Below are 72,089 nucleotides of genomic sequence, written 5' to 3'. Positions count from 1 at the left end.
TAATTTTGTTTATAGTTCTATGGGCCAGTTATTGTATGTCCCAATGCATACTTGGACGACTGAATGGATATGCTAGTGAATATATGGGTGACTGAATAGATAAATGACTCTAGGCCATATGTATCAAACTCAGATTTTGGGATTCTCAAAATGCGATTTTTAGCAAATCGCATTTTGAGAATCGCAATACCCGATGTAAATAAAAGTTCGCTAATATTTAGCGATTCCCAAAAATTAGCAGAATTTAATGCGAATACCAAAATTGCGATTCCCTAATTGCGAAATCGCAAATAAGGAATTGCAAATCGGTGAATCTGAAATTCAGGTGCAGCTTGATGACATCACAACCAGGAAGTGTGACTACCCATGCTGCACCTGAGTCTCAGAAGCAGAGTGAGAGCTAGAAGGAGGGCTGAGGCACCAGTGCACTGCTACAGAGAGAGTAGAAATGGCCACACAGGATAATCAGCAGGGGGAAATAACAAGGAAGAGAAAACAGAAGGTTTTTGAAAGGGAGCTGAAGGTACTCATCCAGGAGATGGTGGTGAGCCATGAGCTGCTATTTGGAAACCAAATCCCTGCATGTACCAGAGATCTGCAAAAGCAGAATCTTGGCTGACATACAGGAAAAGGACAACTCCATTGGCGACACCCACCGCAGCGTAGAAGACCTGCGAAAACGCTGGTATGATATGCACTAGCGGTCCAAGGAAAAGGTTGCTGCCAGGCTGGAGGAGGCAAGAAAGACCGGTGGTGGGACGTCCACTGCCAATGATTCCCCACCACTGGAGGAATTGGTTGAGGGGACCCTGCTACCGGACAGTGTGAGTGTAGTGGCAGACCTTGACAGCTCCAAACCCCCAGAACCCAGACCAGGTAAGAGGCATGCCAACACCCCCAATACCTCTCTACTTCACCCACACACCCAGGGAGACCCAGACCCTCAACAGAAATGCAAGTCAAGTGCATGCATACTAGCACACACAGCAATGCATTATGGGCGATGTAGTCAAATGCACCAAACAGTGGAGCAGTGACACCCAGCAAGGATCAATCAGTATGTGTGTATCAGGGAAGGCAAAATACAGACAGTTAGGACCCATGTAACTCCAAACAGTGTAATTTATTTCATGACAAATGCAAGGCAGGACACCAAATTAATGTGTGCATTTACGTCAACAGCACTCCCAGAAACACAGGGACCGATGACAGGAGGGGAGGATGAATCCCACAGCGTGGAAGTGTCAGGGTAAGAGGAGGAGGAAGGCAGCCCAGTCATCCCAGCGAAACACCCACGGCGCATCGCAGTCCCACCATTGCCACCACTGGAGGTGGAAACACTGGACACAGATGAGGATGGGAATCAAGCCCAGGGCCAGTCTGACTCACACAACAGAGCACAGTCCCCTGCATGTCCCATTCCAGTCATTCCAACCAGATGCAGGGCACGACGTCCACAATCCAAGCTGTAGCAGGAGTGGACACAGTCTTTGGAGGGCTTGAGGGCAACATGCTGGAGGTACAGCGCCTGCAGGCAAAAACAATAAAATCAATCCAGCGCCCAATGAGGGTGGGCTTCATGGGCCTGACGGGTGCCCTGGAGGCACTGTGCGCTGAGATGCGAGAGGACCGTGCAGCCAGGTGCAGGGAGAGACAGTGCCTCCACACATGCCTGGACTTATGTACAAGGGCCGTTACCCACCTGTCTTCTGCCACCTCAGTGCTGTCAAGTTGTTGCATTAGCATGCAGCATGAGTTGGCACACTGCAGCAAGGACGTGGCCAGGAGCCTAGTACAGGTCACATGTGCACTAGACCAGCTGCGGGCAGCAGCCACTGATGCACAGGAGCCCTCAGCTCACTGGAGGACGATGGGCAATCAAGCAGGAGCAGCATCACTCCACTCCTCCCACAGGACAGGCACTGTAGTATGCATCAGGGTAGGGCTGCCGATGCTTCAGGAGATGGCACTGTGCACTCTGAGCGAGGGGCTACGAGCCGTCAACGCCGACGTTGAGGTTCCCTGACTACCACTTGGCAATGGGTGAGTTAACCCATTGCACACAGCCCCATGTATGTTATGATTTTTTTGCACTGTGTGTTCAACATGTGCAGGACATTTACACGAACTTAGTGTGCAATACAGGCTGTGTGATGGTAACTTTCCTGAGCATAAAGAAATAAAAACACAGTCTTGCACCAATCTATAGCATTGTGTCATCATTACTTACCTAGAAAGAGTTCTGTGTGATCTCATCTCGCCTCTGGCACCTGACAGCCATGCCAATCACACCGGCTGGCCTGCATCTTGGAGCTGGCCCCTCCTCATCGGATGATTCAAAATCTGTGAGCTTCACTGGGGTGCCTTTCCTGGTGGCGATGTTCTGCAGCATGGCACACGCAACCACGATCTTGCAACAGGTCTTGGGGCTGTACTGCAGTGCCCCTCCACTCTTATGTAGGCAGCGGAAATGGCTCCTGAGTATTCCAAAGGTCCTCTCAATAGTACAGCGGGTGGCTGTGTGGGCACTGTTGTACCTCCGCTCCCCACTGGTGGCAGGATTCAGGTACGGAGTCAGTATGTAGTTACGGACAGCATATGCACTGTTACCTGTAGTGTGAGAAGAATCCGGTTAAACACTGTCCTGCCGCTGCTGTGCTTCACTGGTGTGTTCTTGTTACAAATGTGTTTACCTAGTAAGTACCCATCAGCAAATTCACCATTTGTGAGTCGTCGGTGAATCCCACTGTGGCGGAAGATCAATGAGTCGTGGGTGCTGCTTGGATATTTCGCTACAATGTCAGTGATTATATGCTTGGCATTGCACCTGTATGTTCAGGGAATGGTAGGACTTGCGATTCCTGAATACATACTCGTTCTGAGAGGGTGGGGATATAGCGACATGGGTCCCATCCATGCAGCTAATGATGTGGGGGAATTGTGCAATCTGATTGAACTCCTGCTTGGTTTGGTCTAGTGCCTGTTGTGTGCTGGGGAATTGGATGTGGTGATGCAGCCTCTGTACCATTGCATCAAGGAAAGCATGGAAGAAACGCGACAGCGCACTCTGAGAGACCCCTCCAGCTGTGGCTATCACCCCCTCGGAACTCCCTGATGCCAGTAGGTGCAGTGAGCACAAGACCTGTACATGGGTGGGGATGCTGTGTGTCCTGCGTGTGGAGTGTTCAAGTATGGGTTTGAGCTCTGCTATTAGGTCCGGGATGCTGTCTTCATCCAGCCTGTAGTTTACATGGATCTCCTCCTCAGTCCGTTGGAACAGGGTGATGCACACTCTGAAGATCCTTTCCTGGCATCTCCTTCTCTGTGTAGCAGCTCTGATTCGCAGCCTCCTGGCTATCACATACAGCTCAGCCATTGTTGAAAAGGCCTGTGGCATTGTGGGATTCTTTAAATAGGTTGCACCTGGTTACCACCTGCTCAGACTTGGTGGTAATTGCGATGAACAAATTTGCGAATTTCGGGAATTCTCAATTTGCGAATTTTTCATGCATTTTGATTTGCGAATTCGCAATTTGAGATTTCTTATTTGCGATTATCGCTGTTTGCGTAGCAGAGACAGCGATTCCGCAGATGTATTCGCAGAATTGATTTCTCGCAAAATTGCTAATCGCTAATTTTGCGATTAGCAATTTCGCGATCGCTATGGCTCTCATACATCGGGTATCTCTGTTTTGCGATCGCAAACACCTTTTTTTGTGATTCGCAGTGTTTGCGATTGCAAAACAGCTTCATACATATGGCCCTCTGTGTATGAGTGAGTGGGTGAGTGGGTGGCTTTCTGTATGAATGATTGAATGAGTGTCTCAGAGCCTGTATGGATGAATAAGTGCGTGTATTAGTACACATGTGAGTGTGTAGGTGTGTCAGTATCTGTTTGAGGGACTGAGGGGCATATTATCAAGACATGCGATAAAATTATCGCTGCTTTAGCAGCAGAAAACTGCAGCCAAAACGGCGATAATGAGCTTGATAATATGCTCTATGGAATTCCAATTGAAGCCCATGTTAGATGTGAAGGATCTTCACAGTAGTCCAGTAGTGTACAGAAATCTCTCAAAATGTATTTGAGTGTTAGACGTGAAAGAACAGTCTTCACAGTCATGGTTCCATGTGTACCTCAGTCCAAATAAGTAATCTATGTTTATTTTATCTTCTTCTAAAACTTCAAGGATGACCATTATACATTTCTGTGCATCTTGTTGACTGTTGTGGTAAATAGTACTTAACTCAGTCCATATATCTACTAGATCGCAAATGAATGCTGCAGCAAAGCACACAGTGCAGAGCACGATCTCTTCTGTTGTTCCTGTCCAATTGCATTTTTAAGATGTAGCAAGTGAAACAGTGAATTTAGAACAACATTTGCATAGTAGTTGATACCAGAGGGGTTTACACTACAATATCTCCCTCACTCTCTAGTTTTCTCTTCTTAACACTTTCATTGCACCCACTTCTTTTCCTTCTTTGGAGCAGCATCTGTAGATGTTTTTGTGTGCTTTTGCTTTAGACAGAGTTTACTTTTTTCATGAATGGGATAGTGCCCTAAATGAGGAGCGCTCACACTTCTTAACAGAGTGTATTCTCTGACACAACTTGTATTGGCACTAACTTTCCTGTCATCAAACTCAACCAAAAACAAACTGGACAATGTACTCACTCAATACAATGCAACATACGCCATACCTTCTTTAAACACAGTAAAACCAACATTAATAAAAGCTGCTGCTACACTTAAACCTTGAGATTTATGGATAGTTACAGCATTTGCTAGAAACACTGGGAACTGCTGTTTAGGGGCATATAAATCTTTTAAAAGCAAAAAAACTTACCACACATTACACATCACTTCCCACAGCCATTCGAAACGAAACGGTATACACACAATTTTGAAAATCCCTTAAGACTTGGCTTTTTAAGCTGTAACCTAATAAGCTGCAATTCATTCTTCTGATCTGGTCCGGCGCAGGGAAACCCTTTTTGGGTAGCTGCCACGCCTTACAAAAATAATAATAATAATAACACATTAGCCTTTATGTTTCACACCATCAATCTGATAACATTTTATGGCTATGTACTATAACTCATCCCCATTTGGAAATTGTAATAAAACCAATAACTTTACCCAGAGCACTATTTACTAATCCTTCCTCAACACTTAACTTTCAACACAAAATAACTTTACAGTTTCTGCATACACGTAAACACTTCTCTTCCTGCAGTCTTGAATACAGATTTTTCCAATGAATCCAGTTTTGCAGCTTTCCACTTAGCAATACTGTTAATCCCCGGTGTTACATGTTGTCAATAGCTGTAAGTTTCAAAATTTCTTCGTTCTTAAATTTAAGTAATTGTTCTTTAAAATTGGAGCAGTCTTGAATTGCAGGCATTAAACAGACTATGATGTGTTCTGCTATGTTCTTTGAGGCGAAACGTATGCTGATAAGTCAGTTTTCTAAGGTATTTTTCCCTTCCTTTGTCAGACCCCCTTCTCTTATGTCCCTCAGAATATTTTGATAGTTTATGTCTTGTCTTGAAGCATATTCCTTAGTAGTTCCTTTTAATCAAAGTTTAGCCAAATGTTTTCATTAGCAATACTTCCCAAAGAATCCAGAATTTCATCATGCAGAATTGTCTTGAAAATCAGGCTGTCCATCGAGGGTGGTAAGTTGCAGTAGGTCATCAAAGACAAATAATTTATTTCTTGCAAACAGCACTCCTGACACCTCATGACATGCTTCACTGGTTCAGTTTTTATCCATAACAGCATGTGAATATGAGGAGCACCACTTGCTTTTTAGTTTTTCACCAAAAGAAATCAGTTACTTTACCTAGAGGAGGATTTCTTTTGTTGCAGATGAAAGACATCACAGCTTTAAACCTCTGGGTAAAATATCTGTACACATTAGGCTGATCCAAGGAGCCAAGTTCTCCGGCAACTTCATTTTAATATCTTTAATGTTATAGTTTGCTATTCTCAAAAATTCAAGCAGGTCATCCCAGGCGTACTCAGCACAACTAAGTGTCAGGAACCAAGTAGGTGCACCTAGATTTCTCAACATACATTTCAGTTCTCCATCACAGCGATAGAAATACTAATTGATGCCACATAGGCACACCATCAAATTCCTCAAGTTGTTTGTATCCTTGCCATAAAATTTGTCAATGAATGCCATTGCAGACAGATTTCGAAGATTAACTTCTGTCTTAAGTATAACAGCATATGAAAGTCCAGACAAGTCACTCTCAAACAGAAGATGGAAGGTGTATGGAATACACTGTCAAAATCTTGGAAATTCTGAGTATACTATGGTTGACCGATACATGCAGGGCGGTCATCAAAGCGGCCACCTTCTCCAGTGGGAAACAGTTGTGGAAAACAGCAAGCTTCTAAACTTTTCTCCCACAAACTAATGGGAGCTCCTTTTGCTTAAATGAGTAAGTCTCTTCTCTGAATACCAAAATGAGTAAGTGCCTTGTGTGAATACCAATATGGTAGTAAGTTTAGGATTTTGTCTTAAGTTAGTTCTGTGAATCGGGTCCTCAGGTTCGGAGGCAGAGAACCATCAGGAAAATGCACCATTGCTGTCTGACACCCAAGTTGCGGCGGTGCTGGGTGGTAGCACCGCTATCACCTCCCAAACACCTGAGGACCTGATATGACTTGCTTCAAATAGATTTGGAGACAATGCAGGTGGCTGGGTAGGTTTTATTTTTATTGGCAGCTCAGAACTAAAAAGATTGAATCTCAGAGTCGAGGGGTGGGAGGCGATGTTTACTGTGTGGGCCCACCACCACCACTAGATCAGCCTCCCCGTAACTACACAGACTCTCTGCAACAGACACTTTACCTCCACAATGCTGTTGTTAACTTGGAATGTCCTTGGTCTGGAAAGTTATACCAAGCGCTGTCGAGTGTATCAATACGTCTGCAGGTGCAATATCCAAATAGCACTCCTACAGGAAACTAATTTCACTGCAAAAACACTAGCTGGAATGTGCAGGTGCGGGAGGGAGACACTGACAGGGACCACGTACTCTAGCTATGCCGGGGGAGGATTGATTTGGGTCGCCCCTGGGACACCACTGGAGGTCCAGCACTCCTGCATTGACACCGAAGACCATCACGTAATACTCGAGGGATGATCAGAAGGCCTCTGATATCGTTGTTGTTCCTAAATGCCCCTCACGCTAACTAGGCCGCCTTTTTGCATTCACTAACCCCTGCACTGTCAAAAAACACACTGGCCCCCGCATATTGGGACAGGGATTTTAATTGGACCCCCGATCTCGACAAGGATCATTTTTGCCCCTCTCTCCCTGGTGCTCAATCAATTGCTCTCATGCACTGCTTACAGATGTGGTCTACCAACCTCCAGATACAAGATGCCTGAAGGGGCCTGCACTCAGACACCAGGGAGTACTCCTACTACTCTGGGTTACACAACCTACACACCCGGATACATCTGGTCTTTGATTCGCGCAATGTCATTCCCAGGGTGTCCCGAACTGAATGCATTTGGCACACCCTGTTAAACTTTTGCCCGCTGCAGTTGCGATTGACCTGGAGAAGGAGGAAGCCGAAAATCCCAACATGGCGACTACCCATAGAGGTGCTCTGAGATGCCCCACTTCAGTCCTCCCTTTCAAATAATATTGCTTCTTACTTTCAAGAAAATGTGGGTAGCTCCACTGGGTCCAGGGTGGAATGGGACGCATTTAAGGTTATTCCTAGGGGACATATGATTAAGTTGGTTTACAGCACTATAATGACCCTTGGCAAAGAGCTTGCCCAATTGGAATTTCACATACGTTGGTTTGAACTGGCATCTCCCGATACCCCGCCTGCAGCGGCTTCAGTGGCCCAGGCCAGATTGACGTAAAGGGTGACGCTAGATCACCTGGGCATCGTCGACTTTAGGGAAAACATGGCCAGGAGGCATGCAGAGGTCGATAAATCTGGCAAATTATTGACGTGACTGTTACGCTCGGACGTGCCTAGAAGTCTGGTCACTGCTACCAGAAATAACGCAGGATGTGTAGTTATTACGCAGCACAACATTAACACTGCTTTTCACTCGTACTATGCCTCCCTGTACAATACTCATCAGGAATGCGACCAAGCTGAGTTACAACATTTCTTAGAGGGTATCACACTTCCCCAGTTCCACCCACACAGATCATGAAACAGGGCTCCCGCATCACCGTAACTGAGATTGAGGATGCCATCCAGCAGATGTTGAGAGGGAAGACTCCTGGGACAGAAGGATGGCCCCTGGTGCTCTATGCAACTTTCCAAACCCAACTTGCTCCCCACCTACATTGTGTGTACATGGATGTATACGGTAAAGGCATATTACCTCCTCGCTCTGGTAAGCAGTGTTGGTGGTTCTCCTCAAGCCAGGCAGAGACCCGTATGCTTCTAGGACCATATTGCTTCCCATGAGCCACAGGGTCAGATTGATTTGCATATGACCATGTCTGAACTGGGATGGTGGAGTGAGCTAAAGAATGATGATGGATTAAACCCAGATCAGTTGACTGGGGGTGAGTGCTTGCAATGTTCAACACTCCGGCCATCATTCCCTTTGGTTTTGCTTTGTTCGCCCTAAGTTGGCAGATAATGCCCAGAATTGGGTCCTTTGCTCACTTTGACACTGGATTCAAGATAGCCTGACTGATGAGGGTTATGAACCCAAACCGGTCCCAGGATGCTTGTTTCCGGTCCAGGGAAGACAGGGCTTGGCAGTTCGGGCTGGTCTGTTCCCATGAGGCACAGGGTCAGACTGATTTGCATATGGCCATGTCTGAACTGGGGTGGCGGAGTGAGCTAAAGAATGATGATGGATTAAACCCAGATCAGTAGACTGGGGGTGAGTGCTTGCAATGTTCAACACTCTGTCCATCATCCCCTTTGGTTTTGCTTTGTTGGCCCTAAGTTGGCAGAGTTGGCAGCGTATGCCCAGATGTGTGTCCCTTGCTCACTTTGCCACTGGTTTCATGATAGCCTGGCTGATGAGGGTTATGAACCCGAAACCGGTCCCAGGATTCTTGTTTCCGGATCAGAGAAGACATGGCTTGGCAGTTCGGGCTGGACTGTTCCCATGAGGCACAGGGTCAGACTGATTTGCATATGGCCATGTCTGAACTGGGGTGGAGGAGTGAGCTAAAGAATGATGATGGATTAAACCTAGATCAGTTGACAGGGGTGAGTGCTTGCAATGTTCAACACTCCGTCCATCATCCCCTTTGGTTTTGCTTTGTTCGCCCTAAGTTGGCAGGATATGCCCAGAGTTGGGTCCTTTGCTCACTTTGACACTGGATTCAAGATAGCCTGACTGATGAGGGTTATGAACCCGAAACCAGTCCCAGGATGCTTGTCCAGGGAAGACAGGGCTTGGCAGTTCGGGCTGGTCTGTTCCCATGAGGCACAGGGTCAGACTGATTTGCATAAAGCCATGTCTGAACTGGGGTGGCGGAGTGAGCTAAAGAATGATGATGGATTAAACCCAGATCAGTTGACTGGGGGTGAGTGCTTGCAATGTTCAACACTCTGTCCATCATTCCCTTTGGTTTTGCTTTGTTCGCCCTAAGTTGGCAGAGTTGGCAGGGTATGCCCAGATGTGGGTCCCTTGCTCACTTTGCCACTGGATTCAAGATAGACTGGCTGATGAGGGTTATGAACCCGAAACCGGTCCCAGGATGCTTGTTTCTGGTCCAGGGGAGACATGGCTTGGCAGTTCGGGCTGGACTGTTCCCATGAGGCACAGGGTCAGACTGATTTGCATATGGCTATGTCTGAACAGGGGTGGCGGAGTGAGCTAAAGAATAATAATAGATAAAACCCAGATCAGTTGACTGGGGGTGAGTGCTTGCAATGTTCAACACTCCATCCATCATCCCCTTTGGTTTTGCTTTGTTCGCCCTAAGTTGGCAGGGTATGCCCAGATGTGGCTCCCTTGCTCACTTTGCCACTGGATTCAAGATAGCCTGGCTGATGAGGGTTATGAACCCGAAACCAGTCCCAGGATGCTTGTTTCTGGTCCAGGGAAGACATGGCTTGACAGTTCGGGCTGGTCTGTTCCCATGAGGCACAGGGTCAGACTGACTTGCATATGGCCATATCTGAACTGGGGTGGCGGAGTGAGCTAAAGAATGATGATTGATTAAATGCAGATCAGTTGACTGGGGGTGAGTACTTGCAATGTTCAACACTCCGTCCTTCATCCTCTTTGGTTTTGCTTTGCTATCCCTCCTAGGGCACCAGAAAATATTTCAAGACCTCATGTCACTACTGGTAGCCCTTATATGGGGTGAGAACAAAAAGCGGGTCTCACTTGCAAAACTGTATGCACCGTTGCCCAAGGGTGGGCTGGAAGCTCCGAATTAAGAACACTATTATGAAGCTGCGCAGTTCCAATGGCCAATGCAATGGCTTGCTGGCCAAAATGTAATTGAGCTGGGACAGTGGGCTGCTGGAATCTGCCCTTCTGCAGTGATAGAATAGCTTCTAGGCTCAAAGGTTATAATTCAGAAAAGACCAGGGAATCTCCTAATGTCCATGCACGTTTCTGTTGGTACCTTTGCTTACACAGTTAATGCTCCCTGCCACCATATGCCCCATCACAGCCTCTCTGGGTGAATCTGGGCTATGTAGCGCAGGATATAAGACCTGAAGTGACAGACTGGGCCAATGTGGGAGTCACCTCATGGGGGATGTGTTCACCAACTCGATTTTTCACACATTTGATACCTGGGTGGATGACTATGGGATCCCCCAGGATCCTTTCTCTTGTATGAATCCCTGACACAACAGCTCCGTGCTGTATGAGGCAAGACACATGCAGATCCTGAGACATCTAGACTCCTCCAAACACTTCTCACACACAGAACTGCCCACTGAGTCATTACAATGCTCCATATCTCCATACGTCAGGACAGGGTGATCCCTCTCACAACACTTCGAGCTTATTGGGATGAAAACTCTTGGCTCCCATGACTGATAAACAAGGGGCACAAGGTCTCTGAATCCCAAAAATGATCATGGTGAATGCCAGGCCTAAGTGCACTATATTTAAATATCGTCACCATACCTACCTTACGTCCCTAAGGAGTGCGAGGATGTATCCCTGCTCACCAGACACTTTTCCTCGATGCAACACCACCGAGGCCACATTTTTGTGCATATGGCATGGTCATGCCTGAGATTAACTACATACTGGACAGAAATAGCTGACACACTGAGGGTGGCCACAGACACAACTTTAAAGGTGGACGGTCTGCACTTCCTACTGGGGATCACCCAACGCTCAACAAAACGGAAGACGCTAAACACATTTCTGTATTTAGCCCTGGTGGTTACTAAGCACAGGGGAGCCATGTGTTGAAAATTAAATTTAGCCCACTCATTCAATTATGGCTCCCAGACTTGCGCGGAGCACCATAGCTGAGCTGGAGATCTCCCAGGGGACAGTGCCTGGCAAACCCAAACATATCTAATCCTCCTGACTGGAGAGCATATCTCACCACCATCGAGGGTAAGGTAGAAGATGCCCCTACATGACCTCCAGTACTGCAGCTGGCCCACATTTGGTGCAACTGGGTAATCAACACCGCCTCCGGTAAGGACCGAATACCTGCCACTATCCCCACTCACTATCCCCTAATTATCCCCCCTTCTCCTTCCAGGCATCATTACAGTTTATCAATGATACCATGATCTTGCTACACATGACCACCCAACACTAGCACCACACCACGGTAACTCACTTGAAGTATAATGCTTAATATAAGAAGGTAGAAACCCTCCCCCACCGTTATTCTTTATACTGTTCTTGCATTAATATTTAGGTATTTCAGGATAAACATGAAAACTGATGTAACTCCTGTACCTGTCAGCAAACGCCAACAAATATGTGCTGGGATACTTTGCACTATATCATTGCTGAATTTACACGATTAGCGCAGTAATTATTCAACTGTATGCTGTACTGATGTGATATGATATCGCATGCTCCTGTTAAACACAGACTACCAATTCTTTACCAAAAACTAATAAAGAAATATCCCCAAAAAATAGTGTACACTTCTGTAGAGTAACAAAGAACTTGAACTGAAAATTTTCAGAAATGTTTTCTACCTCTGCTACTGTAGCACGCAAAAGAGCTCTATTCATTTCTCTAGGAAACACAGGACAGGAGTTTTGTCATAGTAAAGCCATCTAACTAAAATTTGCATTTTGGAGTGGTGAACAGCAAACATTTTTTTTTTTTTTTTTATTTCTTTATTTCGGCCAATTTGGCCATAAAAGACACATGTATATAAAAAAAAAACAGAGAATCATAATAGCATACATGCAGCAACACTTTAAAATAATAAGTTTAAAAATGTAATACAAGAATAAATTTTCATCTCCTCAATTTAAAACACATTTCATTTTAGGAACAGATTTTTATAAGCATATACGGAGGTCCTACTCAGAGTATCTGACCAAGTTTCCTGAGAACAATATACACAGAGTAAAGGAACCTGCTTATGCTAAATACAATAAACTGGGTTGTATTGCTTTTTATAATCCTGTATGCTGTAGAACAGGATCTGGTTCCTAGGAGAGTACACATGGGTTTTAGCCATTTCTTTCGAGCCTTCAGGTAGGCACTACAACCAAACAACATGTGAACCTCATTCTCCGTACAGGAGTTTAAGCACATAGGACAACACCCGCTTTTGTCATTCAGGCCTCCCAGTCTTTTTTGTGACCAGCGTTCTGTATTATAGTTCAGCATAAGGATCCCATATCTAAACTTCAAGTAAAGGGACTTTGCAATAGGTGGCTCAATTTCATCCAAAAAGGATTCGAAACGGGGTTCGTCCTTAAAGGATAAAAAACCTTGAATTAGAGACCCAACTCTACTTTCATGTACGAGCCTGTCACTCATGTAGGACCAAAAGGCTCGTTTTACTATAGATTTAGAAAAGGCCGGTAAATTGTCAGGATTCTCCCACATTGAGTACAATCCCAGAAGCATGAACCATTTTTTAATATGCACAAGCCACTGAATAGAGTTAAAAGAATCAAGAATCAACAATTCTTGAAGGCCATTTCTGTATTCGAGCAGTTCTGGGGTAGACCATAACCTAACCCAAAACATTAATGGTCTTATAATGGCAAAGTAATCTGTTCTTTTAAAATTCAAATCGAGCTGGAGGGGTATTAAAGGTGTACTATTCGGGACCCTAACAATAGCTCTCATAAATTTATTATCCAAGCCCTGAAAGCTGTCTCTGGCCCAAGGACCCCATATCTCTGCTCCATACAACACAGCAGATTGAATTTTAAATTTAAAAAGCTCTAAGACAGGGGTTACACTCTTGCTTGTGCTAGCGTTCAGTCTACGTATAATAGGTTTAACGTTGTGGGCATATGATACCTTACTTTTCTCAACTTGGGCCTTCCAACTTAGTTTTGAATCAAGTGCAACGCCCAAATAGGAAAAGTTTTCCACAGTTCCTAATTTCTGGCCATTCAAAGTCAAAAACCCTCTGTCCGGTTTGCTGGGGTTTAATGCCATACATTTCGTTTTATCAGCGTTTATTTCCAGACCCTTGGTCATGCAATAACAGCTAAAGGAGTTTAAGAGTGCCTGGAGTCCTTTCTTGGTCTGGGATATAAGAATGGTGTCGTCCGCAAAGAGCAACGCAGGCACCCTCTCTCCATTAAGCTGCGGGGAATCATTAGTACAACCATTCAAATAGTTGGGAGCATCATTAACAAACAAGGAAAACAAGGTAGGGGCCAAGACACACCCTTGGCGAACCCCACGTTCAATGGGGATGTTACGTGTCAGTTCACCATTTGGACCCCACCTGATGTTTGCATAATTTCCAGCATGCAGCTCAACTATTTGAGCCAAAAGACACCCTGGCAAGCCTACTTCACTTAAGGTCCTCCAGAGCAAGTTGCGAGGGACAAGGTCGAATGCGGCTCTCAGATCTACGAAAGCTACATACAAATGACCTTTCCTAATATGCACGTATTTCCAGATCAAACAACAGAATCTGAATATTTGATCTATGGTACTAGTCTTGCTCCTAAAGCCGGCTTGAAATTTAGAGATTATTTTTGAGTCCTCCAGCCAATCATTAATCCGAAACAGTAAGTGTCTGGCATAGAGGTTTTGCAGGGTGTCCATTAGACTAATTGGTCTATAGTTTGAAGGTACCGATCTGTTCCCCTTTTTAAAGATTAACACAACTTCCGCTGCACGCCAACTATCTGGAAAGCAACAGCTTGTAGACAGAACATTAAATAAACGATTTACATAAGGAGCCCATACTTCGATATCGTGTTTATAAAGATCCCCCGGTATTTTGTCAGGGCCTGGTGCTTTGCTATTTTTTAGTTCATTAATCGCCCTTATTGTTTCCTCCAGTGTGAAGTCAAGGGGTTCAATAGGAGGGGGGCACCATAATATCTTGTTGTCATCACCATCATATTGTTTATAAAGGGATGTGAAATGGGTCACCCATGTCATTTCATCCAAAAACGTGTCTTTTACAGCTCTGCCTGCATGCCCCTCATTTGCCACCAACCTCCAAAACCCAACATTATCATTAGTTTTTGCAGCAACTAGCATTTCTGACCAAATCGACTCTTCCAATAGTTTTTTTGATGTTTTTTGGGCACACTTATATGCCTCCCTTGCAAGTTTGACTCCTTCTTTTGATTTGCTTTTAATAGCAAGCAAGAGTTTTCTCTTGGCCAACCTGCATGAGTGATCGTACCATAGTTTTCCGTGACTTCCCACTCTTATATTTTGTTGCTTTTTCCTTGGCATTTTTGACAAGCAAGTTTTTAGTTCACTGAAGAAAACATTGTGTAGTTCGATAAAGTGATCAAAGTGGACAGGTAGAAAAGATTGTCCAGCTATAGGTCCAAACATTTCCCCAAACAGAGAGTACACCGATGCTAGGGCCTTGCCATCAGACAAAATATAGGGCCATTTTACTGCACGTCTATTATTATTTATGTGTACATCCTCACACATTTTGCCATTGGTGGTCTCAGATGATAGAGTAGCTAGGTTGGTAGTAATATCACTAAACATTTGCACATCAATGTAAAGTTCTAAAGGGTAGTGATCACTTTCCTCCCTACTTGCCACTTTTAAATCAATCAAATAATGCCAAAGGTTAAGTGAAACAAGTATGAAATCTAGATTACTATTGGATTTCGCAAAAGTTGGTTGTTTTGTCAGGTCCGAAGGAAGGCGGCCGTTACATGCTCTTAGACCATGATCTGCCGTTAGCCTAAGCAATTGAACGGCCAAAGTGGAACACTTAACAAAGTTTGAGGTTTCAAGCTGGGGAATTTTGTACACCTGGTCCTCATCCTCAAAAACGTCATTAATACCAGAAACCGGTTCGAAATTACAGTTTAGGTCGCCTCCCAAAATTACCGGGGTATCTCCAACTACCTTTTTCAAAAAGAGATCCAGTATTTCCAAAGTAGGTGAGACCTTGGAATGGGCAAGTGGTCTATTATAGACGTTGACAATGTAACATTCATTTCCATTTGGGGGTACAATTTTTAGGGCCAGAATATCGGGTGTTCCTGTCTCTATAATTTCAACCCTCATAACCAAGGTGATTTTAAGCCATATGATCAACCCCCCTGACGGTCTCCCCCTATCAGACTGAACTGCCTCAGTGCCATAGGTTTTGTATCCGACTCTATGAGGAACATCTATTGCCCATGTTTCTTGCAATAAACAAAGGTCACTAGTATCAACATAATCAGCCCATTCAGGATCCTTAAGATTTTTACCAACACCAGCAATGTTCCAAGACAAAATGAGAAAACGTGGGGTCAGTCTATTACTGGAACAGGTTTGATCATCAAAAGCCGGCATAAGTACCGGCTGATGATGAACATTACCTAACTGTATATCGGCAGTTTGATTCTCTGTCTCAATGACCACATCTCTTACTATAGTATTGGTTCCCCCATCTAGGCAACCCACATCCAGATCGTGACATACTTTATCAGCTGCTAGAGACCTTTCCTTGCTCTGGTGGTAATAAGACTTATTACCTAGTGTACAGTAGGTGTCATATAACTTGGGAATACAATCTGGCATAGTCCCAAGTCAATCGACAGCATCTAGACAACTGAACCTGTTAAAGATGGGAATACCAGACCACATATTTCGATCTGCCTGTCTAGCCAAGTTGGGTACATAGCCGTGACACTGTTTGACAGTGTTCCAATTGGACCCATATTGTATGGGCCTAGGTGGGGGGTAAAAAAACGATAGAGGCCTGGCTTCAATGGGTGGTGTATCTCCATATGATTTCCATTTGCAAATCTGTTCAACACTATGGGGTTCCTCAAAAGAAATGACTATGCAGTCACCCATAATTGATTTAGCCATGGGTCCTACCCACGGCACCCTACGAACCATGAGGATTTTACTTTTCATATGATTCGGAATGGGTTTATTCGAATTTAACCAATAGATCACTTTATTTTTTAGAGATTGAAAGTTCTCCTCATATTGGTTTTCTAATTCAGGTACCCCTGTAAGAACAATTACAAATGGGCTTGCGTCAGGTGGTAAATCTATATACCCTCCTTTAAAGTTGTTATAAGCATGGCCAGATTGATTGTTTGGCTTATTAGGAACATTGGCAAAAGATCTATCAGTCAAGGATTTATTGCTGACAGGTAGATTAGATGTGGATTTCTGTGGAACAGGGGTGTTGGGGATAGCAGAATGGGTAGTAGCAACATTTGGTAATTGAGGCGTTTTGCTTTGAACATGACCCTTCAGCAGAGATTTGTTAGAGGTATTTGCAGATGACGAGGTCGAGGGAATTATATTTGATGTAACTAATGTATATGTTATCGATGTTTTATTTGTTCTTTTAACTATTTCCTCTTTTTGCTGCTGTATGCTAGTTGGATTTTTATTCAGAGGTATCACAGGAGCAGTAACTGGTGCTTGCATAGACACTATGGGTACATCAGTGCAATTGAGACTTAAGCTAGATAGTGTAATAACACTTTTTTCTACCTCAAGCAACTGATTCTCAATGCCAGTTAACCTCACTTCTAATGGCCTGAGTAGTTTCTTAAGCGTATCCCATACCAGTTTTAAAAACTCTTCCCTTCCCTCTTCCTGTCCTACCATGTTCAAAGAATTTCTCTGGCCCTCATTGACAGAGTGGTCAGTCATTATGACCGAGTTTTGCTCATCTGTACTAGCATTGACGCTTTGAACAATTAGAGGCGCTTGGTCAGACATATTATTAGCAATACTTACATTGAGTGTTTGCGGGGCCCCCCCTATAATATTTTGGCTAAAGGCTACCTTCGCCTTTTTTCTAGCATACGCAGATATATGTTTCCGTTTTCTCTTATGTTTTAATGATGTCTTAACAGGCACCTGGCTTTTAATCGGGTCTGTTTCCACCAATACCTTTTGCTTCTCACCATTTTTACTACCCACGATATTCCCTATCAGTGGGTCCGAAGATGGAAAGCTTTCAGATACAACACTGACAGAGGGGCCCGAGGGAACAAAGTCTTGATTAATAGAGGGAGTTGTTTCCTCAGCAGTAGAGTGAACCTCGACCAAGGTGATAATTGGTGTGGGGCCAGTAGTGCGCTCAGGGGTTTTTGAGGAGGCAATACTACCTAGAGAGGATTTTTTCCCTAATACTAGTTCGGTAGAGAGCCTCCTTGCAGACTCCAGCTCCAAGGATACTCTGTGCTGGAGTTTAGTAATCTCATTATCAATTGAAAGGCTAGTCCTTGTGATAAAATCATCCAGGGTCCCTGTAGCCTTTTTCACGGATTTGGTAGACTTACTCCTAGTTTCACGGACAGACATTATTTAAACTATAGGTTGTTTAAAATTAAAACACAAGCGCAACTAAACAACGCAAATAAAAAAAAAAAATATATATAACCAAGAGGGATGGCCCGGTCCGGTCTTAATCGGTCGATAACGGCCTAAAACGGCCCTGTCTTTGCCGAGTCTTAGCCCCGGTCTTTGCCCCGCGCGCGTCCCGCGTGCGCGTTGCTATCACTGATTATCAGGGAGAAGAACAGGTGGAGGGGGCGGGAAGAGGACCAGGTGCGGCCGATCAGCGCCGCTGAGCACGCTGGTCCTCGCAGTCCCGCCTCTGTCCTTGGTGTCAGCTGTAATGTCCCTGAAGGCGCGTTGGTGCTCCAATGCACGAGTGAAAACCAAGGGCTGGATCCCCAACAAGGTCTCTTGCCTGCGAGCGGCTCCCCCGAAGCGGGGGCCGCGAGGCGTGGCGAAGTGGCCAGAAAACGGACAGGCAAACAGGAGCAGCACTCCCAGCAAGGTCAGTGAAGTTACCCAAGCAGCTCCCACTCCGCGGTGATTTTAACAGGTGGAGGGGGCCGGAAGAGGACCAGGTGCGGCCGATCAGCGCCGCTGAGCACGCTGGTCCTCGCAGTCCCGCCTCTGTCCTTGGTGTCAGCTGTAATGTCCCTGAAGGCGCGTTGGTGCTCCAATGCACGAGTGAAAACCAAGGGCTGGATCCCCAACAAGGTCTCTTGCCTGCGAGCGGCTCCCGCGAAGCGGGGGCCGTGAGGCGTGGCGAAGTGGCCAGAAAACGGACAGGCAAACAGGAGCAGCACTCCCAGCAAGGTCAGTGAAGTTACCCAAGCAGCTCCCACTCCACGGTGATTTTAACAGGTGGAGTGGGCGGGAAGAGGACCAGGTGCGGCCGATCAGCGCCGCTGAGCACGCTGGTCCTCGCAGTCCCGCCTCTGTCCTTGGTGTCAGCTGTAATGTCCCTGAAGGCGCGTTGGTGCTCCAATGCACGAGTGAAAACCAAGGGCTGGATCCCCAACAAGGTCTCTTGCCTGCGAGCGGCTCCCGCGAAGCGGGGGCCGCGAGGCGTGGCGAAGTGGCCAGAAAACGGACAGGCAAACAGGAGCAGCACTCCCAGCAAGGTCAGTGAAGTTACCCAAACATTTTGAAATGAGGAAAGCTGCATTGACATTCGTTATTTGATAGACATGCTGGTGAATGTCCCTGTAAATGTGTATGCTTCTTTACTTTGCATAGATCTGATCCTTGAAAAATCTCTATTTTCTGCTTCAGACTTTTGCATTGAAAGAGACATAGGAAATTTCACAATATATCAATTGATTCCTTCTGAAAACTGCAAGTTCTGCTACAGTACCATTTGTATACACCATGCCTGTGCCTCTTCAGAAATAACTTCTTCAACATTCCTAGGTACCATCTTCTCTTTTATAATGTGAGTTCCATCCTTCACCTCATAACATTGGCCTGTATGCTCTAGTGTGTTCTCTTGGACATAGCTTTCTTCATTAAAGAAAGGCTAAGAACTGAAAGTATGCTTCCATTTGTCACTGAAAACTTTGCAAAAATGACATCTATTCATAAGTCTTTTCTTTTGGCTTCTTCTCCTCAGAGACAACACTATTTTGTCCAGTGTTTTTATTGTGCTCAGTATCAATATAAATAGCTTCTTCTTCAGGGTGAATGCCTTATCACCTACAGCCTCAACATTTTCCTTTTGTTTGACTGATTCTCTTCTCCTTTTATACTGTTTTATAGTTCATATGAGATTCTGGGTTACCCTACTATGGAACATTTTGAATCGAATTTCTTTAAACTGCCTCAGTCTCCTTGTTAGTTAAAGTATTACTTTCTTATACAGTTTATTAGTGTTGCTGTCACATACTTCTTTGAGACTTCCCATTTCATTAACTTGGTTTTCCTAACTTTGTAGTTTTCCAAATACTATTTTAAGAAACTGTTTAGTTTTTGTTACCTGCAGCTATTTTCTCTTTAACCACACTGTCCACATTCTGTCACTTTTCTTTCTGAATTGTAAGAAGATAGTTTTTTTCCTTAGTTTTTTTCTTTTGTGTGTTCTATTTGACATTTTAAGTAATTGTTTTAAGTAGAAATAGAACAAAATAGAAATTAATATATTTAGCTTTTTATTATATATTATAAAACTATTTAATTTAACCTTTCAACTTCCTATATAAATACTGTGTGTCTGACTTTACCACTTTAACCATAAGTGTGTATCTGTGCATCTTACTGTATACATCAGTATGTATCTAGGTAAGTATGAAACTCACAGCGTGGCTGAAAAAGTGGATCTATAACTGGGCGTATAGGACTTAAGTGTACATGTAATCCAGTGTAACTTTGAACCACGTCTTACCTTTTAAGCACATATTACCCTACCTTATGGCCTACCTACATCCTACCTTAACAGTGAATTATATGTAGCAGAAACAAAGATTAAAGCCTGACAAGGGTTTTAAACCCCAGTTGACATGGCAGTAAAATTGCACACACAGGCTCTGCAGTAGCTTGCCTGAGACACATGTAAACGGCTATTTGTTTGGATGAGTGACTTGGTTTTGCCAGTATCTCAATTCATAACTGAATAACTGTGTCAGTCGCTGTATGGATGTGCCAGTGTTTCTGTAAGCAAGTAAGTATATCAGTATAAGAGTAAATCTATGGGTAAATCTATATGCAAGTGGCTGTTTGGATAGGTTACTAGCTGTGTTAGTTAGTGTTAGGGGGCCCGATTCACAGAACTAACTTAAGACAAAATCCTAAACTTACTACCATTTTGGTATTCACAGAAGGCACTTACTCATTTTGGTATTCACAGAAGGCACTTACTCATTTCGGTATTCACAGAAGTTAGGAGTCCTAACTTTAGGACTCCTAAATGCCTTCTGTGAATACCGAAAGTCTTAAAATTAGGATTTTTCTCAGTTTAGTAGTAGTATAGTTAGGACTCCTAGCTTTAGGACTCCTAAATGCCTTCTGTGAATACCGAAAGCCTTAAAATTAGGATTTTTCTCAGTTTAGGAGTCCTAAGGTTAGGACTCCTAACTTTACAACTACTAAACTGAGAAAAATCCTAATTTTAAGGCTTTCGGTATTCACAGAAGGCATTTAGGAGTCCTAAACTTAGGACTACTAAATTGAGAAAAATCCTAATTTTAAGACTTTCGGTATTCACAGAAGGCATTTAGGAGTCCTAAAGTTAGGACTCCTAACTTCTGTGAATACCGAAATGAGTAAGTGCCTTCTGTGAATACCAAAATGAGTAAGTGCCTTCTGTGAATACCAAAATGGTAGTAAGTTTAGGATTTTGTCTTAAGTTAGTTCTGTGAATCGGGCCCAGGGTATTTAACTGTGTGTGCAACTAGCTCTTGTCCGGCTACATATATAAGAACTGTGTCAGTTTGTGAGTGAATACCTTACTCCCTCCGTTGCTACCTTACAGAATGTGTGTCTCTCATTGTGCTTTTAAAAATAGGTATGTGAGTTATACTATGTTTGAGACACTGGCTGTATAACTAGGCATATCTGTCTGTAAGTGTGCATGTAACTCACTGAAATTTTGAAATATATATCTTAACTTTAAGCACATAGCACCCTGTCCCATGCCTACCTAAGAGCTACATTAAGCATGACTTATATGTAGTAGAAGAGTAGTTTAAGGTATGCACAGGGGTTTTAAATCTCAGCCAATATGGCAGAAGAACTACACACAAAGGCTCTGCAGTAGAAGTCCTGAGACACTTGTCAACTGCTACTTGTCTGGATGAGTTACTTGGTTGTGTTAGTACTTCAGTACATATCGGAGTGACTGTCTCAGTCTCTCTGTGGGTGTGTGAGTGTTTGTTTAAGTAAATCAGTTTAGGAGTATGAACTATATGGGTATGTAAATCTATATGCATGTGGGTGTATGGATAGGTTACTGCCTGTGTTAGAGTATTTGACTATTTGTGCAACTCCCTCCATTACTACTAAGTACACAAGAGCTGTGTGTGTGTGTGTGAGTAAATGTTTAAGTACCTGTATCACTGTCTGACTAGATATATTAGTGGTCCTATCCTTTTATACATAGGCGTGTGAGTTCCAGTATGGGTGGAACACTGGATGTATACCTGGGTATATGGGTCTGTAAGTGCACATGTAATTCATTGAAACTTCAAAGAACGTCTTATCTTTTACACACTTTGCCCTATGGCCTACCTGCAGCTCATCTGAGGGGTGATTCATATGTTGTAGAAGAGGAGTATAAGGTTTAGCAATGTGTTCTGAATATCAAGTCAGCCTAGTAGGAAAACTGCACACACAAGCTCTATAGTAGCAGACCCAAGACATGTTTAAAGGCCTACTTGTCTGGATGGGTGGCTTGTTAGTATCAGTTCTTCAGTACATATCTAAATGAGTGTCTCATTCCCTATGTGGGTGTGTCATTGGACATGTAAATATCTTCATGTATATATGGCTCTCTTAGTTACTCTATGGGTCTCCATATGTGTGTATAATGGGATGCATAGATTGCTTACTGGCTGTGCTACTGAGGTTTTGGGTATTTAACTGTGTATGCAAGTCCCTCCTTTACTACTGGATACATAAGACTTATATGTGTGTGTGAGTGAATGTTTAAATGCCTCGGTTGCTGTCTGACTGGGAGTATTAAAGGCTCTATCCTTTTATACATAGGTTTTTGAGTTCCAGAATGGATGTGAAACTGGATGTTTAACTAGACAAATAGGTTTAAAAGAATGGATGTAAATCAATGAAACTTCCAACAAAATTTCTTAGCTTTTAAGGTCATACATCTCTGCCCTATGACTTACCTACAGCCTATCTTAGGGGAGACTTATGTGAATTGAAGAGGGGTTTAAGGTTTAGCAACATGTTTACAATGTCAAGTTGGCCTAGCAGGAAAACAACATACACCAGCTCTACAGTAGCAGGTTCAAGACATGTTTAAAGGCTTACTTGTCTGGATGGGTGATTTGTTAGTGTCATTTCTTTATTACATATCTAAAAGAGTGTCTCAGTCCCTATGTGGGTATGTCATTGGAAATGTAAGTATCTTTGTATATGTCTGGCTCTCTTAGTTACTCTATGGTTCTATATATGTATATGTAAGAGGCTGCTTGGTTTGCTTTCTGGCTGTGTTAGTGATTTTTGTGGTATTTTACTGTGTGTTCAAGTACTTCCATTACTACTGGACACATAAGACCTATATGTGTGCATGAGTGAATGTTTAAGTGACTCTGTTGCTGTCTGCCTAGGTGTATTAGTCGCTCTATCCTTTTATAGATAGGTTCCAGTATAGATGAAAGACTGGATGTATAACTGGACATATGGGTCTGTAAGTGCACAAGTAACTCAATGAAACTTAAAAGAGCATGTCTTATCCTTTAAGCTCATAGCTCGTTGCCCTATGGCCTACCCGAGGGGTGACTTATAGGTAGTAGAAGAGGAATTTAAGGCTTAGAACCAAGTTTTGAATGTCAAGTCAACCTAGCAGGAAAACTGCATACACAGACTCTACAATAGCAGGCGTGAGACATGTGTGAAGGCCTACTTGTCTGGAAGGGTGACTGGACATATGGGCCTGTGTGCACTTCTAACTCAATGAAACTTCAAAGAACGTCTTATCTTTTAAGCACATAACTCATGAGTGTTCACTGTGGTGGAAATGACCTAGGTACTCTTACTGGGGTAGGATTAGAAATCCTAATGAACGATACCTTTGGTCACACACTACCTGGACGCCTAGACTCCAAACACGCCTAACAGATGCAGGAGACTTATCAGGGTTCTTTTTGCTTGTACTAGATGGAAGTGATCAACAACATAGATGATATAACCTACATTTTGAAGATAGACCTTTTGCGCCCAGTAACAGGACGGGAGGCCACCAATTTAAAATAGAAGCAATACCTGTTTGGACATTTTCGACCCAATCAGAACATTTTATCGTCTTATCTCATAAATTATTTCTTACCACTTATTACCAATTGACCATGAATTTAGTCTTGAAGAAGTCACCTTGTGATGAAACACGTGTTGGCTGTTTTTCTGGGTTCTAATACACGTCACGGTCTACAACCTTCTGATTTTTGTCTTCAATTTTAGAATTCACAGTCATGTCAAAACGAATTAATGTGGAGACTTAAAACTGTTCTTTTGACTGTTTTGTTAGTACTTTGGAATTACGGTTTCTTTCTGTTCACACAGAAGTATTTGTACTAATGTGTTTTATGCATTCATGATAGTAGGGTGCCATTGTACCAATATAGCACCAATTAGATACATCTTGATATTCTCTAACAATTTTTGCACTGGACATGAGTTGTATGGTCGACAAAACCACTACTACCTTTCGTCAATTAATGACATTTTTCCCTCGCACTGCTTTGGTGGACTCTAACAGTTGCCAAAGACAGAAATGGAAATGGTATAAGAGCTACCCTTTTACCACACATGAATTAATTTTCATTTTAGATACTTTAAAAAAAAATTGGGGGGAGTCGTAAATCCCTCATGGATCTGCACAACAAAATCACAAATTCATTGCACAATAGCACATTTAAGATTTAAAACTCTCAGTGGGTCTGTGAGTATATACGTCTGAGTGAGTGTGGGACTGTGACTGGATGTATACGTTTCTGAGTGAGTGTGTGAGTGGGTACATAAGTATCTGAGTTGTGTCTATAAGTGGGCACATGTGTGTCTGGATGGGTTTCTGAGTGGGTGCGTAAGTGTCTGAGTGGGCCTGGGAATGGATGCATCAGTGTCAGAGTAGATCTATGACTGGCTACATGAGTGTCTGACTTTGTCTGTGACTGGGTGCATTCGTGACTGAGTGGTCAGTGGGTGCATGGCTGTCTGAGTGGGTATGTAAGTGGGTGCATAAGTGTCTGAGTGGGTCTGTGAGTGGGTGCATGAGTGACTGACTTGGCTTGTGAGTGTATGCTTGAGCCTCTCAGTGGGTAAGTGAGTGGGTGCATGAGTGTCTAATAGATCTGTGAGTGGATGTGTGAGTCTCTGAGTAGGTCTCTGAGTGGGTGCATGAGTGTTTGAGTGGGTCTGTGAGTGGGTGCATGGGTGTCTGAGTGGGTCGGTGAGTGGGTATGTGAGAATATGAGAGGGTCTATGAGTAGGTGCAGGAGGGTCTGAGTGGGTCTGTGACAGGGTACATGAGCCTCTGAGTGAATCTGTGAGTGGGTGCATGAGTACCTGAGTAGGACTGTGAGCGGATGCATGAGTGTCTGTGTGGGTTTTTGAGTAGATGCATGAGTCTTGGAGTGGGTCTGTAGGAGAATAAGTGGGTATTAAATGGGGTCTGTGAGCATCTGCATGAGCCTCTCAGTGGACGAGTGAATAGTTGCATGAGTGTCAGAGTTGGTCTGTAAGTGGGTGTCTGAGTGTCTGAGTGGGTCTGCAAGTGGGTGTGTGAAAATCTGAGTGAATCTGTGAGTGGGGGGTATGTGAGTGTCTGAATGGGTCTGTGAGTAGGTACATGAGTGTCTGAGTAGGTCTGTGAGTAGATGCATGAGAATATGAGTGGGTCTGTGAGTGGGTGTGTAAGTATCTGATTGGGTCTGTGACTGGGTGCATGACTCCAAACACATACAAAAAGTTTTGGGGCATTTAAATATACATAAGGGGTCCTTCTGATACCCCTACAGTACAGCTATAGGGTCAAGATACCAGTCCCTGGCCCCTTCTATACTATCTATACTATATTTCCATCCCCTGGGACCATGTCAACCATGACTTTCTACATAGGTTGCAGCCTGTCAATTACCAAAATGGAGTCTGTCATGACCAAGATGTAGCTTTCTGCCGAATTTGGTGTAATTCATCCAGCTGTTCGGGCTATAGCCATGTTCAAAATTGAAATTGGAATTAACATGGGAAGCAAACTTTTTGTTACCCCCCTTTTTGCTCGGTCTCTGCTTGATGGATTATCCTGAAGGTTTCCATGCACAACAAGAAATACAGCACTCTTTTTTGGAAAAATTTGGGAAGATTTGTCAACCGGCGCTAAAGATATAGGCAAGATAAAACAATTATATATGTATATTTATATATGTGTATATGTATATATATATTGCAGTAAACCTTTCTTTTGTACGATCCTCTGCGATCCGGATCAAGAAGGGAACGGACTCCACTTAGTTGTACCAAGTATAATTAAATTTTTTGTGTCTTCCTGCGCTCTTGCCGCCATGACGCGTTTCGGGCTTTGCAGCCCTTGATCACATGACGAGCCCCCTGCGTTTGTCCCATTTTTAAAGTGCCAGTGCATAGATAATTGCCCATAGGCATAGACAAAATACTACCATGCCACAACATTTTTATCTCACTACTTTCCGTTGGTACATGATGTAAAAATATATATATATATATATATATATATATATATATATATATATATATATATATATATATATATATTACTTTCTCCAGACGGGTTTGTTTAGGATCCGAGCCCGTTGTCAGTTGGTGCACAGATGCCGGTAAACCAGAAAACCGGCAAATCAATATCATTCCAATTGCACGTAAACAAAGCACACTCAGAGTCACGGGTATTCCAAAGTGGCAGTAGTTTATTCTTTGCTACGCGTTTCGACACACAGAGTGTCTTGATCACATTTCACTCGTAAAAAACCATTGAAATTCCCCCGTTATAGTTAGTTCAGCTAACTATAACTCGCACGCCCGCAATCCACTACTGATGACGTCACATATTACATCACTCATGACATGGTCAGTGACATCACTCATGACATCACTGATGACATCTCAAATGACATCACTGATGACATCATCCAGTGAATGTGTGTTTTTCTGAAAATTAAATATGTTTAATATATGTATATCTCAAGGTCGATGGAAGAATACATGAGTATATAAGTGTCTAAATTGATGATTTGTTTTTGAAAAATTGATTGAATTACTGACTGATTAAGTGTATCTTTTTGAATACATGGCTAAGTGAGTAATGTTTAAATGTGTAAATACCTGTATCAGTCTCTCACTTTGTGTATAAGTGGCTGCATGGGTTGGTGAGTAGGTACATGAGTGTCTATATAGGTTATTAGTTGGTTTTTTGAGTATCAGTATGAGTGTCTGAGTGTCTGTATGGATCGGTGGGGGGTATTACGTAGTGCATAGGTGCATGAATGAGTGACTCACTGTTTGTATGTGTTGAAGACAGCATGTGTGCAGGACTGTATGGGTGGATGAGTGTGTGCATGGGTGTGTTAGTGAGTGAATGACTGTCTCAATAGTGTCTTCATAAGTAACTACATATGTTTTAAACTAGTATATGTGACTATTGGTGTTTATAAGTGAGTATATGTGAGAGTGAGAGATTGGTAGAGTTCCTGTATGAATAAGTATGTGTTTCTATAAGTGATTGTTTAAAAGACTAAGTATGTGTAAGTTTCTGTAGAAGTAAGTGTGATGGTGTGTGTATAACTATATATGCAAGTAAATGGATGTTTGATTCTTTATTAGCATGAGTGACTATGTGTGTGAGTAAGTCTATGGATGAGTGGCATTGTGTTACAGGATGTTTAGGTGTATGAGTACATATGATGTGTGAGTACATGTATGAGTGACTGTATAGGACTGTTGGTGGATGAGTGGATGTGTATGTGGATCTTACAATTACTGAATAGGTTGTTGTAACTGGTATTGGTATGTCCATTTTTTTGAAAATTTCAGTCTCTATTTTTGAATGTTTGTATCAAAGGTTATATTAGGGTGAGAGGAGGTCTACCACTCTGTCACAAGGATAATGTCATCAGTGATGTCATTTGAGATGTCATCAGTGATGTCATGAGTGATGTCACTGACCATGTCATGAGTGATGTAATATGTGACGTCATCAGTAGTGGATTGCGGGCGCGCGAGTTATAGTTAGCTGAACTAACTATAACGGGGGAATTTCAATGGTTTTTTACGAGTGAAATGTCCAGCTAACTATAACATGTGTGAAACCTTTGGTTTTTTCATTGAATTTCTAAGGTTTTTTAAATGCTAATTCCTAACTATAACGTGTGTGAAACCCATGGTTTTTTCAGTGAATTTGCAAGGTTTTTTAAATGCTAATTCCTAACTATAACGTGAGTGAAACCCATGGTTTTTTCAGTGAATTTGCAAGGTTTTTTAAATGCTAATTTTTTTTTTTTTTCTTATTTTTGTTTTACATATTTTTATTTTTATTGTCTATCCTTTTTTAAAGACTATGGTTAAATTTTAAAAATTCTACAATATGTTTTTATTTTACAATTTTTTTAAAATAAACAGGTAAAATTTATTAGCAATACATATTATTTTTTTTTTTTGTTTGTTTTTTTTAGTGCGCGTACGGTAAGCGTACGGTTTACGCAATGTCCGTAATTTATCTACGCTGTTTGCGTATAGTTACGCAATTTGCGTAGCCGCGCGTACTGCGCGTGGGGCGCGTACGCGTTTACGCTACACGCGCACGTTACGCGGAAGTGTTGGGGAGTGACTGTTATGCGCATGCGCGCGAGCGCGTGTCTTTTTTACGCGCATGCGTACTTTTGCCGTAAGCGCACCGTAAGCGCATCGTAAGCGTACGGTTGGTCATGTGATCATGAAACACAGCTTTTGATTGGTTGAAACTACTTTCAGTTCTAGAACTCTCCTACACCACACCCATTCCCCTCATTTCTGCTTGTGATCCCGTAGGAGAAGGAGCTGGGTTGTCTTTGTGATACGATGGCAGAACAGCAGAGCCCTTCTGAGAGTGAGGCTAGCAGCACTACCTTGAGGCAGAGAGCGAGGAAACAAAAGACCTCTTACATATGTGTGTATTTTTCTTTTCCAGAGGGCCAGCAAAAGGTAAATGCACCCTTAGTGACTTGTAAGCTGTGTGGCCGTGTACTTTCAAGAGGGAATCCAGACAGGAAGTATTCCTTTGGGAATCACACCATGATGAGACACCTTAAGGATGTACACAGAAGGACACATGCTCGACTTACTGAAGGTAACCCTTCAGTAAATCAACCAAGCACATCCACAGCAGCTCAGCCTGGACCATCATCTGCAGTGCCGAGTCCTTCTTCTGCAGGTCAGGTGAGCCCTTCATCTGTGGGGGGAGCATCTCCTTTTTCTGGTCCTCTGGAAACTAACCCTCGGTTTCTGAGGGTTGAAATACGGTGCGCCACTTGTCATGATCTAATTTGTTATAGGGAGACCAGTATTTCCCTAGTGAACAATTTAATAGATCAGCACACTTGTCGTACCGTCTAATATTCCCATTCTTTCTTTCCTCTGTCCCTGCATGAACACAATGGCTCTTTTAAGAGCCAACCTTACCTTTCATCTATTTTTTATATATGTTTTTAAAAACTTTTTTTTTTTTTTTTTTTACCGTACGCGTACGGTACGCGTAATTTATTATTTTTTTTTTTAAAAAACACTACAAATCAATTATCACATTACAAGGTCCTTGAGAGACTACAATGAAAAACTGAAAATGTGATTGTAGAGAAGTGGAAAAAAGGGACCATGATATATTTGACTTACCATACCCACTCAAAAAAATATTTATTCATTTAAATTTTTTTTAAATTGCTTTAAAAATGGTTCTAGTTTTCGAAAATTTTCTATCTCAATCTGAAAAAAAAGAAAAAAGTATTAATATTTAATAAAACATTTTATAATACAGTACACATATTTACATATTTTTCCCCCAAAAATTGTTGCCTTTTTTTTGCTGTTTTCAGAATATATTGCATTTCACTATAAATTGTGAAAGCAATTGCATTCATCATTTAACAGCGGGCAAAAAAAAAATTAACAATCTCAAAGATTGTTTTAAAAAAGCCCACAATCTCTTTTTGCATAAACATAACTTTATAGAAATGCATAATATTCTTAAAAAATATCATCTAATATCAATACTTATTTCTTTAAAATACGTCTGATATTTTTGTTCCAGAAGTATAATCACAAAAATATATCTCAAATAACTCCACAAAACATCTGGTTCCATTTCCTTTAGGCCAAATAGTAATTTTAAAATTCTTTTTTGATTAAATTTCCAATGGTAATCCAATAAAAATCTAAAGTTTAAATTGTACAGATCTCACCGATTCTCTGTAACATTTTGGTTTCCGAAAGATTTATTAATAATTAAATAAGTCCACAATAGAATTGCTTACCTTTCCGCATGGCCAAATAGTAATTTTAAAAATCTTTTTTGAATAAATTTCCAATGGCAATCCAAAATTTAAATTGTGCAGATGTTACCGATTTTTCTAAATTTTTGGTTTTCCAAAGTTTCATTAAAAATTGAAAAAGTCCACATTACAATTGGTTACCTTTCCATTAGGCCAAATGATAATTTGTAAAATCATTTTTTTTTTAAAATTCCAATGGTAATCCAATAACATGGTAAAATTGTTTTGTACAGATCTTGCCAAATCTCTCTAAAATTTAGGTTTCAGGAAGATTAGATAGGAATTTGCTAAATCAAAAGGCAAACGTTGCTTAAAAATCAATTGGGAATCATTACACAGTGTCCAGCCTTTTTCACATTTAAGATAAACTGTGTAATGTCCAGAAGTTACAGTAGGTCCATCATGGAAAATTATTGCAACTGTTACAAAAGTTTTCCCTGAAATTGATTATTGCTGTCCTGTAAACTTCTTTATTAAAGTATCTAATTTTGAACCATCAGCTTTACAGCGTTGCATCATTAAAATTACATACTGTCCGTATTCCTTTAAAATTAACGTTGAAAACATGTCAGATTGACACTCACTGCATTCCATGCTATGATTAGCATCTTTAACTAATTTAGCAAAAGTGACTGTTTTACTTTCTGGCAATGTTAAATAAATAAACCTTTCAGAATCAACATTAGAGCCACATATATTATAACAGTTTTCACAACTATGTTCCCATTTATCAGAGAGACCAAATAAATTTTCAATGGGAACCCCTTCTTCTTCCAGTACCTGAAGAAAAAACATCAAGAATTCCTGTGCGTCTTGCTGTACATTTTGAGAAAACTGTGTTCGTCCTGAACATACATCTAAAAGTTTTCTAATTTCAGTAGCACTTTCTATTTGAGTTTTATCATTACTCAGCTTTTGAAAAAGGTGACTCAACTCAGAACAGAATCTTTTTCCCTGATTTACTATTATCTGCTCTTGCACACTTTCCAGATAAAATGCAACATTCAGCACTACATTTGCGTAGCAGTTGACACCAGAGCTATTTTCAAAATGACATCCTACAACCTGTTCTTCATTTTCCTTTTTCTTTTTGCTTGCAATTACATCACTCCTCTTTTTTTTCCTCCTCTCTACATCTTCATTACAGATATTCTCATTTCTCCTTTTACGAGAAACTACACGTTTCTCCAACACAGGATACTGACCTAAATGAGGAGCATAGCTTCTTCTTAATCTATTATACTCCTTTACACAATTTGCATCAGCACTAACTTTTGAGTCATCAAAGTCTATCATGAATAAACCTGATAATGTTTTCACTCGTGACAAAGCAACATATGCCATACCTTCTTTGAACACAGTTGAACCAATGTTCACAAATGCACAATCTACAGTCAATCCTTGAGACTTGTGAATAGTTACAGCATATGCTAGAGAAAACGGAAACTGCTTCCTACGTACATATAAATCTTTCACAAGCATGAAACGAACTGAACAACGACAAATGTCTTTAACTTCTTCTATCTGATCAAATTTTATTTTTAAACATTCAATTCCATCTTTTTTCTGATAATTAATAAAACCCACAACTCTTCCCATAGCTCCATTAACTAAACCTTTTTCAACATCCAAATTTCTCCTTAAAAATACTCTACAGTTCATGCAAACATATAGATTTTTTTCTAATCCAGCTGTTTTGGAAATGTTCTTCTCTAGTGAATCCAATTTATTTTTCAGTGTGCCTGTTAATGTGACAGTAATTCTTCCATCCTCAATTTTGTCCACTGCTTCCAATTTCCTGATATCTTCCTTTTCCAATTTCAAAAGCTCCTCATTGAATATTGAGCATTCACGTAGAGTTGGCATTAAGCAGATGACACTTTTCTTTTCTGCAATGTTCTTGTATATCTTCTCTGCAACTATTTCTTCCTTTGGAAATAAATTATGTAGCAGCCGACTCTGTAATGCTTTTTTGCCAGCTTCAGTGAGTAGTCCAATTCTGATATCTTTCAGAATACTTCCATATTCTTCATCGTTTGCTTGTCTCATATTGGTAGTGAGTTCCTTGTACTCAAAGAAGGACCAAATATTTGCATTACCGATGCTTCCCAATGACTTCTTCGTGTCTTCATGTGTCACAGTATTAAACACTGGTTGTCCTTTAACTGGAGTAAGTTGCAAAAGATCTCCAAAAACTATGACGTGTTTTCCTCCAAATAACACGTCATAGTCTGTCTTCAGAATTTGCTGCATTCTTAAATGCACAAAGGCAAGCATTAAGTTTGATACCATGCTCACCTCATCAATAATGAGAACTTGCATCTTCTTCAATACTCTTGAAACTTCCAAGCATGCTTCTCCAGTTAGCTTGTTGTATTGTATTTTGTTCTCATGCTCCACTGGTAACATTAGCAAACAATGTAAAGTGATTCCTTTTATGTTATATGCTGCTAACCCAGTTGGAGCAGTAACCACACAAGACAAAGTAGAATCCGTTTTTTGCTGTAGGTAGCTTCTGATGACTTTTATAAGGAAACTTTTTCCAGTTCCAGCTTGTCCGCTTACATACATCCTGATTGGATGAAATGATGTGCATGAGCACTCTTTTTTTTCATGTAGAAATCCGTGATCAATTTTGTTTCTGATCTCTTCATAAATTTGTTGCTGCTCTTCGTTCAGTTGTCTTTCCAAATTTTGTAAGTCTATAAATTCTTCTTGAGCTTGATTCATAGCCGTTTCCACTTCATTCATGGCTATTGATGCTTCATTTTCAACGATTGGTTGTCCTAGGGGATCTTGACTGAGTGTTCCTGAACTTTGGCTGTCCTGAGATCTGTCTCTAGCTATTTCTGCTGCAATTGTAGTTTCCTGTTCAATTTCTTCATTTAACATTTGCAGATAAGTTGAGAATATACTGCATTGTATGCTGTCTTTGCAAGCATTAAAAGAATCTTCATAGCTTTGAAATTCTCCCAGTAGTTCATCCTCTGTACGCCATGGTTTAAACAGCTGTAAAAGAGCCAAGTAGTAAAATTCCTTTTTGTCAGTAGTGTCGCAACTCAGCTTCCTGTGATTTATCAAACTTCCTTTTGTTTGCTTCACCAAACATCCTTCCTCACCAATGACTTTATATTTTCCATTGTTGATGTCTTCTGTGGCTTTCCGTGAATAAATGTAGTTCTGCAGCACTTCATAGAGACACATGTTCTCCAGATGATGACTTCTCTTGGGATAATATGTGTCCAACATGTTTGATTTCAAAATATCTGTACTTTCTGGGTCATTCTCGGCCAGATATTCAATTTCTCCAACAGATTTCAGTACCCGATTTCTCATTGCTGCAAGGCCTAAACTTGCCCAAATTATTCTTCTTGATTTCGAGTAGAGACTTGCAGAAGATAACCTATCTGAACATCCGTAGGATCCAATTTCTCGATGTGATAACATCTTCAAACTGAAACTGTACAGCTTCTTACTGACAGTTTTCTCGTGAGAAATCTCTTCCCACATTTCCTTCAATTCTGTTTTTTCTGATTTCGTAATGTAAGACGTTACATATCGAGCAACAGCAATGGAATTGTCAGCTACATACTGTATATCCATGTTAGCGTTCCACATGGATATAATGACTGGGTTGTAGTCATTTATATTTTTTGATTCTTCTTTTCTTTTAAGGTTGTAGGTATTCTTAGGTGATTTTCTTGTGATAGTATGTCTCACAGATGACATAAAACTGTTTACTCTTCCATTTGAAAGAACAGGTCTAGGAAATCCAAATCGACATTTAGTGTAGTATTTATCTTTGCTCTTGTATTTCCGTCGACAGTATTTTCCACACCGATGACTTTGGAAACGTAAAACTTGCTCCTTTAACTTTTTCTCTTCTGTGCTTTTTGGTATAGCACATGTTGCATATTCTTCAATGTAAGATAACACTGCTTCATCAGCATCTGTTCCAAACTTTGGGGCATCCTTGATCCACAACAGCATATGAATATGAGGAGCACCTCTTGCCTGGTACTCTTTTCTCCAAAAGAAATCCACTACTTCTCCTAGAGGTGGATTTTTTTTATTGCAGATGAACGACATCATAGCCTCAAATCTATGATTGAAATATCTGCAAACATTGACCGGATCCAATGAGCACAGTTCTCCTGCTGTCTTGTATTCGATGTTTTTAATATTTGAATTTGCCTCTCGTAGAAAATCCAGTAAATCATCCCAAGCGTACTCCGCACAGCTTAGGGTAACGAACCATGTTGGTGTTCCTAAATTCCGTAACATGCATTTTAATTCACCATGGCGTCGGTACCAATATTCATTTGTCCCACGCTGACAAGCCATCAGATTGATCAGTTGTGTTTCCAAATGATCATCTCGGTGCTGCACTTTCTCCATAAAATCCTTAGCAGACACATTTTGTAAATGTACTCCACTTTTTAAAATGTGATTTACTGCATAAGACAATGCAGACAAGTCGCTTTCAAATAAAAGATGGAACAAATAAGGAATACTTTGTCGAAATCTGGGATCTTCAGCATATAGTCTTGTAGTCCGATACTCAGAAGCTGGAATCTGTTCCGGACGTTCATCGTATCGTCCTCCTTTTCCTTTAGGAAACAGCTGGGGAAAACATCGAGCTTCCAAGCTCTCCTCCCATACACTCACGGGAGTTCCTTTTGCTTTCTTCATCTGAAATAGATCAATATTGTCTCCCATAACTTCTTTTGAATGAAGAGGATGTATGCTAAAATGTTCATAAATTTCTTCTTCCTTTGACTTGTCCACTTTTTCAATTTGTCCAGTTGGTGTTTCTGTGTCTTCTTGTAAATCTTCTTCTTCTTCTTCTTCTATATAAATTGATTCATACCATTTGTTATTCCTTTTCCAATACAAATTTGCTCTTTGTACTTTCCGTACATCTACCAGCTCCTGCCAAATCTTCTTATTCTTTGTAGGTACACCATTAACCAGAATAATTAATGGTTCAGTTTCCAAAGTATCCGCATCAATAGTTTCCATATTTTTTTTCAAATCCAAGGGCAAATACACCACTCTACCTTTTAAACCTCTCAGTAAATCTGAAGGAGGTAATTTACCAGTTTTGGGCTCCATACGTACTATGGTCTGGAACGGATGAACACATTGAATGAGTATAGACTCATATGTATTTAATTCAGAAAGTTCAGCAGGAATAGCATCCAATTCTAAATTATTATGTACAGCTCTGGTCGGCATTCTATTTTCCTCTAACTTGTTGTAACAGTATTTACAAATACGCTGATCTTCACCCAATTCAAAACAATTTTCAAGAAATATATATGTGGCAAAATCCTTCCACTTATAATTATCTTCATTTTCACTTTTTCTGTAGAGATCAACATTCCTAGTTTGTTTTCTATAATGAGTTCTGCGGCAACAAATACAAGTAATATTTGGTCTTTCATTAGAGATTATTGCAAATTTTGTTATGTGATCATTAAATGTCTTACTTACAGAGGGTTCTACATTCTCTTCCACTTCTTCCTCATTTACTGTGTCCTTTTCTGCACTCTTTTGTTCAGGACCAAAGTAACAAAACTGAATTTCATCAACAACCTTCTCTACATCTGATACCGTTCCACGGAACAGAGCCCTATTCAATTCATCTAACTTTATTGCTGGACTTTTAGCAAAATACAACCGTCTCACAAACTTTCTCATTTCAGTATGATGAACAGCCAGCATCCTAAAATGATGGAAAACACTATTACACACTTTTCTAGATAGACAAGCCAGAGAATGACCCTGCAAACCAGTATTCTCTCTCACTCTGCATGGATCCAGACTTTGAAGCACCTTAATCTTCTGTTTTACACTTTTTTTACTATATTCTCTTAGAAACTCACGAAATTTATCAATAGATTCCTGACGCACAGTGCAAATACTAATACAATTCCAAGTGTACACTGGGGCTTTAGGACGTCTCCCCATAGCCTCATCCGCCATCACTTGTACCTCATCTCTTGGAACCATTATCTCCTTCTCCATTATGCAACCATTTTTCACTTCGTAAGCACGACCTCTGGTGTCAACTGCATGCAGCAAACTATTACTTTGAAAATAGCTCTCTTCATTAAAAAAAGGTTCACTACTTGAACTATGCATCCATTTTCCTAAAAACACTTTACAAAAGTTTGTTCTGTTCAATACTCTTTTCCTTTTGCTTTGTGATTTCAGTACATTAACCATTTTATCTAATGTACGCATCCTATTCAAAATTAAAATGAATAGTTTCCTTTTTAATTCTAATGCCTTTGCTGCAATGGCTTCAATTTCTTTTTTTCTCTTATAAAACTTAGCCTTTTGCTTATATTTCTTCACATCCTTTATCAAATTGGACATAACTCTTCTCTGAAACATTTTTCTACGTATCTCTTTAAACGCTGTTTTTCTGTTTAAGTTTATCTTTTTAGTTGCAGAAGGTATATTTGCATTAACTAAATGCTCAATTTTTTCCTCTCCTTTTCTATTGAAAACATTTTTTCCAGTACAGACATTTTGTACATTTTTCCTTTTTTTGAATATGTTCTTTAAAAAATCTTTTGTTTGCTTACCAGAAGATTTTTTCTTTTTCCCAACATGAGCATCTCCAACTAACTTAGGTCCTCCAGTTGTCTTCAAATATAGTTTTTTTTTGTGGTCTTTCTTTACTCTGGATTTTGTAGGCATCTTAAATTTTGTTCACTGCTCTTCAGCAATACCTGAAAAAAACTAAAAAAAAATTCCTTTATTTTATTTAAATATATCACTACATTTTTTATGTTCTTTAGAAATCCTAAAATACTATAAACCCCTTTCCTATAAATGAAAATCACAATAACACCTTCACAAATTAAATTTCTAAAAATAATTCCTGTGTGCACACAAAGTCATGCTTTGAAATTAGGCAGAAAACTGCTTTTTCAGACCAGCACCATGTGTAACCTGGGTGACTGCCTACACTCCAGCAAGGGCAACCAGCCTTAGTGATGCTGTATGTATTTGCATTACTGACTGAAACCTCAAACCCCACTCGCTTGTGAATACTGTGCATGATTCCACAGGGTAAGCAGCTGGGTGTGTGCTAAGAGTCTGCTTCTGCACCAAAAAATGGCTCCCCCTTTCCATCTAATGCAACTGTGAAATCACCAGAGCAATACGCAATAAATCTCTGCCTGTAATTCCTATATGCACACAGAGTCATGTTTTCACATTAGTCACAAAACGAAATTTCTTTGCCATTTTGAAAGCACACTTACTACTCTTTTTTTGGCAAGTGATAAACACTTTTACAGACTGACACATTATGAATCCACTTTTCAGATTCTTAAAAAAGCACATGTCCAAACTGCTTTTTCAGACCAGCACCATTTGTAACCTGGGTGACTGCCTACACTCCAGCAAGGGCAACCAGCCTTAGTGATGCTGAATGTATTTGCATTACTGACTGAAACCTCAAACCCCACTCGCTTCTGAATACTGTGCATGATTCCACATGGTAAGCAGCTGGGTGTGTGCTAAGAGTCTGCTTCTGCACCAAAAAATGGCTCCCCCTTTCCATCTAATGCAACTGTGAAATCACCAGAGCAATACGCAATAAATCTCTGCCTGTAATTCCTATTTGCACACAGAGTCATGTTTTCACATTAGTCACAAAGCGAAATTTCTTTGCCAATTTGAAAGCACACTTACTACTCTTTTTTTTGGCAAGTGATAATCACTTTTACAGACTGACACATTATGAATCCACTTTTCAGATTCTTAAAAAAGCACATGTCCAAACTGCTTTTTCAGACCAGCACCATTTGTAACCTGGGTGACTGCCTACACTCCAGCAAGGGCAACCAGCCTTAGTGATGCTGAATGTATTTGCATTACTGACTGAAACCTCAAACCCCACTCGCTTGTGAATACTGTACATGATTCCACATGGTAAGCAGCTGGGTGTGTGCTAAGAGTCTGCTTCTGCACCAAAAAATGGCTCCCCCTTTCCATCTAATGCAACTGTGAAATCACCAGAGCAATACGCAATAAATCTCTGCCTGTAATTCCTATTTGCACACAGAGTCATGTTTTCACATTAGTCACAAAACGAAATTTCTTTGCCAATTTGAAAGCACACTCACTACTCTTTTTTTTGGCAAGTGATAATCACTTTTACAGACTGACACATTATGAATCCACTTTTCAGATTCTTAAAAAAGCACATGTCCAAACTGCTTTTTCAGACCAGCACCATTTGTAACCTGGGTGACTGCCTACACTCCAGCAAGGGCAACCAGCCTTAGTGATGCTGAATGTATTTGCATTACTGACTGAAACCTCAAACCCCACTCGCTTGTGAATACTGTACATGATTCCACATGGTAAGCAGCTGGGTGTGTGCTAAGAGTCTGCTTCTGCACCAAAAAATGGCTCCCCCTTTCCATCTAATGCAACTGTGAAATCACCAGAGCAATACGCAAGAAATCTCTGCCTGTAATTCCTATTTGCACACAGAGTCATGTTTTCACATTAGTCACAAAACGAAATTTCTTTGCCAATTTGAAAGCACACTTACTACTCTTTTTTTTGGCAAGTGATAATCACTTTTACAGACTGACACATTATGAATCCACTTTTCAGATTCTTAAAAAAGCACATGTCCAAACTGCTTTTTCAGACCAGCACCATTTGTAACCTGGGTGACTGCCTACACTCCAGCAAGGGCAACCAGCCTTAGTGATGCTGAATGTATTTGCATTACTGACTGAAACCTCAAACCCCACTCGCTTATGAATACTGTACATGATTCCACATGGTAAGCAGCTGGGTGTGTGCTAAGAGTCTGCTTCTGCACCAAAAAATGGCTCCCCCTTTCCATCTAATGCAACTGTGAAATCACCAGAGCAATACACAATAAATCTCTGCCTGTAATTCCTATTTGCACACAGAGTCATGTTTTCACATTAGTCACAAAACGAAATTTCTTTGCCAATTTGAAAGCACACTCACTACTCTTTTTTTTGGCAAGTGATAATCACTTTTAGAGACTGACACATTATGAATCCACTTTTCAGATTCTTAAAAAAGCACATGTCCAAAGTGTTTTTTCAGACCAGCACCATTTGTAACCTGGGTGACTGCCTACACTCCAGCAAGGGCAACCAGCCTTAGTGATGCTGAATGTATTTGCATTACTGACTGAAACCTCAAACCCCACTCGCTTGTGAATACTGTGCATGATTCCACATGGTAAGCAGCTGGGTGTGTGCTAAGAGTCTGCTTCTGCACCAAAAAATGGCTCCCCCTTTCCATCTAATGCAACTGTGAAATCACCAGAGCAATACGCAATAAATCTCTGCCTGTAATTCCTATTTGCACACAGAGTCATGTTTTCACATTAGTCACAAAACGAAATTTCTTTGCCAATTTGAAAGCACACTTACTACTCTTTTTTTTGGCAAGTGATAATCACTTTTACAGACTGACACATTATGAATCCACTTTTCAGATTTTTTAAAAAGCACATGTCCAAACTGCTTTTTCAGACCAGCACCATTTGTAACCTGGGTGACTGCCTACACTCCAGCAAGGGCAACCAGCCTTAGTGATGCTGAATGTATTTGCATTACTGACTGAAACCTCAAACCCCACTCGCTTGTGAATACTGTGCATGATTCCACATGGTAAGCAGCTGGGTGTGTGCTAAGAGTCTGCTTCTGCACCAAAAAATGGCTCCCCCTTTCCATCTAATGCAACTGTGAAATCACCAGAGCAATACGCAATAAATCTCTGCCTGTAATTCCTATTTGCACACAGAGTCATGTTTTCACATTAGTCACAAAACGAAATTTCTTTGCAAATTTGAAAGCACACTTACTACTCTTTTTTTTGGCAAGTGATAATCACTTTTACAGACTGACACATTATGAATCCACTTTTCAGATTTTTTAAAAAGCACATGTCCAAACTGCTTTTTCAGACCAGCACCATTTGTAACCTGGGTGACTGCCTACACTCCAGCAAAGGCAACCAGCCTTAGTGATGCTGAATGTATTTGCATTACTGACTGAAACCTCAAACCCCACTTGCTTCTGAATACTGTGCATGATTCCACATGGTAAGCAGCTGGGTGTGTGCTAAGAGTCTGCTTCTGCACCAAAAAATGGCTCCCCCTTTCCATCTAATGCAACTGTGAAATCACCAGAGCAATACGCAATAAATCTCTGCCTGTAATTCCTATTTGCACACAGAGTCATGTTTTCACATTAGTCACAAAACGAAATTTCTTTGCCAATTTGAAAGCACACTTACTACTCTTTTTTTTGGCAAGTGATAATCACTTTTACAGACTGACACATTATGAATCCACTTTTCAGATTCTTAAAAAAGCACATGTCCAAACTGCTTTTTCAGACCAGCACCATTTGTAACCTGGGTGACTGCCTACACTCCAGCAAGGGCAACCAGCCTTAGTGATGCTGAATGTATTTGCATTACTGACTGAAACCTCAAACCCCACTCGCTTGTGAATACTGTACATGATTCCACATGGTAAGCAGCTGGGTGTGTGCTAAGAGTCTGCTTCTGCACCAAAAAATGGCTCCCCCTTTCCATCTAATGCAACTGTGAAATCACCAGAGCAATACGCAATAAATCTCTGCCTGTAATTCCTATTTGCACACAGAGTCATGTTTTCACATTAGTCACAAAACGAAATTTCTTTGCCAATTTGAAAGCACACTCACTACTCTTTTTTTTGGCAAGTGATAATCACTTTTACAGACTGACACATTATGAATCCACTTTTCAGATTCTTAAAAAAGCACATGTCCAAACTGCTTTTTCAGACCAGCACCATTTGTAACCTGGGTGACTGCCTACACTCCAGCAAGGGCAACCAGCCTTAGTGATGCTGAATGTATTTGCATTACTGACTGAAACCTCAAACCCCACTCGCTTGTGAATACTGTACATGATTCCACATGGTAAGCAGCTGGGTGTGTGCTAAGAGTCTGCTTCTGCACCAAAAAATGGCTCCCCCTTTCCATCTAATGCAACTGTGAAATCACCAGAGCAATACGCAAGAAATCTCTGCCTGTAATTCCTATTTGCACACAGAGTCATGTTTTCACATTAGTCACAAAACGAAATTTCTTTGCCAATTTGAAAGCACACTTACTACTCTTTTTTTTGGCAAGTGATAATCACTTTTACAGACTGACACATTATGAATCCACTTTTCAGATTCTTAAAAAAGCACATGTCCAAACTGCTTTTTCAGACCAGCACCATTTGTAACCTGGGTGACTGCCTACACTCCAGCAAGGGCAACCAGCCTTAGTGATGCTGAATGTATTTGCATTACTGACTGAAACCTCAAACCCCACTCGCTTATGAATACTGTACATGATTCCACATGGTAAGCAGCTGGGTGTGTGCTAAGAGTCTGCTTCTGCACCAAAAAATGGCTCCCCCTTTCCATCTAATGCAACTGTGAAATCACCAGAGCAATACACAATAAATCTCTGCCTGTAATTCCTATTTGCACACAGAGTCATGTTTTCACATTAGTCACAAAACGAAATTTCTTTGCCAATTTGAAAGCACACTCACTACTCTTTTTTTTGGCAAGTGATAATCACTTTTAGAGACTGACACATTATGAATCCACTTTTCAGATTCTTAAAAAAGCACATGTCCAAAGTGTTTTTTCAGACCAGCACCATTTGTAACCTGGGTGACTGCCTACACTCCAGCAAGGGCAACCAGCCTTAGTGATGCTGAATGTATTTGCATTACTGACTGAAACCTCAAACCCCACTCGCTTGTGAATACTGTGCATGATTCCACATGGTAAGCAGCTGGGTGTGTGCTAAGAGTCTGCTTCTGCACCAAAAAATGGCTCCCCCTTTCCATCTAATGCAACTGTGAAATCACCAGAGCAATACGCAATAAATCTCTGCCTGTAATTCCTATTTGCACACAGAGTCATGTTTTCACATTAGTCACAAAACAAAATTTCTTTGCCAATTTGAAAGCACACTTACTACTCTTTTTTTTGGCAAGTGATAATCACTTTTACAGACTGACACATTATGAATCCACTTTTCAGATTCTTAAAAAAGCACATGTCCAAACTGCTTTTTCAGACCAGCACCATTTGTAACCTGGGTGACTGCCTACACTCCAGCAAGGGCAACCAGCCTTAGTGATGCTGAATGTATTTGCATTACTGACTGAAACCTCAAACCCCACTCGCTTGTGAATACTGTACATGATTCCACATGGTAAGCAGCTGGGTGTGTGCTAAGAGTCTGCTTCTGCACCAAAAAATGGCTCCCCCTTTCCATCTAATGCAACTGTGAAATCACCAGAGCAATACGCAATAAATCTCTGCCTGTAATTCCTATTTGCACACAGAGTCATGTTTTCACATTAGTCACAAAACGAAATTTCTTTGCCAATTTGAAAGCACACTCACTACTCTTTTTTTTGGCAAGTGATAATCACTTTTACAGACTGACACATTATGAATCCACTTTTCAGATTCTTAAAAAAGCACATGTCCAAACTGCTTTTTCAGACCAGCACCATTTGTAACCTGGGTGACTGCCTACACTCCAGCAAGGGCAACCAGCCTTAGTGATGCTGAATGTATTTGCATTACTGACTGAAACCTCAAACCCCACTCGCTTGTGAATACTGTACATGATTCCACATGGTAAGCAGCTGGGTGTGTGCTAAGAGTCTGCTTCTGCACCAAAAAATGGCTCCCCCTTTCCATCTAATGCAACTGTGAAATCACCAGAGCAATACGCAAGAAATCTCTGCCTGTAATTCCTATTTGCACACAGAGTCATGTTTTCACATTAGTCACAAAACGAAATTTCTTTGCCAATTTGAAAGCACACTTACTACTCTTTTTTTTGGCAAGTGATAATCACTTTTACAGACTGACACATTATGAATCCACTTTTCAGATTCTTAAAAAAGCACATGTCCAAACTGCTTTTTCAGACCAGCACCATTTGTAACCTGGGTGACTGCCTACACTCCAGCAAGGGCAACCAGCCTTAGTGATGCTGAATGTATTTGCATTACTGACTGAAACCTCAAACCCCACTCGCTTATGAATACTGTACATGATTCCACATGGTAAGCAGCTGGGTGTGTGCTAAGAGTCTGCTTCTGCACCAAAAAATGGCTCCCCCTTTCCATCTAATGCAACTGTGAAATCACCAGAGCAATACACAATAAATCTCTGCCTGTAATTCCTATTTGCACACAGAGTCATGTTTTCACATTAGTCACAAAACGAAATTTCTTTGCCAATTTGAAAGCACACTCACTACTCTTTTTTTTGGCAAGTGATAATCACTTTTAGAGACTGACACATTATGAATCCACTTTTCAGATTCTTAAAAAAGCACATGTCCAAAGTGTTTTTTCAGACCAGCACCATTTGTAACCTGGGTGACTGCCTACACTCCAGCAAGGGCAACCAGCCTTAGTGATGCTGAATGTATTTGCATTACTGACTGAAACCTCAAACCCCACTCGCTTGTGAATACTGTGCATGATTCCACATGGTAAGCAGCTGGGTGTGTGCTAAGAGTCTGCTTCTGCACCAAAAAATGGCTCCCCCTTTCCATCTAATGCAACTGTGAAATCACCAGAGCAATACGCAATAAATCTCTGCCTGTAATTCCTATTTGCACACAGAGTCATGTTTTCACATTAGTCACAAAACAAAATTTCTTTGCCAATTTGAAAGCACACTTACTACTCTTTTTTTTGGCAAGTGATAATCACTTTTACAGACTGACACATTATGAATCCACTTTTCAGATTTTTTAAAAAGCACATGTCCAAACTGCTTTTTCAGACCAGCACCATTTGTAACCTGGGTGACTGCCTACACTCCAGCAAGGGCAACCAGCCTTAGTGATGCTGAATGTATTTGCATTACTGACTGAAACCTCAAACCCCACTCGCTTGTGAATACTGTGCATGATTCCACATGGTAAGCAGCTGGGTGTGTGCTAAGAGTCTGCTTCTGCACCAAAAAATGGCTCCCCCTTTCCATCTAATGCAACTGTGAAATCACCAGAGCAATACGCAATAAATCTCTGCCTGTAATTCCTATTTGCACACAGAGTCATGTTTTCACATTAGTCACAAAACGAAATTTCTTTGCAAATTTGAAAGCACACTTACTACTCTTTTTTTTGGCAAGTGATAATCACTTTTACAGACTGACACATTATGAATCCACTTTTCAGATTTTTTAAAAAGCACATGTCCAAACTGCTTTTTCAGACCAGCACCATTTGTAACCTGGGTGACTGCCTACACTCCAGCAAAGGCAACCAGCCTTAGTGATGCTGAATGTATTTGCATTACTGACTGAAACCTCAAACCCCACTTGCTTCTGAATACTGTGCATGATTCCACATGGTAAGCAGCTGGGTGTGTGCTAAGAGTCTGCTTCTGCACCAAAAAATGGCTCCCCCTTTCCATCTAATGCAACTGTGAAATCACCAGAGCAATACGCAATAAATCTCTGCCTGTAATTCCTATTTGCACACAGAGTCATGTTTTCACATTAGTCACAAAACGAAATTTCTTTGCAAATTTGAAAGCACACTCACTACTCTTTTTTTTGGCAAGTGATAATCACTTTTACAGACTGACACATTATGAATCCACTTTTCAGATTCTTAAAAAAGCACATGTCCAAACTGCTTTTTCAGACCAGCACCATTTGTAACCTGGGTAACTGCCTACACTCCAGCAAGGGCAACCAGCCTTAGTGATGCTGTATGTATTTGCATTACTGAGTCCAACCTCAAACCCTTAAACTATTCTTTTTTTATACCAGTACACCTTAATTTATCGTGAAAACATAGTCCATATTATTTTACATTTTCCTCACATTTAAATTTCTCCCAAAACAGAAAATAATAAACACAACTTCAACAAAAGGAATCCCATTTCTATTATTCATTTCTTAATTTACCATATACATCCCCTCTCAAACTCTAAACTCACCTTTAAAATTAGTTAGTTGTGAAAGAAATGTGGCACTCAAACAGCAGATTATCAGAGCCAGGATCTCTGTTCTTTACACCTCTCTCCTCTCAGCAGAACCAGATAATGGCAAACTTTCCCTCTCTTTTTCCACACATATACATGTTAGTTTCAAATCTCAGTGCTTCCCCCTTTTTTTCAAATGTAATCACACATTTCTATTGGTTGAAAACCAACCCTTTTCCAAAAGTACCGTTCCCCCAACTTGACTTCTGCCTAGTACCCTTCCCCCAACTTGACTTCTGCCTGCTACCATAGCAACAGCTCATGGAACACTGCTGTGTGGAGTTAGGTCAGAAGTTCACCAAACAATGTTTCAATTCCACAGAGCAAGAGTGCTTGACTTTTCAAACCTAACAGCAAATCCATAGTACTGTTCTTTGGTAACACATTTTTCTGTACCAATACAAAACATGCTTCTATTAATTTACACATACAGCCTAGTTTTTATTCTAGAATGGTATGAAACAGCCAATCAGTTCTTTTTTTTTATGAAAAAAATATGTATGCCTCCATTTCCAAACTGTCTTTCTTTTCATATTGCCATTCTACTGAAAGACACCTCCTGAGTGCATCCAGTTCTCCTTTGAAGATGTTCACAGTGTGGATTGTAGGGCACAGCTATGTCTTCTGGAGTGAAAAGTATGCAGAGAAAACAGATATGGTGAGAGACCTTGCTTTGCCAAATGTAGACATTAAATGGATTGGTCAGAGAGGGTTAAAGTGGCACCAATTGATGCCATTGGTGAAATCCTTCATGCACATCCAACACCCTGACCTCATAATAGTGCACTGTGGTGGCAATGACCTAGGCACTTTGACTGGGGTAGGTCTGGAAATGCTTATGAAGGACACCTTTGCACAACTGTTTTCACTTTTCCCTAAAACTGCCTTTGTGTTTTCTAACATATGCCAAAGGCAAAAATGGAACTGGTCCAATCATTTCTGTCCGCAGATTGACAAAGCAAGAAAGCACGTCAACAAATCTGTTTCTGCTTTCCTCCGTGACTATGGTATGGGTTCCATTTACCACAACAACTTGCGTTACGACATGCAAGACATTTATAGAGGAGATGGTGTGCACTTCAATGATGAAGGGAACAGAGTCTTCCTCTTGAACCTTAGACTCTGCATCGGTACTTACTTGTAGGTACCACTAAAAAATCACTTCATAAACACAACAGCTCTTTATAGAGCCCCCTAATATCTAAACACTTAAATCTGCATTTCATTTCTTTTTTTTTTTTTTTTTTTTACCGTACGCTTACGGTGAGCTTACCGTACGCGTTCCCCGTGATTTTTTTTAAAATCAATAAATGTTTTCTTTGTACTTTTCTGTCCTTCTTTGACCCCCTTGCAAATGTTAGGGGGTCTGTAACTCTCCTCCTTGCCCCCTTTTCTTGTTATCACTCTTTTTTTTCTGAGTGAAACACACGAAATGGCAGCCGCCGCTTCCTGGTTTCGACCGATTCGAATGTTTACTAAGATCTAAGAGCCAATCAGAATCGCGCTCGCGCACGCCACCGTACGCGTACGGTAAGCGTACCGGAAGCGCACCGTAAGCTGGCTCAGATATATATATTGATTTAAAGGCTATTTTCTCAGAATCTACTGAACAGATTTACACCAAACCAACAAAAGGCACTTCCTTGACCTGAGGACTACCTCTCTGCCAAATTTCATTTAACTCTGTTCAGCCGTTCGGGCTGTAGCTGTGTCTAAAGGTCCTACGGAAAAATGCATGGGAAAAACGCGTTTTGGGACCCCCCTTTTATCTCAGCCCCCGCTTGACGAATCCCCCCGAGACTTTCAGGGTAGGAGCGGAGCGTAGCGCCCCACCTATTTTGAAAAATTCGCGAGGATTCGTCGACCGGCGCCAAAGTTATTCAAAATAGAATGTTGCGGATTTCCTATGGAAACGTGGTCCTAACTATAACTACCTACTGGCGACCGCCAGTAGGTAATATATATATATATATATATATATATATATATATATATATATATATATTACCTACTGGCGGTCGCCAGTAGGTAGTTATAGTTAGGACCAAGTTTCCATAGGAAGAGCATTTTTTGTTTTGCTTATAATTTTGGTGTCGTTTGATGAATCTTCATGGAATTTTCTAAACTAATTCTTTGTTCATATCAGCTCCTATGTGGGAAGTTTTGTGGTGATTCATCAAGCTAGGGGGCCGAGAACAAGGGGGGTCCCAAAACGTGTTTTGTCCATGTTAATATCCATCGGAAACTTTAGACAATGCTACAGGTCGAACGGGTGAATGGAATTGCCACAAATTTGGCAGGGAGAAGGGTCTTGGTCTAGAAAGCACGCTTTGGTTTATTTGGTATAAATCCGTTCAGTAGTTTTGGAGAAATATCAAAATTTACAGATATCAATATTTGGGAATTCAGCCATCTGGCCGCCATTTTGTGATTCCATTGAAACGAGTAAGGGGGAAAAAGGGTGAAAAGAGTAGGAAACAGGAGGATAGAAGCACTGTAACCTCAGTGGGGGAGTGCGAAGTGAAGTAGTCACACCTACCGGTCTGAAAGTGCGGTGTTGCTCAGAGTGACATGATGCTGAGATGAGATGGTGCTACAGTCGGATATGAAACCTAGAGCCTAAACCAGGAGGTCATTGCTGTAAAGTGATGTGCTCTGGTGTTTGTAGGATACCTGTGGAAATAGTGTTAGTAGGCGTTTATACCATGCAGGGAGTGGGAAGCGAACTACTGAGCTCTACCGTGTGTTTATACTATACCGGAAGTGGGAAGCAAAGTACTACGCCTACCGGTGTGAATGCTCAGGGATCAAATCGAGCTGATTGTTGTAAAGTGATGGGCTGTGGGCACTGTAGCATACTGGCCGCTGTAGTATAACTGTAAGTAGTGTTAGTATGCATTTATACTATACAAGGAGTGGGAAGCGGACTACTCACCCCTACTGGTCTGAAGACTCGGGGATTAAACCGTGAGCTCATTGCTGTCAAGTGATGTGCTCTGTGTACTATTTCAATGTAAGTCATAGTACAATGTTAGTATATAATGATAGTATAATGTAAGTATGTAATGTTAGAATGTAGGGCTGTCATGAGGGGAATCTTGGGGAGTTTGTACACGGTACTGGAGAAGACGGATGCCTTGGTGTCTGGTTCTGTTGGTGGCTGTTTAAGCTGTCTTCTTTTCCTGCAATAAATCTACTTATCGGATCCACTGCTGTCTTCCTGTTCACTACATAAATTTGGCGACGAGCGGGAGAAGGTGAAAAGAAGGCAGCACTCACTAAGATTTTGCGCTTGCTTGCTTTGTGCTGAAGACCCGTTTTCTTGGTGAATCTGTTTCTACTCATCCCAGGGTCATCAGCTGATCGAACTATGTGATCCTACCTGTGGTAGGATTTATATTTTTTTGATCTTGGGCTTCCTCTGCCTCTTCACTACACTCTGGTTGCAGTACCATTCGTATGCAAGTAGTGTTAGTAAGTGTTTATACTAATTCTGTAGTTATGCATTAAACAAAGCATCATGGTCCCATGGAGCGCCACCTCCCATGCGCAGGTCGTACAGTGTCCCAGGGTGTGCAAGCACGGGGCATTTATGTTTGCTGTTACGGGGCGGGAGCATTGCTTGCACTCTGTGATAGTAAATTCTTGTTTGCCTCGTTGAAGCGAGAGGAGGAAAACCTCTTATCGTTTCAATAAAGCGGAACCGGATGGTAAAAATGGAGGAAAAAAATTAAGCGGGGTCTCACCCATTCATTTAAATGAGCACACTAGTGGGTAATGTTCCGGGGCCAAATTTGTTATTATATTGCGGGGTCTCTGCAGCACTGGGGATCTTAATCTCACATGTAAATTAGGCACGGGAGGGCACAGAGACGTTTCGCAGACTAGGGGATCGACACCTCCCCGGGTATTGTTTACGAATTGTTCGGGGAGCTTCGAGGCCAACTCAAGACCGGGGATCGGCAACCTCCGGGGCTTTATTTAAATATGGAGGGTGGGCCTCGCCATTCCTTGAAGCCTTGGTGGTCCTAGGCAGTGCCTTATTGGTTCTGAAATTACACAGGCAGTACTCATGGTGTTATAATGTGATACACTCATAGAACTCTTGCGGTTGTACAATTACACAGGCTTCATTTGTGTAATAGTGTGTTGGTTTATATTTGGTAGGTGGACCAGAAAATTAAACAAAATTTCCCTTATAACCTACTATCAACCGCTGATTTTCACAATAAACTACAGACAAGTGTTGTCAGAAAAAGAAGACCCACACACTCAGTTATTTATTGGTAAAAAAAATTACTTTTATTAACACAACACAAATAAATGGAAATGTAACTTTATTAGAATAACAGTAAAACATGAAAGAAGTGGGTGGAACTCCTCCGGAAGCAGCGTTCAAAAGCTGCAAGACAAAAAAAAACCCATAAATATGTGTGCCATGTCTAAGAGAAAAAGAAAATGGTAGAGAGAATGAACGGAGGAAAGTGAGAATGGGACAGAGAGCGAGTGGGTGGAAGGGAGAAGGGGAGTTAGAGTGAAAAGAACAGAGGGAGGAGGAGACAGAGCGCCGGCCTACTGTACGCAGCCCTCACTGTTCACCTCCCGTCACCCGTGTGTCTGGGACGCTGGGGTCCGTGAGAAAGAGTGCGGTCCAGCAAATCCTTAAACTGAAACGGAGATATGAATGAGGCCAGAGATTACATTATTATCTATGGTCACATCGCTTGTCTGCACCTGTGTAGCCAGGCTGCTGCACCCCAGCCCTTTTCCCTGCACTGTGCTCAATTGCAGCTCCTGCGTGCCGAGGCTTGCCTGCTCACCTGCCACAACCGGTGTGTCCAAGGACATGCCGGTGCGAGCTCCAACTCTGGGGTGCCGCTATCAGGGTGGCCCAACAGGTCTCCAGTCGGGGATGGTGTCTTGATACCACATTGGAAGGCATGAGAATGCCCAGGGCATCATCACGGGGTGGGCGCCCGCTCCGCCCATTTTGGCTCCACTAACCCAGTGTCTGAAAAGGGGGAAAAAATATAATGTTGGAAACGTCTTGAGGTAAATGAAGGTTTCTTTCAACGTTAATTGAGAACACCAGTTGAGTGCATCCTTCCTTCTTGAAGTACGATCTTTGAACTGTTAGCGGTAATCGTGGTTCAAAAAGGAGTTGGAGTGCATGAGAATACACAAGGTTAAATAATAATATGTTATGCCAACGTTCACATACAAAGGAACAGAGCGCATGCTAGAAGTATAATGTGCATGTGTAATGCAGTGGTGCAAGCTTGTGTGCATGTACACTTGGGGGCATATTATCAAGGACGGCGTTACAATTATCGCCGCTTTAGCGGCAGGAAACCGCTGCTAGAGCGGCGATAATAGGCTTGATAATATGCTGCAAAGAATACCAATAGAAGCCCATGTTCACACCAGAACATGGGCTTCTATTGGAATTCTCCAGAGCATATTATCAAGCCCATTATCGCCGCTTTTAGCAGCAGTTTCCTGCCGCTAAAGCGGCGATAATTTTAACGCCGTCCTTGACAATATGCCCCTTAGTAATCAGCTCACTACAGTGCCCCAAAAGCCAACGCCCCGTGTCTGTAGGGCAGCGCTGCCCGCTGGCTCAGGCCTACAGTACGGTCCAGCAGGTCATTAAAATGAGACAGAGATGTAACTGAATGAGGTCAGAGATCACATCTGTATGCAGGGTAACATTGGTTGTTCGCTCCTTTGCACACAGGCTGATGCACCCCACACCTCCCGCAGCACTGCGCACAACACGTGTCTGTAGCGCAGCGCTGCCCACTGGCTCAGGCCTACAGTATGGTCCAGCAGGTCCTTAAAATGAGACAGACATGTGACTGAAAGAGGTCAGAGAACACATTATTAAGAAGGGCAATATCTCTTGTTTGTACCTGCGCACCCAGGCTGATGCACCCCACCCCTCTCGCAGCATCGCGCTCAATTGCAGGCCCTGTGCATCCAGGCCCCACTGCTCACCTGCTGTCATTGTTGTGTGTCCAAACACGACGGGCAGCAGTGTTCACAATTCAGGTGCAGTGTTGATTGTGACGATGGTGTACGCCTCATGGATCCCTTCTTTTATTGCGCATTTTGATATGCGAGATGGATGCGGCCATATCACCTGAGGCAGTGTAGAAGAACAGGGACATGTGGCTTCGTCTTTATCCTATTTATACATACGCAAAGTGGGCTGGGCTAGCGTACGCCAGGCAAGCGTAGGGGTGTGAATAATAGTTCCGGGGACCTGGGCATTGTTCAGTTCCTCCTTGGCCAGGAAGTATACTTATGTGTGTTCCTGTTGCAGTTTTGACGTCGCAGAATGCGTAATTTACATTAATGTAGCATGTACTGGGAGGGCGGCAACTATCGCTAATGAGATGCTGTTGAAAACCATTGAATGGCCAACATCACATGTCGTTGTCAAGGTTGTGGATATGCGCAGACACTCATGTGAATGGTGTGCGGTATTATTGATGTGTTGCTATCGTGAAGCACACACATGTGAATGTGCTCGGATGGAGGGAGGATCAGCAGTAAGGCTACGTCATAAATAGAGATAACGTTCATTATAGTTAAGCAATGCATGCCAAACGTGAATCTAAAAGTCTCAGATATGACACACTACTATACTAGTAAAGCCTGACAACAGAGAATACAGCAATACAAATGTACACATTACTCTTTACTGTTTGTTACATGTGATCTAGGATATGCACTCTGCCCATGGCTGATGATACCCCTTCGGGGCCAGCAAAACCCAGGCCGAAAGGCAGCACACTAATGTGCACACACACACACCAGGGGCATCGTGTAACACAGATTTGATTTTTGATGTAACGTTTGAGATGCATGGCGATCACACGTGGAAGGCTAATGTACAGACCATGAATATTGATCAAGATGATCGTTGCATGTTGTGTGTAGCAGAAGATATGTGTACACAGCAAAAAAACTTTTCAAAAAAGCTCTCTAAGCAGAAGGGTTGTGTCTCACTCCGCTGCTCATCTATAGAGTTAGTCACACACCTAGTCAGTAATGCAAAGAATCAATCACATATCCATTTGCACTTACCCTCCTACATCCAGGACACCAAATATATTCTTGGTGTTCTTGATAATGTCCTGTGGCAACCTGACATGATTTTGGCCACACTAGATGTGATTTCACTTTACACCTCTATAAAACCTGATCTCGGTCTAGATGCAGTAACACACTTTCTAGACAACAGACCGGCTACACTATGGCAACACACTGACATGCTTACAACCATGATGGAGATCATTCTCAACAATAACTACTTCATATACGACATACAGTGGTACAAGCAGATCAAAGGCGTAGCCATGGGCTCAAAATTTTCCCCATCTTTTGCAAATCTGTATATGGGCTCTTTGGAGGCAGAATGGATATGGGGCCCCAAAGGGGCCCAATGGACTGACAACATCATTTATTGGGGTCGTTACATCGACGACTGCCTCCTCCTGTGGTCTGGCACACAAGATAGCCTCACTGATTTCTGTCAACATCTCAATTCCAATGACATGGATATGCGCTTCACCTGCATCTCCAGTATAAGCAAAGTTACTTTTCTAGACGTAGAACTGTACATAAAAGACATTATACTTCACAATCGACTTCAACGCAAAGAAACCTCTTGCAATGCCATCCTCCATGCAGAGAGTTCGCACCCCATAATCAGATACAGGCTATTCCCTACGGAGAATTCACAAGAGCACGCAGAAACTGCAGTGAAGAGAGTGAGTTTGAGGCCTGTCTCAATGACATGAAAGGGAGATTCATCAACAGAGGCTATAAACCCCGCATTTTACAGAAGGCGGCCCAGAGGATTGGGAAAATACAGAGAAACCAAACCCTTATCGACAAAACGAAAACTGGTTCTAAGACCCAACCGGTTAGACTTATCACTGACTATAATGAGGTCAGCGTAGTAATCAGAAACAGTTTCAACAAACACTGGAACACTTTGCTTAAGGACAGAACACTTAGGGAATTCATCACCACCAAACCTCAGATCACCTTCAGACGTGGCAGAACCCTAAGAAACAGACTCAGCCCCACAGTCCCGTGCACAACCATGACCTCCACCTGGCTTACTCCACACACCAAAGGTTTCTTCAGATGCGGTTGCTGTGGGGCATGCAAATGGGCACAAAACGGCATCAAATCATTCATAGGTGCGACCAAACACAAGTATGATATCAATTGCAATATCAACTGCAACACGAAATATGTGATCTACATTCTTGAATGTACATGCAAAAGACAATACGTGGGCAGCACCATCAGACCTTTGAAAGAACGTATCCTGGAACATGTAAGGGCAATGCGAAATGGAGATGTCAGATACCCGATGGCCCTACATGTAATGTCTTGCCCCACTCAAGGAACACAAAAGAAACTCACCTTTTTTGGTATGGACACCACCCCACTTAATGTCAGAGGTGGGAACCGTGAACTGAAACTACGTCGCCTGGAGGCAACATGGATAATGCGTCTGCACACCGTGAGACACGGCTTGAAAATTGATCATGAATTACAATACTTTCTAGGTTCCTAGTCATCTTTCATTAGACTGTTATGTGACATTGTCTCTTTGCTGAACTCTCTCTCATTATTTTGTTTTGAATGATTCTTTTGTAATTATACTCTGAGCTTTGTATCATGTTCTCGCTTATCATTTGCACATTGTTGCATGTGTATTTCACCCTTTAATGTCATAATTTATGTTGATTGCCCCTGTACCGTTTTCCTTCTTTTTCAGCCCATTTCAGATCATGAACTACAATACTTTCTAGGTTCCTAGTCATCTTTCATGAGACTGGTATGTGCCATTGTCCCTTTGCTGAACTCTCTCTCATTATTTTGTTTTGATTGATTCTTTTGTAATTATACCCTGAGCTTTGTATCTTGTTTTCGCTTATCATTTGCACATTGTTGCATGTGTATTTCACCCTTACTGCCATATTTTACGTTGTTTGCCTCTGTACCGATTTCCTTCTTTTCCAGCCCATTTGGCCTTTATTGACCTTTTTCGCATTACTATCCAGCGCTATCTCTGATTGCTGGTTTCTCTCTTGTGGCTTCCCTCTGTTTTACTCTTTTACTCTGTTTCATTCATTCCAGGATTTTTTCAGTTTCTTTTTGTACTAGGAATATTACAGTTGGCTCTCGTTCACTCTTCTCACTGCCACTTTGATGCTCTTTCTTCTCTACCTACCATACCTTGACATTACTGTTATTACCTCTTGTACTGTTTTCTAGTCTTTTCTGGTTTCAGTGATGCAAATTTTGCTCTTTTCTGTCTTATTCATTAACTTCTGCACTTACGCACAGCGTACATCTCTCTCTGTGCTGTCTCTCCCTCCTTTGTGCTGCCTGGCTTTTCTTCCTTTTTTGATATCTCTTCCTTATTATTATAATTTTCATTCCTCCTACGTTGCCCACCCCTCCTTTTGAACTTCCACTCCGCTGTACATGGTGGTCACACTCCGACCATATTCCCTCACTCCCGGTCCGCCCGCTATGCCCAAAACGGTCTAGTTCTTCTCCGTTTCCTATTTATTCACTTCCTGTTAGCTCATCTCCTCCCGCTACAGAGCTCGAGACGATTCCACCCCGATTGCCTGAACACAACGGTAAGCCTTCGCCAGTATCCAAGGGCCCGTCACCCTCACTCTTTTCTTTGCCCTTATGCTTTATCTTTTACCCTCAGATCGACCCTTGGATTGACATATCCGTCATCCATTCCCATTACGGATATTTACCCTGAAGTTACCGCTTCTTTGACCGTGGCGTCTCTGCTCATCCTCTACCTTTACAGACCACCGTTGGAACATACGTTTACTGATTACCTTATTAGCCATGGTCATTCTCACTCAGGTAGATTCTCATTTCTACCTATTTCATTTACGCCCGCCGCTTGTCTAATTTCTTTACGCTCTCGTTTTCCCTTTTCCTCATGTTCTTATTTTGACTGTCCTTACTTACTGTATCGGAACCTTTTCTCTGATTAGCGCGTTTTGAATGTGTGACGTTTGACGCATTTGTGGCTATTGGTTTACTACTACACCCACACGCTTCTCAGTTTCTTGACTGAATACTGGCTTCCGACACTGGTGGGGCTCTCTCCGCACCGTTGTGATTTAGGTTGTCACTTACTCGCGCTGACTCTGTTTTCTACTGTGTGTTTCCTCTCTCCCAGCTCCTCCCTTTCTCGTTCTTTCACGCTTTTCGCATTTAATTCGTAACCTTGCTTGCACCATGTAGTTCTTTTTGCATTTACCCTCGGCAGTGTATTTGTTTTTACGTGCTTTTGACTCCACTTTTAGTCTCTTTTTGACACCTGCTGATTTTGCACTTGTCATAGGCGACCAGGCTCATGTCTTACAATTATGATTTGGCCTCCCTCAATAATTGTGTCGCACCTCTTCTCACCTTGCACCACTTATTTGCATACCATCACATCGTATCCTTAGTGACTATGTTATGTTGTGTTCGCCTTTACCGCTAGTCACCTCCTGCACACCATGCCTTTAGGGTCTTCACCTTTCGGTGCCATGCGCCGTTTCTCACTATGTATTTTCTTTTGACCCAATTGGTTTCTATACTTTGTTTCCTTGTTGTCCTTCCCAGCCCTGAAGAGTCACGGGTTGTTTCCCATTGACGAAACACGTGTCTGCTGGTTGTGTTTGTCCTTTTCAAACCATTTGAAGAAACGCACTATTAAATCCCATTACAAAGACATTTCTGGTGTTGACCTCAACTGTGTATTTTACCGTACTCTATGGTTTCACAACATTGTTTATATCCTTTAACGTGCGCGCAGAACCTGTTTCAATATCCATTTGCTCATGTTTACAGTTATACACACCAAGTCCATTATTTATAGACACACCATATTACTTATTTATAGAGATGCTGACACATATTTACTGTCTTATACAATTAGTGATACAAGCCGACACTCATTATACACAAACACTTCAAATAACTTACTCTCATGTATAGTCATTTATATAGTCCAACACTCACATATAGTGCCTTAAAACATATGTAGTTAGTCACACATATACCACTGAGACATTCATTCACTCACCAACACACCCATACACACAGTCACTCATCCATAGAACCCTTCCCAGATGCACTTTTGAATCCATACAACCAGTGAATCACCCACTCAGACATCTATGCACAGTCATACACCCCCACCCACCCCTACAGACACTCAGGGATGCATACAGATACTCAGACAACAAATCAATAACTCAGATAGGTACTCATGTAGCTATTCAGCAACCCATGCAGTTGCTTACACACCAACTGATAGACTAATACAGACTTTCACACAGTGTAGTCACTAACCCTTGCATTCAGTAAGACATGTTCAATCACTCACTTATACAGTCAGTCACGCACCTACTAAATAATCCCTTCAGGGACTTGTAAATGCATTCATTCTTCAATACAGCTTGTCATAGATATGTATGAAAAATATTTAAACTTTATAGAAACATACATTCACTGGATGATGTGATCAGTGATGTCATCAGTGATGTCATTTGAGATGTCATCAGTGATGTCATCAGTAATGTCACTGACCATGTCATGAGTGATATAATATGTGACATCATCAGCAGTGCATTGCGGGCGCACGAGTTATTGTTAGCTCAACTAACTATAACAGGTGAATTTATCTGGTTTTATATGAGACAAATGTCCAACTAACTATAACGTCCCCGAAACCTATGTTTTCTTAGTGAATATTATATATATATATATATATATATATATATATATATATATTTGTTGTCCAAAATGCCCAGAGCAATTGAGAGCACACACAAGTTGGAGGAAACCAAAGGTTTATTCAGGAAAGAAACGAGCAACAGCATTCATCATTAGTGTTCCTTCCGACGCGTTTCGAGGCTCCTGCCTCTTAGTCATGGATGATTGGTTATGCGCACATTAACAGCATGGCTCCTTAAATACCCCCAGTGGGTTTTGTTTAGTACATGAATCTTCTTTACCTCCCCAATGCATGCTGGGACACATAGTTCATGTCAGAGTAATTTTACACCCTCCGGTGGGCTCCGCTGCGAGCACGTTTCTTTAATCATATTATTGCCCTCCAGTGGGCTCTGAAACTGAAGCAAGTTTCATTTTTATCCTCCTCCAAAGCGCTACGGTGAGTCATGGCAAAGTTTCGACTCAAAGCCTCTTCAAATAAAAGACGGTGCAGCTCTCCACGGCAGGGCTGCCGTGTAGTTTATATGTTGTCCAAAATGCCCAGAGCAATTGAGAGCGCACACAAGTTGGAGGAAACCAAAGGTTTATTCAGGAAAGAAACGAGCAAGCGGAGCCCACCGGAGGGTGTAAAATTACTCTGACATGAACTATGTGTCCCAGCTCTGCAGGCCTGGTTCTCTGGCTCTAAAGCAGCTCTGCTGACTTGGTTCTCGGCCTCTAGAGCAGCTCTGCTGACCTGGTTCTCTGGCTCTGAAGCAGCTCTGCTGGCCTGGTTCTCTGGCTCTAAAGCAGCTCTGCTGAGCTGGTTCTCTGTCTCTACAGCAGCTCTGCTGACCTGGTTCTCTGGCTCTAGAGCAGCTCTGCTGACCTGGTTCTTAGGCTCTAGAGCAGCTCTGCTGACCTGGTTCTCTGCCTCTAGAGCAGCTCTGCTGACCTGGTTCTCTGGCACTAAAGCAGCTCTGCTGACCTGGTTCGATGGCTCTAAAGCAGCTCTGCTGTTCTGGTTCTCTGGCTCTAGAGCAGGTCTGCTGACCTGGTTCTCTGGCTCTGGATATGCTCTGCTGACCTATTTCTTAGGCTACAGAGCAGCTCTGCTGATCTGGTTCTCTGGCTCTACAACAGCTCTGCTGACCTTGTTCTCTGGCTCTACAGCAGCTTTGCTGACCCGGTTCTATGGCTCTAAAGCAGTTCTGCTGACATGGTTCTCTGGCTCTAGAGCAGCTCTGCTGACCTGGTTCTCTCCCTCTAGAGCAGCTCTGCTGACCTGGTTCTCTTCCTCTAAAGCAGCTCTGCTATCCTGGTTTCTCTGGCTCTACAGCAGCTCTGCTGACCTGGTTCTCTGGCTCTAGAGCAGCTCTGCTGACCTGGTTATTAGGCTCTAAAGCAGCTCTACTGGCCTGGTTCTCTGGCTCTAAAGCAGCTCTGCTGACTTGGTTCTCTGGCTCTAGAGCAGCTCTGCTGACCTGGTTCTCTGCCTATAAAGCAGCTCTACTGGCCTGGTTCTCTGGCTCTAAAGCAGCTCTGCTGACTTGTTTTCTCTGGCTCTAGAGCAGCTCTGCTGACCTAGTTCTCTGGCTCTAAAGCAGCTCTGCTGACCTGGTTCTCTCCTTCTAAAACAGCTCTGCTGACCTGGTTCTCTGGCTCTAAAGCAGTTCTGCTGACCCTGTTCTCTGCCTCTAGAGCAGCTCTGCTGACCTGGTTCTCTGGCTCTAAAGCGGCTCTGCTGACTTGGTTCAATGGCTCTAAAGCAGCTCTGCTGTTCTGGTTCTCTGGCTCTAGAGCAGGTCTACTGACATGGTTCTCTGGCTCTGGAGCTGCTCTGCTGACCTATTTCTTAGGCTACAGAGCAGCTCTGCTGACCTTGTTCTCTGGCTCTACAGCAGCTCTGCTGACCCGGTTCTATGGCTCTAAAGCAGTTCTGCTGACATGGTTCTCTGGCTCTAGAGCAGCTCTGCTGACCTGGTTCTCTCCCTCTAGAGCAGCTCTGCTGACCTGGTTCTCTCCCTCTAAAGCAGCTCTGCTGACCTGGTTTCTCTGGCTCTACAGCAGCTCTGCTGACCTGGTTCTCTGGCTCTAGAGCAGCTCTGCTGACCTGGTTCTTAGGCTCTAGAGCAGCTCTGCTGGCCTGGTTCTCTGGCTCTAAAGCAGCTCTGCTGACTTGGTTCTCTGGCTCTAGAGCAGCACTGCTGACCTGGTTCTCTGGCTCTAGAGCAGCTATGCTGACCTGGTTCTCTGGCTCTAAAGCAGCTCTGCTGGCCTGGTTCTCTGGCTCTAAAGCAGCTCTGCTGACCTGTTTTCTCTGGCTCTAGAGCAGCTCTGCTGACCTGGTTCTATGGCTCTAAAGAAACTCTGCTGGCCTGGTTCTCTGGCTCTAGAGCAGCTCTGCTGACCTAGTTCTCTGGCTCTAAAGCAGCTCTACTGACCTGGTTCTCTCCCTCTAAAGCAGCTCTGCTGACCTGTTTTCTCTGGCTCTAGGGCACCTCAGCTGACCTGGTTCTCTGGCTCTAAAGCAGCTCTGCTAACCTGGTTCTCTCCCTCTAAAGCAGCTCTGCTGACCTGGTTTCTCTGGCTCTACAGCAGCTCTGCTGACCTGGTTCTCAGGCTCTAGAGCAGCTCTGCTGACTTGGTTCTCTGGCTCTAGAGCAGCTCTGCTGACCTGGTTCTCTGGCACTGAAGCAGCTCTGCTGGCCTGGTTCTTAGGCTCTAGGGCAGCTCTGCTGACCTGGTTCTCTGGCGCTAAAGCAGTTCTGCTGACCCGGTTCTCTGCCTCTAGAGCAGCTCTGCTGACCTGGTTCTCTGGCTCTAAACAGTTCTGCTGACCTGGTTCGATGGCTCTAAAGCAGCTCTGCTGTTCTGGTTCTCTGGCTCTAGAGCAGGTCTGCTGACCTGGTTCTCTGGCTCTGGAGCTGCTCTGCTGACCTATTTCTTAGGCTACAGAGCAGCTCTGCTGATCTGGTTCTCTGGCTCTACAACAGCTCTGCTGACCTTGTTCTCTGGCTCAACAGCAGCTCTGCTGACCCGTTTCTATGGCTCTAAAGCAGTTCTGCTGACATGGTTCTCTGGCTCTAGAGCAGCTCTGCTGACCTGGTTCTCTCCCTCTAGAGCAGCTCTGCTGACCTGGTTCTCTCCCTCTAAAGCAGCTCTGCTGACCTGGTTTCTCTGGCTCTACAGCAGCTCTGCTGACCTGGCTCTCTGGCTCTAGAGCAGCTCTGCTGACCTGGTTCTTAGGCTCTAGAGCAGCTCTGATGGCCTAGTTCTCTGGCTCTAAAGCAGCTCTGATGACCTGGTTCTCTGCCTCTAGAGCAGCTCTGCTGACTTGGTTCTCTGGCTCTAGAGCAGCTCTGCTGACCTGGTTCTATGGCTCTAAAGCAACTCTGCTGGCCTGGTTCTCTGGCTCTAGAGCAGCTCTGCTGACCTAGTTCTCTGGCTCTAAAGCAGCTCTGCTGACCTGGTTCTCTCCCTCTAAAGCAGCTCTGCTGACCTGTTTTCTCTGGCTCTAGGGCACCTCAGCTGACCTGGTTCTCTGGCTCTAAAGCAGCTCTGCTGACCTGGTTCTCTCCCTCTAAAGCAGCTCTGCTGACCTGGTTTCTCTGGCTCTACAGCAGCTCTGCTGACCTGGTTCTCTGGCTCTAGAGCAGCTCTGCTGACTTGGTTCTCTGGCTCTAGAGCAGCTCTGCTGACCTGGTTCTCTGGCTCTGAAGCAGCTCTGCTGGCCTGGTTCTTAGGCTCTAGGGCAGCTCTGCAGGCCTGGTTCTCTGGCTCTAAAGCAGCTCTGCTGACTTGGTTCTCTGGCTCTAGAGCAGCTCTACTGACCTGGTTCTCTGGCTCTTAAGCAGCTCTGCTGGCCTGGTTCTCTGGCTCTAAAGCAGCTCTGCTGGCCTGGTTCTCACCCTCTAAAGCAGCTCTGCTGTTCTGGTTCTCTGGCTCTAGAGCAGGTCTGCTGACCTGGTTCTCTGGCTCTGGAGATGCTCTGCTGACCTATTTCTTAGGCTACAGAGCAGCTCTGCTGATCTGGTTCTCTGGCTCTACAACAGCTCTGCTGACCTTGTTCTCTGGCTCTACAGCAGCTCTGCTGACCCAGTTCTATGGCTCTAAAGCAGTTCTGCTGACATGGTTCTCTGGCTCTAGAGCAGCTCTGCTGACCTGGTTCTCTCCCTCTAGAGCAGCTCTGCTGACCTGGTTCTCTCCCTCTAAAGCAGCTCTGCTGACCTGGTTTCTCTGGCTCTACAGCAGCTCTGCTGACCTGGTTCTCTGGCTCTAGAGCAGCTCTGCTGACCTGGTTCTCTGCCTCTGGAGCTGCTCTGCTGACCTATTTCTTAGGCTACAGAGCAGCTCTGCTGATCTGGTTCTCTGGTTCTACAACAGCTCTGCTGACCTTGTTCTCTGGCTCTACAGCAGCTCTGCTGACCCGGTTCTATGGCTCTAAAGCAGTTCTGCTGACATGGTTCTCTGGCTCTAGAGCAGCTCTGCTGACCTGGTTCTCTCCCTCTAGAGCAGCTCTGCTGACCTGGTTCTCTCCCTCTAAAGCAGCTCTGCTGACCTGGTTTCTCTGGCTCTACAGCAGCTCTGCTGACCTGGTTCTCTGGCTCTAGAGCAGCTCTGCTGACCTGGTTCTTAGGCTCTAGAGCAGCTCTGCTGGCCTGGTTCTCTGGCTCTAAAGCAGCTCTGCTGACTTGGTTCTCTGGCTCTAGAGCAGCTCTGCTGAGCTGGTTCTCTGGCTTTAAAGCAGCTCTGCTGGCCTGGTTCTCTGGCCCTAAAGCAGCTCTGCTGACTTGGTTCTCTGGCTCTAGAGCAGCTCTGCTGAGCTGGTTCTCTGGCTCTAAAGCAGCTCTGCTGACCTGGTTCTCTGGCTCTGAAGCAGCTCTGCTGGCCTGGTTCTTAGGGTCTAGGGCAGCTCTGCAGGCCTGGTTCTCTGGCTCTAAAGCAGCTCTGCTGACTTGGTTCTCTGCCTCTAGAGCAGCTCTGCTGACCTGGTTCTCTGGCTCTGAAGCAGCTCTGCTGGCCTGGTTCTCTGGCTCTAAAGCAGCTCTGCTGACCTGGTTCAAACCCTCTAAAGCAGCTCTGCTGTTCTGGTTCTCTGGCTCTAGAGCAGGTCTGCTGACCTGGTTCTCTGGCTCTGGAGATGCTCTGCTGACCTATTTCTTAGGCTACAGAGCAGCTCTGCTGATCTGGTTCTCTGGCTCTACAACAGCTCTGCTGACCTTGTTCTCTGGCTCTACAGCAGCTCTGCTGACCCGGTTCTATGGCTCTAAAGCAGTTCTGCTGACATGGTTCTCTGGCTCTAGAGCAGCTCTGCTGACCTGGTTCTCTCCCTCTAGAGCAGCTCTGCTGACCTGGTTCTCTCCCTCTAAAGCAGCTCTGCTGACCTGGTTTCTCTGGCTCTACAGCAGCTCTGCTGACCTGGTTCTCTGGCTCTAGAGCAGCTCTGCTGACCTGGTTATTAGGCTCTAGAGCAGCTCTGCTGGCCTGGTTCTCTGGCTCTAAAGCAGCTCTGCTGACCTGGTTCTCACCCTCTAAAGCAGCTCTGCTGTTCTGGTTCTCTGGCTCTAGAGCAGGTCTGCTGACCTGGTTCTCTGGCTCTGGAGATGCTCTGCTGACCTATTTCTTAGGCTAAAGAGCAGCTCTGCTGATCTGGTTCTCTGCCTCTACAACAGCTCTGCTGACCTTGTTCTCTGGCTCTACAGCAGCTCTGCTGACCCAGTTCTATGGCTCTAAAGCAGTTCTGCTGACATGGTTCTCTGGCTCTAGAGCAGCTCTGCTGACCTGGTTCTCTCCCTCTAGAGCAGCTCTGCTGACCTGGTTCTCTCCCTCTAAAGCAGCTCTGCTGACCTGGTTTCTCTGGCTCTACAGCAGCTCTGCTGACCTGGTTCTCTGGCTCTAGAGCAGCTCTGCTGACCTGGTTCTCTGGCTCTGGAGCTGCTCTGCTGACCTATTTCTTAGGCTACAGAGCAGCTCTGCTGATCTGGTTCTCTGGTTCTACAACAGCTCTGCTGACCTTGTTCTCTGGCTCTACAGCAGCTCTGCTGACCCAGTTCTATGGCTCTAAAGCAGTTCTGCTGACATGGTTCTCTGGCTCTAGAGCAGCTCTGCTGACCCGGTTCTCTCCCTCTAGAGCAGCTCTGCTGACCTGGTTCTCTCCCTCTAAAGCAGCTCTGCTGACCTGGTTTCTCTGGCTCTACAGCAGCTCTGCTGACCTGGTTCTCTGGCTCTAGAGCAGCTCTGCTGACCTGGTTCTTAGGCTCTAGAGCAGCTCTGCTGGCCTGGTTCTCTGGCTCTAAAGCAGCTCTGCTGACTTGGTTCTCTGGCTCTAGAGCAGCTCTACTGAGCTGGTTCTCTGGCTCTAAAGCAGCTCTGCTGACCTGGTTCTCTGGCTCTAAAGCAGCTCTGCTGGCCTGGTTCTCTGGCTCTAAAGCAGCTCTGCTGACCTGTTTTATCTGGCTCTAGAGCAGCTCTGCTGACCTGGTTCTATGGCTCTAAAGCAACTCTGCTGGCCTGGTTCTCTGGCTCTAGAGCAGCTCTGCTGACCTAGTTCTCTGGCTCTAAAGCAGCTCTGCTGACCTGGTTCTCTCCCTCTAAAGCAGCTCTGCTGACCTGTTTTCTCTGGCTCTAGGGCACCTCAGCTGACCTGGTTCTCTGGCTCTAAAGCAGCTCTGCTGACCTGGTTCTCTCCCTCTAGAGCAGCTCTGCTGACCTGGTTTCTCTGGCTCTACAGCAGCTCTGCTGACCTGGTTCTCTGGCTCTAGAGCAGCTCTGCTGACTTGGTTCTCTGGCTCTAGAGCAGCTCTGCTGACCTGGTTCTATGGCTCTAAAGCAACTCTGCTGGCGTGGTTCTCTGGCTCTAGAGCAGCTCTGCTGACCTAGTTCTCTGGCTCTAAAGCAGCTCTGCTAACTTGGTTCTCTCACTCTAGAGCAGCTCTGCTGACCTGGTTCTCTAGCTCTGAAGCAGCTCTGCTGGCCTGGTTCTTAGGGTCTAGGGCAGCTCTGCAGGCTTGGTTCTCTGGCTCTAAAGCAGCTCTGCTGACTTGGTTCTCTACCTCTAGAGCAGCTCTGCTGACCTGGTTCTCTGGCTCTAAAGCAGCTCTGCTGGCCTGGTTCTCTGGCTCTAAAGCAGCTCTGCTGACCTGGTTCTCACCCTCTAAAGCAGCTCTGCTGTTCTGGTTCTCTGGCTCTAGAGCAGGTCTGCTGACCTGGTTCTCTGGCTCTGGAGATGCTCTGCTGACCTATTTCTTAGGCTACAGAGCAGCTCTGCTGATCTGGTTCTCTGGCTCTACAACAGCTCTGCTGACCTTGTTCTCTGGCTCTACAGCAGCTCTGCTGACCCGGTTCTATGGCTCTAAAGCAGTTCTGCTGACATGGTTCTCTGGCTCTAGAGCAGCTCTGCTGACCTGGTTCTCTCCCTCTAGAGCAGCTCTGCTGACCTGGTTCTCTCCCTCTAAAGCAGCTCTGCTGACCTGGTTTCTCTGGCTCTACAGCAGCTCTGCTGACCTGGTTCTCTGGCTCTAGAGCAGCTCTGCTGACCTGGTTATTAGGCTCTAGAGCAGCTCTGCTGACTTGGTTCTCTGGCTCTAGAGTAGCTCTGCTGACCTGGTTCTCTGGCTCTAAAGCAGCTCTGCTGACCTGGTTCTCTGGCTCTAAAGCAGCTCTACTGGCCTGGTTCTCTGGCTCTAAAGCAGCTCTGCTGACTTGTTTTCTCTGGCTCTAGAGCAGCTCTGCTGACCTAGTTCTCTGGCTCTAAAGCAGCTCTGCTGACCTGATTCTCTCCTTCTAAAACAGCTCTGCTGACCTGTTTTCTCTGGCTCTAGAGCAGCTCTGCTGACCTGGTTCTCTGGCTCTAAATCAGTTCTGCTGACCCGGTTCTCTGCCTCTAGAGCAGCTCTGCTGACCTGGTTCTCTGGCTCTAAAGCGGCTCTGCTGACTTGGTTCAATGGCTCTAAAGCAGCTCTGCTGTTCTGGTTCTCTGGCTCTAGAGCAGGTCTACTGACCTGGTTCTCTGGCTCTGGAGCTGCTCTGCTGACCTATTTCTTCGGCTACAGAGCAGCTCTGCTGATCTGGTTCTCTGGTTCTACAACCGCTCTGCTGACCTTGTTCTCTGGCTCTACAGCAGCTCTGCTGACCCGGTTCTATGGCTCTAAAGCAGTTCTGCTGACATGGTTCTCTGGCTGTAGAGCAGCTCTGCTGACCTGGTTCTCTCCCTCTAGAGCAGCTCTGCTGACCTGGTTCTCTCCCTCTAAAGCAGCTCTGCTGACCTGGTTTCTCTGGCTCTACAGCAACTCTGCTGACCTGGTTCTCTGGCTCTAGAGCAGCTCTGCTGACCTGGTTCTTAGGCTCTAGAGCAGCTCTGCTGGCCTGGTTCTCTGGCTCTAAAGCAGCTCTGCTGACTTGGTTCTCTGGCTCTAGAGCAGCTCTGCTGACCTGGTTCTCTGGCTCTAAAGCAGCTCTGCTGACCTGGTTATCTGGCTCTAAAGCAGCTCTGCTGGCCTGGTTCTCTGGCTCTAAAGCAGCTCTGCTGACCTGTTTTCTCTGGCTCTAGAGCAGCTCTGCTGACCTGGTTCTATGGCTCTAAAGCAACTCTGCTGGCCTGGTTCTCTGGCTCTAGAGCGGCTCTGCTGACCTAGTTCTCTGGCTCTAAAGCAGCTCTGCTGACCTGGTTCTCTCCCTCTAAAGCAGCTCTGCTGACCTGTTTTCTCTAGCTCTAGGGCACCTCAGCTGACCTGGTTCTCTGGCTCTAAAGCAGCTCTGCTGACCTGGTTCTCTCCCTCTAAAGCAGCTCTGCTGACCTGGTTTCTCTGGCTCTACAGCAGCTCTGCTGACCTGGTTCTCTGGCTCTAGAGCAGCTCTGCTGACCTGGTTCTCGCCCTCTAAAGCAGCTCTGCTGACCTGGTTCTCTGGCTCTGAAGCAGCTCTGCTGGCCTGGTTCTTAGGCTCTAGGGCAGCTCTGCTGACCTGGTTCTCTGGCTCTAAAGCAGTTCTGCTGACCCGGTTCTCTGCCTCTAGAGCAGCTCTGCTGACCTGGTTCTCTGGCTCTAAAACAGTTCTGCTAACCTGGTTCGATAGCTCTAAAGCAGCTCTGCTGTCCTGGTTCTCTGGCTCTAGAGCAGTTCTGCTGACCCGGTTCTCTGCCTCTAGAGCAGCTCTGCTGACCTGGTTCTCTGGCTCTAAAGCAGTTCTGCTGACCTGGTTCGATGGCTCTAAAGCAGCTCTGCTGACCTGGTTCTCCCGCTCTGGAGCTGCTCTGCTGACCTATTTCTTAGGCTACAGAGCAGCTCTGCTGATCTGGTTCTCTGGCTCTACAACAGCTCTGCTGACCCTGTTCTCTGGCTCAACAGCAGCTCTGCTGACCCGTTTCTATGGCTCTAAAGTAGTTCTGCTGACATGGTTCTCTGGCTCTAGAGCAGCTCTGCTGACCTGGTTCTCTCCCTCTAGAGCAGCTCTGCTGACCTGGTTCTCTCCCTCTAAAGCAGCTCTGCTGACCTGGTTTCTCTGGCTCTACAGCAGCTCTGCTGACCTGGCTCTCTGGCTCTAGAGCAGCTCTGCTGACCTGGTTCTTAGGCTCTAGAGCAGCTCTGCTGGCCTGGTTCTCTGGCTCTAAAGCAGCTCTGCTGACTTGATTCTCTGGCTCTAGAGCAGCTCTGCTGACCTGGTTCTCTGGCTCTAAAGCAGCTCTGCTGGCCTGGTTCTCTGGCTCTAAAGCAGCTCTGCTGACCTGTTTTCTCTGGCTCTAGAGCAGCTCTGCTGACCTGGTTCTATGGCTCTAAAGCAACTCTGCTGGCGTGGTTCTCTGGCTCTAGAGCAGCTCTGCTGACCTAGTTCTCTGGCTCTAAAGCAGCTCTGCTGACCTGGTTCTCTCCCTCTAAAGCAGCTCTGCTGACCTGGTTCTCACCCTCTAAAGCAGCTCTGCTGTTCTGGTTCTCTGGCTCTAGAGCAGGTCTGCTGGCCTGGTTCTCACCCTCTAAAGCAGCTCTGCTGTTCTGGTTCTCTGGCTCTAGAGCAGGTCTGCTGACCTGGTTCTCTGGCTCTGGAGATGCTCTGCTGACCTATTTCTTAGGCTACAGAGCAGCTCTGCTGATCTGGTTCTCTGGCTCTACAACAGCTCTGCTGACCTTGTTCTCTGGCTCTACAGCAGCTCTGCTGACCCAGTTCTATGGCTCTAAAGCAGTTCTGCTGACATGGTTCTCTGGCTCTAGAGCAGCTCTGCTGACCTGGTTCTCTCCCTCTAGAGCAGCTCTGCTGACCTGGTTCTCTCCCTCTAAAGCAGCTCTGCTGACCTGGTTTCTCTGGCTCTACAGCAGCTCTGCTGACCTGGTTCTCTGGCTCTAGAGCAGCTCTGCTGACCTGGTTCTCTGCCTCTGGAGCTGCTCTGCTGACCTATTTCTTAGGCTACAGAGCAGCTCTGCTGATCTGGTTCTCTGGTTCTACAACAGCTCTGCTGACCTTGTTCTCTGGCTCTACAGCAGCTCTGCTGACCCGGTTCTATGGCTCTAAAGCAGTTCTGCTGACATGGTTCTCTGGCTCTAGAGCAGCTCTGCTGACCTGGTTCTCTCCCTCTAGAGCAGCTCTGCTGACCTGGTTCTCTCCCTCTAAAGCAGCTCTGCTGACCTGGTTTCTCTGGCTCTACAGCAGCTCTGCTGACCTGGTTCTCTGGCTCTAGAGCAGCTCTGCTGACCTGGTTCTTAGGCTCTAGAGCAGCTCTGCTGGCCTGGTTCTCTGGCTCTAAAGCAGCTCTGCTGACTTGGTTCTCTGGCTCTAGAGCAGCTCTGCTGAGCTGGTTCTCTGGCTTTAAAGCAGCTCTGCTGGCCTGGTTCTCTGGCCCTAAAGCAGCTCTGCTGACTTGGTTCTCTGGCTCTAGAGCAGCTCTGCTGAGCTGGTTCTCTGGCTCTAAAGCAGCTCTGCTGACCTGGTTCTCTGGCTCTGAAGCAGCTCTGCTGGCCTGGTTCTTAGGGTCTAGGGCAGCTCTGCAGGCCTGGTTCTCATGCTCTAAAGCAGCTCTGCTGACTTGGTTCTCTGCCTCTAGAGCAGCTCTGCTGACCTGGTTCTCTGGCTCTGAAGCAGCTCTGCTGGCCTGGTTCTCTGGCTCTAAAGCAGCTCTGCTGACCTGGTTCAAACCCTCTAAAGCAGCTCTGCTGTTCTGGTTCTCTGGCTCTAGAGCAGGTCTGCTGACCTGGTTCTCTGGCTCTGGAGATGCTCTGCTGACCTATTTCTTAGGCTACAGAGCAGCTCTGCTGATCTGGTTCTCTGGCTCTACAACAGCTCTGCTGACCTTGTTCTCTGGCTCTACAGCAGCTCTGCTGACCCGGTTCTATGGCTCTAAAGCAGTTCTGCTGACATGGTTCTCTGGCTCTAGAGCAGCTCTGCTGACCTGGTTCTCTCCCTCTAGAGCAGCTCTGCTGACCTGGTTCTCTCCCTCTAAAGCAGCTCTGCTGACCTGGTTTCTCTGGCTCTACAGCAGCTCTGCTGACCTGGTTCTCTGGCTCTAGAGCAGCTCTGCTGACCTGGTTATTAGGCTCTAGAGCAGCTCTGCTGGCCTGGTTCTCTGGCTCTAAAGCAGCTCTGCTGACCTGGTTCTCACCCTCTAAAGCAGCTCTGCTGTTCTGGTTCTCTGGCTCTAGAGCAGGTCTGCTGACCTGGTTCTCTGGCTCTGGAGATGCTCTGCTGACCTATTTCTTAGGCTAAAGAGCAGCTCTGCTGATCTGGTTCTCTGCCTCTACAACAGCTCTGCTGACCTTGTTCTCTGGCTCTACAGCAGCTCTGCTGACACAGTTCTATGGCTCTAAAGCAGTTCTGCTGACATGGTTCTCTGGCTCTAGAGCAGCTCTGCTGACCTGGTTCTCTCCCTCTAGAGCAGCTCTGCTGACCTGGTTCTCTCCCTCTAAAGCAGCTCTGCTGACCTGGTTTCTCTGGCTCTACAGCAGCTCTGCTGACCTGGTTCTCTGGCTCTAGAGCAGCTCTGCTGACCTGGTTCTCTGGCTCTGGAGCTGCTCTGCTGACCTATTTCTTAGGCTACAGAGCAGCTCTGCTGATCTGGTTCTCTGGTTCTACAACAGCTCTGCTGACCTTGTTCTCTGGCTCTACAGCAGCTCTGCTGACCCAGTTCTATGGCTCTAAAGCAGTTCTGCTGACATGGTTCTCTGGCTCTAGAGCAGCTCTGCTGACCCGGTTCTCTCCCTCTAGAGCAGCTCTGCTGACCTGGTTCTCTCCCTCTAAAGCAGCTCTGCTGACCTGGTTTCTCTGGCTCTACAGCAGCTCTGCTGACCTGGTTCTCTGGCTCTAGAGCAGCTCTGCTGACCTGGTTCTTAGGCTCTAGAGCAGCTCTGCTGGCCTGGTTCTCTGGCTCTAAAGCAGCTCTGCTGACTTGGTTCTCTGGCTCTAGAGCAGCTCTACTGAGCTGGTTCTCTGGCTCTAAAGCAGCTCTGCTGACCTGGTTCTCTGGCTCTAAAGCAGCTCTGCTGGCCTGGTTCTCTGGCTCTAAAGCAGCTCTGCTGACCTGTTTTATCTGGCTCTAGAGCAGCTCTGCTGACCTGGTTCTATGGCTCTAAAGCAACTCTGCTGGCCTGGTTCTCTGGCTCTAGAGCAGCTCTGCTGACCTAGTTCTCTGGCTCTAAAGCAGCTCTGCTGACCTGGTTCTCTCCCTCTAAAGCAGCTCTGCTGACCTGTTTTCTCTGGCTCTAGGGCACCTCAGCTGACCTGGTTCTCTGGCTCTAAAGCAGCTCTGCTGACCTGGTTCTCTCCCTCTAGAGCAGCTCTGCTGACCTGGTTTCTCTGGCTCTACAGCAGCTCTGCTGACCTGGTTCTCTGGCTCTAGAGCAGCTCTGCTGACTTGGTTCTCTGGCTCTAGAGCAGCTCTGCTGACCTGGTTCTATGGCTCTAAAGCAACTCTGCTGGCGTGGTTCTCTGGCTCTAGAGCAGCTCTGCTGACCTAGTTCTCTGGCTCTAAAGCAGCTCTGCTAACTTGGTTCTCTCACTCTAGAGCAGCTCTGCTGACCTGGTTCTCTAGCTCTGAAGCAGCTCTGCTGGCCTGGTTCTTAGGGTCTAGGGCAGCTCTGCAGGCTTGGTTCTCTGGCTCTAAAGCAGCTCTGCTGACTTGGTTCTCTACCTCTAGAGCAGCTCTGCTGACCTGGTTCTCTGGCTCTAAAGCAGCTCTGCTGGCCTGGTTCTCTGGCTCTAAAGCAGCTCTGCTGACCTGGTTCTCACCCTCTAAAGCAGCTCTGCTGTTCTGGTTCTCTGGCTCTAGAGCAGGTCTGCTGACCTGGTTCTCTGGCTCTGGAGATGCTCTGCTGACCTATTTCTTAGGCTACAGAGCAGCTCTGCTGATCTGGTTCTCTGGCTCTACAACAGCTCTGCTGACCTTGTTCTCTGGCTCTACAGCAGCTCTGCTGACCCGGTTCTATGGCTCTAAAGCAGTTCTGCTGACATGGTTCTCTGGCTCTAGAGCAGCTCTGCTGACCTGGTTCTCTCCCTCTAGAGCAGCTCTGCTGACCTGGTTCTCTCCCTCTAAAGCAGCTCTGCTGACCTGGTTTCTCTGGCTCTACAGCAGCTCTGCTGACCTGGTTCTCTGGCTCTAGAGCAGCTCTGCTGACCTGGTTATTAGGCTCTAGAGCAGCTCTGCTGACTTGGTTCTCTGGCTCTAGAGTAGCTCTGCTGACCTGGTTCTCTGGCTCTAAAGCAGCTCTGCTGACCTGGTTCTCTGGCTCTAAAGCAGCTCTACTGGCCTGGTTCTCTGGCTCTAAAGCAGCTCTGCTGACTTGTTTTCTCTGGCTCTAGAGCAGCTCTGCTGACCTAGTTCTCTGGCTCTAAAGCAGCTCTGCTGACCTGATTCTCTCCTTCTAAAACAGCTCTGCTGACCTGTTTTCTCTGGCTCTAGAGCAGCTCTGCTGACCTGGTTCTCTGGCTCTAAATCAGTTCTGCTGACCCGGTTCTCTGCCTCTAGAGCAGCTCTGCTGACCTGGTTCTCTGGCTCTAAAGCGGCTCTGCTGACTTGGTTCAATGGCTCTAAAGCAGCTCTGCTGTTCTGGTTCTCTGGCTCTAGAGCAGGTCTACTGACCTGGTTCTCTGGCTCTGGAGCTGCTCTGCTGACCTATTTCTTCGGCTACAGAGCAGCTCTGCTGATCTGGTTCTCTGGTTCTACAACCGCTCTGCTGACCTTGTTCTCTGGCTCTACAGCAGCTCTGCTGACCCGGTTCTATGGCTCTAAAGCAGTTCTGCTGACATGGTTCTCTGGCTGTAGAGCAGCTCTGCTGACCTGGTTCTCTCCCTCTAGAGCAGCTCTGCTGACCTGGTTCTCTCCCTCTAAAGCAGCTCTGCTGACCTGGTTTCTCTGGCTCTACAGCAACTCTGCTGACCTGGTTCTCTGGCTCTAGAGCAGCTCTGCTGACCTGGTTCTTAGGCTCTAGAGCAGCTCTGCTGGCCTGGTTCTCTGGCTCTAAAGCAGCTCTGCTGACTTGGTTCTCTGGCTCTAGAGCAGCTCTGCTGACCTGGTTCTCTGGCTCTAAAGCAGCTCTGCTGACCTGGTTATCTGGCTCTAAAGCAGCTCTGCTGGCCTGGTTCTCTGGCTCTAAAGCAGCTCTGCTGACCTGTTTTCTCTGGCTCTAGAGCAGCTCTGCTGACCTGGTTCTATGGCTCTAAAGCAACTCTGCTGGCCTGGTTCTCTGGCTCTAGAGCGGCTCTGCTGACCTAGTTCTCTGGCTCTAAAGCAGCTCTGCTGACCTGGTTCTCTCCCTCTAAAGCAGCTCTGCTGACCTGTTTTCTCTAGCTCTAGGGCACCTCAGCTGACCTGGTTCTCTGGCTCTAAAGCAGCTCTGCTGACCTGGTTCTCTCCCTCTAAAGCAGCTCTGCTGACCTGGTTTCTCTGGCTCTACAGCAGCTCTGCTGACCTGGTTCTCTGGCTCTAGAGCAGCTCTGCTGACCTGGTTCTCGCCCTCTAAAGCAGCTCTGCTGACCTGGTTCTCTGGCTCTGAAGCAGCTCTGCTGGCCTGGTTCTTAGGCTCTAGGGCAGCTCTGCTGACCTGGTTCTCTGGCTCTAAAGCAGTTCTGCTGACCCGGTTCTCTGCCTCTAGAGCAGCTCTGCTGACCTGGTTCTCTGGCTCTAAAACAGTTC

This window comes from Triturus cristatus, chromosome 6 (genome assembly GCF_964204655.1).
Source record: "Triturus cristatus chromosome 6, aTriCri1.1, whole genome shotgun sequence".
NCBI classification, from domain to species: Eukaryota; Metazoa; Chordata; class Amphibia; order Caudata; family Salamandridae; genus Triturus; species Triturus cristatus.
This window is presented reverse-complemented; position numbering follows the sequence as displayed.